At 42.8% G+C, this 72,089-nt stretch overlaps 1 protein-coding gene across 1 annotated transcript; it reads left to right on the top strand.

Moving 5' to 3' along the window:
- The first annotated feature begins 22,381 nt into the window (after nucleotides 1-22,381).
- Nucleotides 22,382-70,438, top strand: LOC140642015 (uncharacterized). The gene is made up of 10 exons (XM_072842621.1): nucleotides 22,382-22,868; nucleotides 27,902-28,147; nucleotides 32,486-32,719; nucleotides 47,948-48,410; nucleotides 48,722-49,159; nucleotides 49,436-49,476; nucleotides 56,572-56,693; nucleotides 59,298-59,419; nucleotides 66,385-66,457; nucleotides 66,775-70,438. The coding sequence occupies exons 1-10, from the start codon at nucleotides 22,671-22,673 to the stop codon at nucleotides 67,541-67,543; spliced, it is 2,706 nt and encodes a 901-aa protein (XP_072698722.1). The 5' UTR covers nucleotides 22,382-22,670; the 3' UTR covers nucleotides 67,544-70,438.
- The last annotated feature ends 1,651 nt before the right edge of the window (nucleotides 70,439-72,089 follow it).

Here is a 72,089-nt window from a genome sequence, read left to right as displayed (position 1 = left end):
ATTGAGAATGATATTTGCTGTGGGCTTTTCGTAGATGGCTTTTAAGATGTTGAGGAATGTTCCCTCTATCCCTACACTCTGAAGAGTTTTGATCAGGAATGGATGCTGTATTTTGTCAAATGCTTTCTCTGCATCTATTGAGAGGATCATATGTGGTTCTTGTTTTTTCTCTTGTTGATATGATCAATCACATTGATTGTTTTATGAGTGTTGAACCAGCCTTGCATCCCAGGGATAAATCCCACTTGGTCATGTTGAATAATCTTCTTTTATTTTAATTTTTTTAATTTTTTTTATTTCTTTACGATAGTCACAGAGATTGAGAGAGAGAGAGGCAGAGACACAGGCAGAGGGAGAAGCAGGCTCCATGCACCGGGAGCCCGACGTGGGACCCGATCCCGGGTCTCCAGGATCGGCCCTGAGCCAAAGGCAGGCGCTAAACCGCTGCGCCACCCAGGGATCCCCTGAATAATCTTCTTAATGTACTGTTGGATCCTATTGCCTAGTATCTTGTTGAGAATTTTTGCATCTGTGTTCATCAGGGATATTGGTCTATAATTCTCCTTTTTGGTGGGGTCTTTGTCTGGTTTTGGAATTAAGGTGATGCTGGCCTCATAGAACGAATTTGGAAGTACTCCATCTCTTTCTATCTTTCCGAACAGCTTTAGTAGAAAGGTATGGTTTCTTCTTTAAACATTTGATAGAATTCCCCTGGGAAGCCATCTGGCCCTGGACTCTTGTGTCTTGGGAGGTTTTTGATGACTGCTTCAATTTCCTCCCTGGTTATTGGCCTGTTCAGGTTTTCTATTTCTTCCTGTTCCAGTTTTGGTTGTTTGGGAAAAAAGTAAATTTTAAAACAAAAATAATTTAGGGGCATCTGGGTGGCTCAGTCAGTTAATAGTCTGCCTTCAGCTCAGGTCATGATCCCGGGGTCATGAGCTAGAGCCCTATGTTGAGTTCTCTGATCAACAGGGAGCCTTCTTGTCTCTCTCCCTCTGCTGCTCCCCCTGCTACACACACTCTCTCTCTCCGTCAAATAAATAAAATAAAATCTTAAAAATAAAACAAAAATGGTTTAAAATGTAAACCTTTGGTTTTTACATTTAAGTCACTTTTTTATTAAAATATATTCAATTCAAATTTTGTACACTTCAAATATATTTTCATAATTAACTCCAGAATCATTGCTTTCAATAGAACATAAATTATGTGAATATGTTAATTTAACAGTAGAATTAAATGATTTTGCTGAAATGACAGAAAAATACATTTTATGAAATAAATGTATTTTCTAAATTATTTGTGTCATAATTCAATGAGTAGTTTTAAAATTTTATTGTCAAAAAAATAAAATAAAATTTTATTGTCTTTAGTGTTTTGCCAACTTGCAAGCGCATATGATCACACTTCTTAGAAATTTTCCTGTTTTTGTCTTTCTCAAGCTATGTCTGATAGAATAAGAAATGGAATATCTTTTACTTTACAGTTTCTAGTTTGATTTATTATTAATTTGTAACTGTTCTTTATATGTTCTAGACACAAGTCTACTGTTACACATATGATTTATAAATGTTTTCTCACGTTCTGTGAGTTTTTTTCACTTTCTTGATAGCGTTCTTTGAAGTACAAAAATTTCTAATTTTAAAGTCCAATTTATTTATATGTTCTTTAGTTGTTTGTGCTTTTGGTTGATATCATATATAAAAAACCATTGCCTGTTCAAAAGTCATAAAGATTATACTTGTGCATAATGGTTTATACACTTAGCTCTTTCATTTAGGTCTTTGAACCATTTTTTTTAAAGATTTTACTTATTAATCCACAAGAGACACAAAGAGAGAGACAGAGACATAGGCAGAGGGAGAAGCAGGCTTCCTGCGGGGAACCTGATGCTGGACTCAGACCCTAGACCCGGTATCACACCCTAAGCCAAAGGCAGATGCTCAACTGCTGAGCCACCCAGGCGTCCTGGGCTTTGAACCATTTTGAATTAATTTATTTTTATGTGTGAGCAAGGGATCTGACTACATTGTTTGTATGGGGATGTCCCTTTTTTCATGCACCATTGGTGGAAATCAATTCTTTCCCCCATTGAATTGTCTTGGCATGCTTGTTGAAAATCAACTGGCCATAAATGTGAGGCTTTATTTCTCAGTTCTATTTATTGATTTATATGTCTATCCTTATACCAGTATTACATGTTGTCCTGATTACTGTAGCTCTGCAGTAAATTTTGAAACTGAGAAGTGTGAGTTCCCCAACTTCGGGTTTTTGTTTTTTGTTTTTTTTCAAGATTGTTTTGGCTATTGGAAGTCCTCTCAGTTCCATATGAACTTTAGGATCAGATTGTCAATTTCTGGGGCACCTGAGTGGCTCAGTGGGTTAAATGTCCAGCTCTTGATCTCAGCTCAGGTCTTGATCTCAGGGTTGTGAGTCCAAGCCCAATGTTGGGCTCCATGCTGGGCGTGGGGCTTACTTAAAACAAACAAACAAACAAACAAACAAACAAACACCTTGTTGATTTCTGCAAAGAAAGGAACTGGAAGCATTCTTCCTGGGCATAAGAAGAAGAACCAACATATCTTGAGAAAACAAGTACATGTAGTTCACAGAGAAGAGAGAAGTGGCCAGACAGTAAGTATGATAAGACATTCAACTTCACTGTTGATCAAAGAGATGCAAATGAAACAAGAATTTGCCTTACACCTCTGAAACTAGAGAAGAGTGAAAAAGTTGGTGAGACCCAGTGTTTGTAAGAACATAGAGAAATGGGCCCTCTCATACAGTCTTGGTGGGAATGTAACTTGGTACAAGGTTTCTAAAGAGCATTTTGGCAATGAGTATCAAGTTGTAAAATATAAATATACTTGGATGTCACAATTCCACACTTTCTTTCAAGTATAGAGTATTGGGACAGACAGTTCTTCTTGGGCCTCTGGTATGCCTCTTGCCAAGACTGTAAGACCTCAACTGCTCTTTCACTGGGGCCATTTCTCAAGATTATCTTATACAGCTAGTAAATTTAAGAAAATAGTTAACTTCTTCCTTCAGATCAAGAGCAGACTTGTTTAGTGCCTGCTATAAAAGCAGTGGATCCTCCAAGCTTAGCACTTCTCACTAGCAACACAAACCCACTGTGTGCATAGCATCCATCTGGCTCATATCATGTCATGCCTATGGGACTTGGTGGCAAAGGAGAATAACACAAACATGTTGATGTTCGTGCTGCTTGCTGTGCAATGAGTAATAAGCCCTTTATCTCTGGGGGAAAAATTATCAGACCCATTTTCTACAGATAAGTAAAGTGATCGTCAAAGTGAAGTGACCATCCCAGATTATGTGGTCGTTTACTTGCAGAGACAGGACCAGCACCCGGGTGACTGAGCCTTTACAAGAAACACAGAACGCCTGAATAAGCATTTTGAAAGAGAAGTAGAGGAACAGCTCTCATAGTCACACTTCATTTAATCAGTTTACTGGACTCTCTGGCACTCTCTGATCTCTTTGAAAATATCCACACTGTTGCCCATGCCAACTACCAAATCACTTCCCAGAACAGCAGTTCTCTAAGGTTGGTCTCTCAGACCAGACACATCAGCATTCTCTGATAGCTTGTTAGAAATTCAAGTGCTCAGGCCTTCATCTAGACCATCTGAAACTCTGCAACCTGTGTTTTAACAAGCCCTGCAGGTGATTGTGATGCACACAAAAGTTTGCAAAAACGCTGCTCTGTGCACAACTTCACACTCTTCAACTGGGTTTTAGCATCACTAGGGGACTGCTTGGTTAATTTCCACATTTGTTTATGTTGAGTTCTTGTCATTATATTTACATATTTTAATTAGCTGTTGTATTTACCAATGACATTGGAGGCCAAAAAGTGAATTGTTATTTCTATGAAAACTAAACTAAATCTTTCAGAAAGATTCAAGGAAGACCAGTCACTAAAGAATTGTTTTTGAAAGAGGGAGGAAAGTAGGAAAATCCAGTGATTTGCACTCAATCTGTTTTGTTCAAGTCTTTAAGTGTTCATTCCACTTCAGATCTGGAGATTATAAAAAATGGATGTGGGTAAGGTAAGAAATATGAAACAGAACACAAAGCAATGGTTCTCTCTCTCTCTCTCTCTCTCTCTGTCTCTCAAAGAGTCCAAAGGCTTTGGACCTACATCAAAATATTTGCAAAGATGCAGTGATGTTATTGAAGTTAAAAGAAAATGTGAAGAAATGGTATATGTGAACTGTTTTTTTAAATTTCCCTTGTTTTTGTTTTGTTTTGTTTTTAAGATTTTATTTATTTATTCATGAGAGGCACAGAGAGAGAAAGGCAGAGACACAGGCAGAGGGAGAAGCAGGCTCCATGCAGAGAGCCCAGTCCCGGAACTCCGGGATCACACCCTGGGCAGAAGGTAGATGCTCAACCGCTGAGCTACCCAGGTGTCCCTGTAATTTCCCTTGTAACTAATGTTTTAACTCTCTGAATTGACCATTTTCTGGCCTGCACTCTGGGAGAGAGAGCTTCCCTTGGATACAATTTAAACCCTGATGGAAAGGTACTACCTAGAGGGAGGGATGAGACCCACAATATCTCCTAATTGCTGTTTCTTTCATTCTTGACTCTTTAAGAAGAGGTTTGAGTCTCCTTTCTTTGGTTCTATGCTTCTGTCTCTGAAGCAAGAAGACACCACGGTTAAATGTCTATGCCCTTGAGCTGCTGTTGCTAGGGGGCATGTTTAATGGTAACACCCAGAACATGTCCTGGAGTCCATTACTAAGCCCAATGGCCGATCGATTTTTAGATTGGACTTTAGTCAGAAAATTCTTTGTCCTGCCAAAAGGTACAGAAGCTCAAAGGACAGAGCAGCAGAAGGAAGAGGTGGCAGGAAAACCCTTGCCCCCACACCATCAGAGAGAAGCCATTTGTCCCAAAAAGAGAAGCTCTTTCCATCCCAAGACTTCTCCTCAAAGGAACTTCCCTCACTTCCTTCTCAGAAATCTGGCCCCCATGTCCCCCACTCCTTACATTCACTGAACTTGGGGTGGAAGCCTGATTTCCACTGGCCAGTTTCTTTGCTTTCCTGCAAATATGGATTTGGCATATAAAGCCTTCATCTTCCCTGAATGAATGAATTGGAAGGGATGCACAACAGAAAAAGCCATCCTGAAAAAAGAGAAAAGGAAGGATGTGCCCAAAAAGAAGCAGAAACGAGTGCTCCTGGAAATGTGGATGGAATAACCCCAGTTGGTAACTTTCCATTTCCCAGTTCCAGTCCCTGCTAAAGAACCCTAGTGTATTTCCTGCACTTGGGGATCATAAACTAATCCTGCTTCTTTCTGCTAAATTGCCTCTTTTTCTTCCCCTAAGGACATCTCAGTAGGCTGCTGTTAGTTGCCTGGCACTCTTCCTAGAGCAAAAAATACTTAGCGCCAGGCATCTTCAGGAGCATATTGAAAACAAACACTGGCAATTCTACGGTAATGACTCTGTTGTTTAAAATCTGAAACTTAAGCAATTGCAGATAGAAGTAGTTTACTGATTAGGAACCAGAGCCCTGACACAGAGAAACATGACTTTCCAGTAAGAAATGGGAACAGCCTGAGTATCATAAAAAAAAAAAAAAAAAGATAAGCAGACTTTGGACAATGTATTACAGAAGGGACATTTAGACTAGAGCAAAACAGAGGCTATTCTCTTAGTCACTCGTAGCTTAAGGCAATTTTAAAGCAATTCTTTATTGCTTTATTGATGAATTGGAAATTAATATCAGGAATGTTGTATAGTGTGTGTTTATTATACAAATAATTATGGTTAAATTCATTCTTATTCTACAGTGTAGGTTCAGTAGTTTGTCACAAACCCTATTGGTATTTTAACAAAATCTGGAGTTAACTTTCCCACATTTCTCACCTCCTCACCCTAGAACACTATGGAATATGGACATAATCATGGGCCTTATCTGACCAATATGGTCCACCGCTCAGGTGCCAGAGTGGGCAATACCAGGTGAACAGCCCAACTTGCTGAATATTCTCTCTTTTTTTTTTTTTTGAATATTCTCTTAAAAAGATTTATTTCTGAGAATGCGACACACTCTAGAAACTGCCTAAATGTAGCAAAGGTTTCCTCCTGCATCCTTTTCTTTGTGTTCCCTCCTAACCTCATTAAGGAAAGAAAACAGGTGGCTCCTGGGTGGCTCAGTTGGTTAAGCACCTGCCATCATCTCAGGTCATGATCTCAGGGTCCTGGGATTGAGCCCCCCCCCACCACCAAATTGGGCTTCCTGCTCAGCAGGGGAGCCTGCTTCTCCCTCTCCCTCTGTCACTCCCTCTGCCCGTCTCCCTGCTCCTGGTCTCTCTCTCTCTCTTTCTCAAATAAATAATAAAATCTTAAAAAAAAGGAAAGAAAAGAAAACGGATGGTGAAGGTCTGTCTGGAAGGACCCAAAGGAAGATGGTAATTCTACAATTCAGAAGAGAATACTACTCTGGGTATTTCTGCTTATGGGCTGGCAAGGGGCTTAGGGAAGGTGGCAAGAAGGCTGCTGGGGAAGCAAGGATCCTCAGCTATGGATAAATGGATGCATGGCTGGCTGGGAGAGGCAGCAGGGAGGTTCTCTTACCCTCACCACCATCACTAGGGGCTTTGAGAGGTAAGGATAGGGCTCTAGTGGAAGGGGTGGGAATAGCGGGGCTGGGACAGAATCTGATGGAAGGGAAACAAAGGAAGACAAACAGCAAAAGGGAAGACGGAAGGGATTCATTCGTAGCTGGAAGTGGTGGGTGAGCAGAAGTCAGCAGAAGCCAGGTGTGTGTCCGCGCGTGCCCATGTACTACCTCCAAGGAACACACTGCTAGTGTAATGGTTTCAACGGAAGTAGAACATATGCATTTCACCTTCGTTTGCTTTTTAAGAAAACACTGTTTTTTTTTTTTTTTAAGATTTGTTTGAGAGAGAGAGAAGGAGCAGGGAGTGGGGCAGAGGGAGAGAGAGAAGCAGGCTCCCCGCTGAGCAGGGGACCCAACTGGGACAGGGCTGGACCCCAGGCTGGATCCCAGGCTTGATCCCAGGACCCTGGGATCATGACCTGAGCTGAAGGCAGATGCTTAACTGACTGAGCCATCCAGGCGCCCCTAAGAAAACATTTTTAGAAGCCTTAAAGGACAATCTGATGTTAGACATGGTTTCAAAAATGGGCTTTACCTCTAATTAACTGTGTGACCTCAGTTGACTTAACTTAGTTAACCTCTCTAAACCTCCTTTTTAATTCATAGTAAACCACAGTAATTCCCTTGTACTAGGACTGCCCTAAGAAAGAAACAAGGTAATGCATGTAAAGCAATTGTGTTTTGTACACAGGAAGTGCTATAAATTGCAGCCTCCACCCACTGATTCATTCAAGTATTGTGTATTGAGACCTATTTTGTGCCAGTTCATGTTTACATCTGTAATACTTTGATGCAATTAAAGCTCCCATTGATTATGGTGTTTACACCAAGATTTATACTTCATCCTCGTATTCTGTTTCTCTATGATTTTTCTCCATTTCCAGAGTTGACATGGACACAGTGAACATGTCCTATATGAATCAAGACATAAAAACCTGTAGTCCAAATAGAAATTAGTTACATTTCCTGTTTTAAGAACAACTTGGTTTTGCTGTATAAACATAAATGAGTAAACATGCATTACACATAGGAACATACACATATATGAGTTGTACAATGTAATGATTTTTTATGCTCACCACAAGTGGAGCTACCACCTGTCAGCACGCAACGCTATCACAATACCATTCACTGGATTCTCTATGCTTTAAAATGTAATTACCAAATAAATAAATTTGCCAAAGTGTGCAAGAAAATAAGCTCCATTATTTTAGAATCTCCTTTCCCTTTCCCCTTCTTCCTTAAAAAAAATAAAAAAGAAAGAAAGAAAGAAAGAAAGAAAGAAAGAAAGAAAGAAAGGAAGGAAGGAAGAAAGAAAGAAGAAAGAAAGAAAGAAAGAGAAAGAAAGAAAGAAAGAAAGAAAGAAAGAAAGAAAGAAAGAAAGAAAGAAAGAAAGAAAGAAAGAAAAGGCAATACCTAGCTAATTCATTCACATTCCAGAGATATTTGGTTGTTTCTTAAAACCATATCCATCCTTGGGATGCCTGGATGCCTCAGTGGGTTAAGCTTCCACCTGTTGATTTCGGCTCAGTCACCGTCTCCAGGCTGTAAGATCGGCCCCCAGTGGGGCTCTGCACTGGGCGTGGAACCTGCTTAGGGTTCTGTCTCTCCCTCTCCCTCTGCCGCTCCCCACCCGCCACCTGCTCGCTCTCTCGCTCTCTCGCTCTCTCTTAAAAATAAAAAATAAATCATCTCCCTTCTTAAATCTAAAACTTTTCCGTGCCAGTATAGTCAGGAGACTGTGCCATGGGTGATAACAGGAGAGCCCAGGAGAATCCTCTGTACTCGGGAGCGCGGACCTTTAAGGCTACAACTAAGGGTAAGAGGAGGCCACACCTGTGTTTGGCCCAGGAGCCAGATCTGGCACGTGTCCTCAGGGTTGCTCCTCTTGCAGATTCCTTGGTTTGCCTTCCATACCTTCCATACCCAAACTGAATCCTCCACTCTACCTTCTGCAAAGATTTACAGTTCTCTGTGCTGCTTGCAGTTCTGTGTCGTTTTGTGGCAGGACCTCACATTGTGACCAAAATTCCTCAGAGTTTCCTCTTTCTGGTTTCTGTTCCCAGGGCTAGTCTACCTCTCTAATGTTTATCTTTATAGTTAGCCCTTGGAAACATGGTTTCTTTTTTATAAAGAAGTATAAAGTGACATTATGGGTAGGGTTGGGGAAAACACAGTATTACATAGAACCACAGATAGACAGCAGTGGTTATCCCGACCAGAGTCGTATAAAAATAACACATAAAAAAAAATAACACATTATCTTATATTCCTGGGGAGTAAGTAAGTTCACATGAGGTTACTATCTGGACCCTAGCCTTGTCTCTATCTTCACCTTTGATACACTGTCTTGTTGTGGTTGTTGAATTCCCCTTTGTCCTACTTCTGAAGTGAATTTTTCAAACCAAATATATACATATGCATGGTACAGCCTAATTCAGAAACTGCACCCTACTCTATTTTTTCTTAAATTGATGTATTTGAGAGACAGAGAGAGAGACCACCAGCAGGGGGAGCAGCAGATGCCTGGTTAGCAGGGAGCCCAATGGGGGCTCCATCCCAGGACCCTGAGATCATGACCTGAGCGGCAGGAAGATGGTTAACCCACTGAGCCAGTCAGGCACCCCCATCCCACTCTATTTTAAGAGCCACTTAAGGGGTGCCTGGCTGGCTTATGGGTGGAGCATGCAACTCTTGACCTCTAGTTCATGAGTTTGAGCCCCATGTTGGCTGTAGAGATTACTTAAAAAAAAATAAACTCTTAAAAAAATAAAAGCCATTAAAAAACTTCTTATGGCTTAAGCATTAGGAAAGTTCAGTAAATTTATCCGCTCTGAAGATTAACAGCATTCCGTGTGACCTGTGATCAAGGAATGAGGACTGAGTTAATTTTTTTTTTTTTTAGGACTGAGTTAATTTTTATCACAGATAATATAACTTCAAAATAAAACTTCACCCTAAAAAAAAAAAAAAAAAAAAAACTTCACCCTATTCTCCATTTTAAGTAAATACATAAAATATGAAACACAAACTCAATAGTATATATAACATTTGTGAAATTACTGGTAGCTATTTTTCTTTTTCTTGCTCAGTCACCTGTAGGATGAGAAATTAATTAATTAATTAATTAATTTACTTACTTATTTATTTATTTATTCTTAAAAGACTTTATTTATTTATTCATGGGAGACACAGAGAGAGAGGCAGAGACATAGGCAGAGAGAGAAGCAGGCTCCATGCAGGGAGCCCGACATGGGACTCGATCCCAGGACCAGGACCATACCCAGAGCCAAAGGCAGATGCTTAATAGCTGAGCCACCACCCAGGCGTCCCGAGAAATTTATGTATTGGACAGATAGCCATTGATTGCTGTCTGGTCATGGCCAAAAAGCAGAATTTTTTCTTTTCCTGCAGAAAGTTCTGTGCGCAAGTTGTCTCAGGATATTTATTTTCTGAAGGTGATTATCTGACCTACATTACACAATCCTTCTGTGCTCTGTCTTGGTGGGGATCAGATTCTACATTACACAAATCAACTAAATTTTAGTGACTGATTAAGGTTAAAATAGTTTTTCTTACATTTATTAGACATTTTTAGTTTCTGTTCTGTGAACTATCAAGAATTTATAATAAATAAGGGTATTTGCCTTTTTTATTAATAAGTTTTTTTAAAATAAAAAAAAGCTATCATCAGCATAAAGCTAAAAGTAACAGAAGTATGAGTCATTAATTATCAGAGTTCTTTCTAACTTACGGGTATCATATTTATTCTAAAGTAAAGTGAACAGGGGCAATTATCAGATGAACTTCTGAGCACGTTATCACACTATCTAATGAGCAATAGTCTCAGAGGGATGGCCTGTCATCATTTTGTCAGGACCTTTGGAGAAGAGTCCAAGAGCTCATATATAATCAGCATAAACATCAAAATGTCCAATAACATAGTATTTTATGCATCTGTTTTTAATCGTAAGCCCCAGCTGATGCAAATGATAACAAAAGTATATTTCATTCATATTTCCTAAAAAGTCAAACTCATCAAGTAACAAAAGTTGAGATCCTGGACTGTGAGGCCAATCGCCCATGGAATACAGTAGTGATAGCTAATTTCTGGGGCAAATATCTGGGGTACTGCAGGGGAGACTTGTTCTTGAAGGTGCCAGATAATAAAGTGAAAGACAGTCACATTCGAATCTTAAAATGTTTTTCTCAAAGCACGGTATGAAACTCTAAACCCTTCCAGTGACTGATAGAGCCTGAGGTCTCTGGGTTTGAAAACCAAACCCAGAGATTAATTTTTGGGCTGCCTTATTATAATAGTTGAATTCACCGTCTCACCATATCTTTTAAGGAAATCAGGGTGACGGTCAGGAAAAACTAGGATCCTGATGACTGGAAAATCAATTATCAGGATGCATTTAGGAACTGGAGAATCTAGAACCCCCCAAATCTTCTGAAATATTCACCCCTCCTTGCCTTTGCTGCAGAAGCTCACCTCCCTTGCAGAAGAGAGCTAACAGTCATGCTGGAAGTCCCACTGTGGCTTGGCTGGTGACCAGAATTCAAACTAAGAGTGGAATATAGAACCAAAGTAGGGAAAATGAGAGTTACATTACAAAGAACTACAGGAATTCCCTAACTCACATCATAAAAACTTTGAACAATATTCATGGAAATCTCTTTGGAAGGAGCTCAATTTTCTCATTGCTTATATTTTGATGTAGGTGTTGCTGTTCTTTAGCTGGCTCAGGAAATTGACTGTGATTCTAAAAGTTTGGTGGCTGGACCAGCCAGTGGAAGCCTGCCATGAACAAATGTGTTAAACAATATCAAAAGGCAACAAGTTCCTTTGCAAGGCTGTGGAATGAAATCAAAGATTTCAGAGGACATCTATGTCAGATTCAATATGAAAGCATCCCTCCAAACTCCTTTCTCACCACAGCAGCCTTGAAGACTTTCACCCCTGCCATGATGGAAAGACTGGTGAGAAGAGCATCAGCACCATTACAGGATGCTTTACAGGCTGTCCTTAGTCAACTGGGAAGGCTGGCAGGAAAAGCTAAGTTAAAATGGGCTCCTTAAGGTCAGTGGGGTCAAGAGGGTCCCTAAAGACAGTGCCTTACAGAATATGGTTCTGTTCATTATAATAAGCACCAGAGCGGATCTGTTAATCACACCTATAGTAAGGTGTAGCATGCAGGAATTTCTGGTTGTGGTCAATTTATGGGGTCCATAGGAATAAAACAGATGAGCAACATATGAAGGTCCCACTTGATTATTTTTTAAGATTTTATTTATTCATGAAAGACACATAGAGAGGCAGAGACATAGGCAGAGGGAGAAGCAGGCTCAGCCCAATGCGAGACTGTATTCCAGGACCCTAGGATCATGACCTGAGCTCCCTGTGGGGAACCTGATGCGGGACTTGATCCCAAGACCCTGGGATCATGTCCTGAGCCAAAGGCAGACACTCAACCACTGAGCCACCGAGGTGTCCCGGTCCCACTTGATTTATACAGTCACAGCCTCCAAGTAGAGTGAAGTCTAAGAGGGATCTTCATCCACTGAGGCAGTTCCCAACTCTAGAATGCTTTGAGTAAGATGTTGGATATCCTTAAGAATGTTCCTTTCCATGATCCTGCTACTAGCCTCTCTCCTAGGACCTTGACCATTTGCTTTGGAAACATACACGTGGAGAAGTAATTTTAATTTTGAGGATTATTAACTACTAGCTAGCTAACAGTAATGCTGGGAAATCCAAACATCACTATGATTCATTAGTCAGAGCAGAGTGTATGGGGTCAAGTAATACAGGATTTTGATTTAAGTCTGCCTCATCCGAACCCCAATTGGGCTCAAGATACATTTTTTTTAATGATTTATCCATTTATTTTGAAAGAGAATGGGAGTGTGATTGGGGAGAGGGGCAATGGGAAAGGAAGAGAATACCCCACAGAGTATGGAGCCTGACTGGAGGGGGGGGGGGTGTCTTGATCTCTCAACCCTGAGACCATGATCTGAGCTGAAATCAAGAGTTGGAGGTTCAACCGACTGAGCAACCCAGGCTCCTCCTCCCAAGATACATTGTGTAGTCATTCCTCAGCTCCTGATGATAGGGTTGGTGTATCAACAACAATTGATAACATTTCCAGGTTGGCTCCTGCCCTACAGAGTAAAGAATATTGGCAATATGGCAAGAAGATCAAAGTTACCAGAGCTCTTTCTCAATACCAAATACTAAATCAAAACACTACTGAGGAAAATAGGGAAAACAAGGATGATTCTTAGACTTCTAGATAAATAGACCTGCCAACCATAGAATGAGACTATTGCTCAGAGACAAACTAGCCTTCTTTTTCCTGTGTAATGTATTTTATATGGCATATAATCCAGAATCATTTGTAGTTTATAAGCTCACAGAGGGTGACTTTATCGAAGGATATTCTAACCAGGCTCTTCTCAATTAATACTGCATTGTCTGCCTTGTTCAGCAAGACCACAGCCAATGTAATCTTCCAAGTGCCAATGTTAAGCTAAAGACATTGTTTTATTATTAGTTCCTTTTTTTAAGATTTTATTTATTCATTCATGAGAGACACACACAGAGAGAGGCAGAGACACAGGCAGAGGGAGAAGAAGGCTCCCCGCAGGGTGCCTGATGCAGGACTTGATCCCAGGACCCCAGGATCATGACCTGAGCCAAAAGCAGACGCTCAACCACTAAGCCACCCAGGCGTCCCTATTATTAGTTCTTGCTACCCAATTATATAATATGATATAAAGGACATTACGTGTTGTAAGCCCTGCCGGCTAAGCATAATGCAAATGAACTAAGATTCTCTCCAGTTGCTTCCTGCCCTAACCACCCATCTGGAACTGTTCTTTTGCATTTGTCAATGTAATTTTGTTTCCCATCACGATATTCCTATAGATAAAAAAGATGCTCACATCGGACCTGAGGGTGAGCCAATAAATACAGTTGTTTGAAAATGTCATGTTCTATAATCCTAGTATTTTCCAGTAGTTAAAAATAAGATTGCCATATGTAACAATATAAAAAAAGAACTGGGTCCTGAATGGTGGGTGCTCCAACATTTACTGTTCCTATTCCCCATCCATCCACCCATCGCTTTAGCCAAGATCTATTTAACACCTATTTTGTGCCAAGTAATGCAGCAAAGAAAAGACATGTATGTGCTTTCTTTTAAAGGAGGAAATTTTAAGAAAAAATAAGGATGCTTGACTTTTTGCTATTTCTTTCTGTTTTTTTTTTTTTTTAAGATTTTATCCATTCATTCATGAGAGACAAAGAGAGAGGCTGAGACATAGGCAGAGGGAGAAGCAGGCTCAGCCCAATGCGAGACTGTATTCCAGGACCCTAGGATCATGACCTGAGCCAAAGGCAGATGCCCAACCACTGAGCCACCCAAGTGCCCCCAACTTTTTGGTATTTCAAACCAGTATTTCCTTACTCCGTGGGTCAGAAGCCAACCCGTCTGGAAATGGTATCAATTGCTGTTGCTTTCCCAACCTCACAGACCCCCACCTAGTACAATGCCTAGAAAACAGAGGTTTTCATTCACAGAATGCCGCTTTACAGTTTCCTCAGTGATTACTGCTCCTACCCAACTGCCAGACTGCTCCAGCTTCTTGAGCATCATCAGGATGTCTCTGAATACCCGAGTAACTTGGCTTCATTTAGGGAGACATTTCCTCAACTTCCAGAAAAGTCAATGAATCAAATCTCTCTCTCTCTCTCTCTCTCTCCGCCCTGCCCCCCTTCCATTTTTGTCCTATAGTATCTTCTATATTCTACTCAGTCACCCTGGCCAATGTCTACTCATGTCCTCCTGTAGTGACTTCTATCCCTTCCCCTCCTACATCCCTTGCAACAGGTGTCATTCGGCCATTAGCAACACTCTTTCATTTCTGGTCACCATCATCTTGTCCCCAGGATACCCTCACCGTCTTTCATCTGGTGATACTTCACCTCTCTCACCTAGTATTCATAGGGCAGCCAGGTGTTCTTTTTCTGAAACAACGCTAACGACGTTCTCTCATGCTTGTAAACTTTTCAATGACTCCGTGCTGCCCTGGGAAAACATCCCAATCTATTAACATGACTTTCCAGAAGCTTTCGGATCCATTCACTAGCCACTTTTTATCCTAATCTCCACTCTGTTTTCCTGGTACCTTCTGCAAAATTTGACTTAAATATTTCAGCTACGTTACTGACGCAAATCCCCGAGAGAGGAACAATGTGGTGTTTGGGCAGGAATATCAGAAAGGGAGGAGCACCCTCTCGTGGCCGCTGTGATGTTGGTGCGGCTGAAGAGGAAAGATGAAGGGAAGAAACGAACCTGAAAGCCGAGCGTGTTCACAGCGCCCCCTGCTGCTTCCTCCATTGCTTTCTGCATCTGGGGGGGAAGGCAAAATTGATGATCTCAGGGAAGGTGGTGTGGAGATTACCGTCTTCGACTTCAATTTTTTAAAACACAAAAATCACAAGTCATGGGTATTTAAAATGTCGCACCATGATATTATGCTCAAAACCTAAAATCTTGATTCTACAATGTTGCGAAATTCTTTGAAGAGGGGAAAACGTAGCTGGACTTCGGTGCTTTCTGAACCTTGACAGTATGTGGAGTGGATTCCTGGCTTCCACAGATTCCGTGCTTCCATTTCCATTAGTGACAGACTTCTGAAGACTAGTGGCTTCTGAGTATCTGCTCTTTTCTTGAGACATACATGTGACTTGCATGATTGGCTAACATCAGGGTTTCCTTGGGGATTTGCTCTTAAATATCAAGTAGGCAGTCATTCTTAGCCACATTCTGAAGAGGTCACTTCAGTTTTTAAACTTCAAATTTAATGCCACCTTGGTACATTATATGCTGTGTAAGTCCTGGCCAATTTGGGTACTCATAAGAGTCTGGACATGTGTCCCTTGGGCATATCTGTGGCTATCTCTTCTGCTAGATTAAGGAACAGTGAGAAATAAATTAATGTGCCCATGTGACTTTTCCTTAAACAGCAGGGATATCAGACAAGTCTTTACTAGGGAGCCATCTGTGGGGGCTGGCAAAAATGCAAGTATCCCTCACTTTCTGAATTCTTACTCTCTAAAGACTGCATACAGGATGCCTGGGTGGCTCAGCAACTGAGCGTCAGCCTTGGGCTCAGGTGGTGATCCTGGGGTCCTGGGATCGAGTCCCACATCAGGATCCCTGTAGGGAGCCTGCTTCTCCCTCTGCCTATGTTTCTGCCTCTCTCTGTGTGTGTTTCTCATGAATAAATAAATAAAATCCTTTAAAAAAATAAGGACTGCAGACAATTTCATTCCAAATTCACTCTAATTCAAAACCCAATCTAATGAATCGCAGGCATGTGCTAGCCAAAATATCTATTTTAGCTTACACATCTGGAGGAGAGGATGCCCAGTGCACTGCAGACCCAGCGTAGACCTTTTTAAACTCCAGATAAGATGAGTCCTTGCTTTCCTTGTTTATGTGGGTTGTACACATTATTAAGAGCTATGCTGTGAATATTTCTGTCTCCTCCCCTTGAAAAAAATCTAATGTTGAAATCCTAACTTCTAAAAGTGATGATATTAGGAAGTTGAACCTTTGGGAAGTGACTAAGTCATGAGAGTAGAGTCCACATGAATGAGATTAGTGCCCTTATAAAACAGACCTCACAGAGTGCCCTTGCCCCTTCCACCTTGCTGAGGACACGGCAAGAAGGCAACATACTGTAACCTCAATTTTGGACTTCCCACCCTCCAGAACTGTGAGAAATAAATTTCCGTCATTTATAAGCTACCCAGTTTGCTGTATTTTATTTTAGCAGCCCAAACACTAAGACGTTAAATAAAAACGTCTTCTGGGAAATTGGCTCTGCAAATTAGTCACCAACTGCCAATATTTTGGGGGAAGAGATCTTCTCAAAGCCAAAAGTCACAGATATCGCCAAGGCAATAGTCACATAAATACACATGTAAATATAAACATATATATATATATATGTACTATAATTATATAGGGAAAATATTGAAGAACCTAAAGAGAGAATGCTTCAACTCAATGCTCACTGCTGCTCAGAAGAGGAAGAGGAAGAAGAGTAACTAAGTACTCAATGCCAAATGCTTTTTTTTTTTTAAAGATTTTATTTATTTATTCATGAAAGACACACAGAGAGAGGCAGAGACATAGGCAGAGGAAGAAGCAGAGGAAGAAGCAGGCTCCCTGCAGGGGACTTGAGCCCCGATCTCCAGGATCACGACCTGAGCCAAAGGCAGATGCTCAACTGAGCCAAAGGCAGATGCTCAACTGCTGAGCTACCCAGGCATCCCTATGCCAAATGTTTAAAAGTTATTTTAGGTCACGCACAGGAAATGGTCGTTGGTATCCAGTGACAGTGATTATGACATGAGCAGAAGTATCACATTCAAAACTGTGTTTCCATGCACAATTTTATTCCTGGGAGCTGTATAGCAGCAAGTAAGGGAATGCTATGCATTTTGAGAAGCCGTTTCCTTGGCTGCTTGGGGTTTTGTTGTAGTGTTTCAGGGCAGGCTTCTCAGTCATTGATTGAGCCTTAACTGCCAAGTTGAGAAAACTGTTTATCTATTCCTTGAATTTAGACTGGAAAAACCTCTAGCGTGTATTACGTCACTTTATTGTTCACTGGTGCATTCCCTCTCAAACCTTTCCTGTTGCCAAACCTCTACCAAGACTACAGTTCCTCTTCCTTCCCACTCCAAACCTTCCTGGGGGCAGTTAGAAAGTAACTATATTTTAATTGCCTCGTTTTATCACATTTTATCACACCCAAGCATTATGATGTATGTTCAACAGAGTATGTTCTTCATTGACATTGCAGTACGTGTTCATTGGCGAGTAAGAGGAAAACAATCTATATCTGGTATTATATAGTCTCCTCCGGTGCTGCATACAAACATACTGATGCTGAACTCAGGGTCAAATAACCGAATGAATGAGTATTTTGAATGCTTAAATCAGGCACTTAATAAATTGTTACAGGTGTCAAAAAGCGGTGTTAGTGATATTTAGGAAAATTGGCTGGATTTTTTGGTATGGATATAGAATTCAGGGTTATTTTTCCCAATTAAAATACTAGCAGATAGGGGCACCTGGGTGGCTCAGTCGATTAAGCGATTAAGCGTCTGCCTTCAGCTTAGGTTATGATCCCAGGGTCTTGGGATGGAGCCCCACACAGGGCTCCCTGCTCAGCGGGGAGTCTGCTTCTCCTTCTCCCTCTGCCACCCCCCCCTGCCTATGTTCTCTCTCTCTCTCTCTCTTTCTCTCTCTCGGTCTCTCATGCTCTCTCTCTTTCAAATAAATAAAATTTAAAAATAAAATAATAAAACAATAAAATAAAATACTAGCATATAGACTACATCTAAAAATACTGGAACAGCATCTAACTATATCACTGAAATTGTTACCGAACATGTTTCCAGGAACGTCTCAGATTCAGATAAAGAGGAATGCAGGCTGTATGTAAAACAGCGAAGATATTGGCATTTCTGGCTCCTATTCGCTTGTGTCAGGTGCTGCCCAAGCCATCATCTTCAGCTCTGCATAGGCAAATGCTCCATCCCAGAGTTCCCCTGATCTGCATCTGATGCTGACACCGAAGAGGTCACAGCAGTGTCCCTCCCCCACTCCCCAGCCCCATAATGTGAAATGGCTTTGATTTTATATTTGCATTAGTTTTAATCTGATTACTTAATCTGATCTGATATTGTAACATACAGAAGTAGGAGGATACCCCATATATCAATACTAAGGACATATAAAAAAGAGAACTTTTTAAAAAATAGTCTTTTTAAGGGGAATTATATACATTTCTAATAGTCTTTTTAAGGGGAATTATATAATTTCTACAATTATATACATTGAAGCAGTGTCAAGTGTGCTATCTGGATATTACTTTATTCAATCCTTTCAGCCACCTAAAAAATAGGTATTATTACTTCCACTTGATGGATCAAGAAACTAGGAATCAGAAAATTGCCCAACCCCACGTGACACCACACTTCCTATATCAGGAAGGAATTTAAGACTACATAGGCTCAAAGACAGTTTGAACCAAAATTTCCATGGCTGTGTTCACTGTAAACTGAACAAATCATAGTTTATTTTCTTCCTCATAATAATTTGTAATTTCTAGGAAGAGTGTGTACCTGACATAAAGATTATATCAACTTGTGTACTTTATAAAACATTTTCACATATACCTTCACTGGTTCTTATAATAATTCTTAGAAATGAGGAAAAAACTCAGAATCTGAAACAAAATTAAATGTATATTTTCTAGATTATGACCACCCCAAGGGCAAGAATCTAGTTTCATCCCTTTTCTGCCTTTATCTGCTGGGGCAGATTGATTTGCAAAAATAAATACAATTCTTTCCTCACACCCGTTGCCCACTTTTGCATATTGACTTTTTCTCCTTTGATTGTGAAATTGAGCACACCTACAGAAAAGTATGCAAAATATATACAAGTTTAATGAGTAATTATATCATGAAAATACATATAACCGCCGTCTAATTCAAGGAAAAGAGTATTGCCAGTGTGGAGGGAGCCATCTCCCCTCCCCCATCTTCTGTTGCTTCTTCCTTATTACCCTGTCACTCCCCACTATGGTCACCATTCCCTTGCTTCTTTGGATAACTTCACCATGGATTAGGGAAAACAATGTCCTTTAGTTTTGCCTACTGCCAGCCTTTATATCATGTACAATTTCCTTTTTGCCTACCTTATTTTGCATTATGTTTATAAGATTCCCACATATTGCCCTAAGTAACTATATTCTGTTCACTTTTACTATTATGTAATGTCTCATTTTATGAATGTACTACAATTTAAGTATATTTGGGGCCTTTCCAGTTTAGAACTATGACCTTGGCTTTAAATATTCTTATATATGTATCCTAGTATACTTCTGTGGGCATTTCTCTAAAGCAAATTTTTGATCCGAGAATCTTACAATTTAAAAATTAGAGGGATCCCTGGGTGGCGCAGCGGTTTGGCGCCTGCCTTTGGCCCAGGGCGCGATCCTGGAGACCCGGGATCGAATCCCACGTCGGGCTCCCGGTGCATGGAGCCTGCTTCTCCCTCTGCCTGTGTCTCTGCCTCTCTCACACACACTCTCTCTCTCTGTGACTATCATAAAAAAAAAAAAAAAATTAGATAAATACACTAAGTAATTAAAATTCTTTTAAATTTAAAAATTCAATAGTATTGAGATCTGAGACACCTAAAAACATCTCTTAACTAATTCTTTTAAAATAACAATAATAAACCTATTACATGTTCTAATATTCTGAAACAGCCATAATAAATTCCCACAAATGTGGTGAACTCAAACAACAGAAATTTGTTCTCTCAGAGCTGTGGAAGCCAGAAGTCTGAAATTAAAAACTGTTGCCAGGGTTGGTTCCTTCTGGAGACTCTGAAGGACAGTGTTCCAGGCCTTTCTCCTAGCTGCTGGTAGGAGAAAGGCATCCCTTGGCTTGTAAACATATGACTCCAATCTCTGCTTTTGACTTCACATGGCATCATTCCTGTGTGTCTCTGTATGTCTCCAATCTCCCTCTCTTTTCTTTTGTAAGGACACCAGTCAGGATTTAGGGACAATCCTAGATTCAGGGTAATCTCAACTTGAGATCCTTAACTTAATTACTTATGCAAAAAACCGCCCCTATTTGCAAGTAAGGTCTCATTTACCAGGATGTGGAGTTAGGACCTGGACATGTGCTTTTTGGAGGGACACAATTCAACCCACTGTACATGTCAACACAAATAACACATTTTAAATGAAAAATAACTATATTTTCCAAATAAAAATTTAGTGATGAGTGACATTACTGTACATTTTTGCAAATCTCTTTTAAGATCTAGATTCATACAAGGAACTAGGTGCTCATCTGCTTTTACATTCAATCCATTATCTGTTGTTTTGGTTGAGATGTATGATGAAGAAAAGCCTCAACACAGATCATTTCAGACCCTCAGGGGGTTTCAGAGACTCCCGTGGGTGGGTCTTTGGGGGCACATTCTGAGAAGCACTGCTCTAAAGTATACACTTTAAAATGTATGCAAAGTAGAATTTCCAGGCATATGTATATACCTCCTGCTTTATTATGCCACACCGTTTGTGGTTTGTATCACTTTACGAGTCTACTAGCAGTGTATGAAGGATCTTGTGGCTCTACACATCTGGTATTGTTACACTTTAAAAATGTTACCCATCCGGTTGGGTACTTGGCCAAAGTCAATAGTTAGAAAACAGAACCCATGTTTCCTACTTTGAAATTCATTCTTCCTTCCTCCACAGACACAAATATTGCTTCTGTTTCTGGCCCAGTTATCAGAAAGGTGCAATCACCTCCAAATCTTATCTTCTCAGGGCTCCTTTCCCTACTGTGGAGGCTTTGGCCACCACAGGTCCTGCATCTCCTCCTTACCAACACCCCCTCACCCCCACCCTGCCTCTACACCCACCTCCTTCACTTCTCTGACTGTTTCCTACCCAACTCCCTCTATTTACTTCTCATAAAGCCCTCTGCTGATCATCTTCAAGTGCACGAGCTCATCATAATCATTAATTAAAAAATGGAATGATACCTAATTTGTCTTTATATGCACAAGAAAATGTATAATTTTTTAAAGATTTTATTTATTTATTCCTGAGAGACAGAGAGAGAGGCAGAGACACAGGCAGAGGGAGAAGCAGGCTCCATGCAGGGAGGCTGATGTGGGACTCGATCCCGGGTCTCCAGGATCATGCCCTGGGCCAAAGGCAGGCTCTAAACCGCTGAGCCACCCAGGGATCCCTGAAAATGTATAATTTAAGAAATCAACACCTCTTAGTTACTATTAGTATTACCTTTTTTTTTTTAACCTATTTTTTGGCCTACTATTTTTTAAAGCAGTCCGACAAAAACCAGTGTGTGATCACAGGCAATGACCTCTACTTTTTGGATCTTCGGTTTCCTCATAGGTAAAGTAGGTGTGATAATACCTGACTAGTGAAGGATCAAAAGACTTGCGTAATACGCTTAGCACAGTGCCTGATGATAAGGAGGGCTCAAATGATGTTTATTTTTCTTTAAAAAAAGCTGACTTAGTGCCTACTCTATCAAAAAAGTAAGGTACTTTTTGCAAGTCCTGAAGCCTTGTAATAACCCTCTGGGTTACGTAGTATTATCATTTTACAGATGCAAAAGTGAAGCTGAGAGGTCACACAGCCAGCGAATTGCACAGCAGGGATTAAAATTCCTGTAATTGTAGCGGTCCCAGAATTCAGACTCATGGTTAAACTGCTCACCCCAAATATTTGCTGTTATTTATGAGAAAGCTGTCAGCTCTCAACAACAAAGCGCCCTGCCACCGGTCACTAGCCCCCTGGGGCGGGACGCGCTCGCCGCCGCTCCCTGGGTGATGCTCTCTCGGAGCCGCACCTGCGGCGCAGCACGCCCCGCCTCTACCCCGGCAGGCCCCGCCCTTCGCTCCGGCCCCGCCCCCCGCCCCCCGCCCCCCGCCCCCGCCCCCGCCTCCGGCGCCGACGCGAGCCGAGCGGACGTCTCGCGAGCTTCCACGTACACACTGCAACGCCTCTCCCCGCGGCCGGGGGAGAGCACATCCGGGTTGCTGGAGCAGGTGCCTCAGGCCCCGCCCCCTCTCCCCAGGCTTTCGCCCCACTTCCGGCCGTCTCAGGCCTTTTCCGCCCGAACCCTGCCGGCCTTACCTCTGCCCCGTAGGTCGTTCGTGGCGCCGGGCCCTGGTCCCTTCGCACCGCTCGCCGGCGCCCAGCGGCTCGCCCCCGCGTCCCGAATCCCTCCGAGGCTCGGAGCGGCTCTGCCGTGCGTCTTCGCGGGCCTCCCGGGGCCGAGGCCTGCCGCGCGCGGGAGTCCGCGCAGACCCGACCCCGCGCCTCCCCGCAGCTCCGTTGAGGCCGCCGCCGTCGCCTCGGGATGCCGGGGCCGGGGTCCGCGCAGCGCTGGGCGGCCGCCGCGGGCCGTTGGGGCTGCAGGCTGCTCGCGCTGCTGCTGCTGCTGCTGCTGCCGGGGCCCGGCGGCGCCTCAGAGATCACCTTCGAGCTGCCGGACAACGCCAAGCAGTGCTTCTACGAGGACATCACGCAGGGCACCAAGTGCACCCTCGAGTTCCAGGTACTCCGTGCTCTGCCAGCGCGGGGCCCCCAGGGCGCGGCTCCAGGGTCCGGGCCGCCGCCCGCTGGCTGACTCCCTCCTGTCTAGGTTTTTCCGTTCTTTGGCTGAGCCCGGAATCCCCTCTAGCGAGCTGATGTGGGGCGTTTGCCTTTCCTGTTCTAACCGTGGGGCGAGAGCCATTTTAGACCAGATAGGAAAATACGTGAATTCCAGAAATGCTTCGTGTCGCTGTGACTTCTTCCTTCCACGCTCGAATGCCCTTCACTTTAACGCCTGTTGAACTTTCTCCTTACCAGACTCTCCTTTTAACAAAAGTTCTGTTCTCTGGTGCTCAGTGTCCCGGCCGTTCCTCCCACTGATTCCACACCTCCGCTCTGATCAGATCGGAAGTACTGCCAATACCCCATTCCACTGCTTTTCACTTTCTCCATTGATGCTATTAGGACTTTGGTTGATTCTGTCCCTGTCACAGGAAGAGCTCCCCTCGAGGTTGAATGACCACCTGCCAAAGGTGTAGAACGAAGAGCTGTGATAAATGAGAGGCCCCTTTTCGTTTGGGGGATTTTATAGAAAACAAATTTTCTTTCTTTCCTTCTTTCTTTCAAGATTTTTATTTATTTATTTACTCATGAGAGATAGAAGCAGGCTTCCCGTGGGAAGGACCCTGGAATCACAACCTGAGCCAAAGGCAGTCGCTCAACCACTGAGCCACCCAGGCGTCCCAGAAAACACACTTTAATGGAATGTAGTTTCTTACGTGTGTGAAACACTCTTTATTTCCATCTTTCTCGGTAGCTGACTTAACATAGCAGAGCAGCTGTTGAGTGGTAGGTGCTGATGATACAAAAGTGGTTTGAGTGGTTTGGGTCACTGCCATCCTTGATTCCCCACCCATTGTACCCTTTTAGTTGTACCTGCTCATTCATTGAAACTGTGCTTTAAGAGCAGAAAATAGGGAGAAGCAGTCTGATCTTTGAGATCAATGAGGGCTTCCTTTAGGAAGTGATTTTAAGCTGAATTATAAAGGATCAGTGGTTAATGCTTTGGTATGGGGAGTGCGGGAATACCCATTGCAGGAGTGACTGGGTATTTGAGGACCATCGAAATCCAGTATAGTTGGGAATAAGGAGTCAGAGGGAGGGAGGTCAGGGGCCAGACCATGTGCCATGCTGGCCTAGTTAAGAATTTTGGTTTTTCGTAAGAGCATAGGAAAGCCGTCAAAGGGTTGTAAGCAGTGCAGTGCTGAGATCCAGGTACTTTTGGTAGCTGTATGGATATTAACTTGTGCAAGTAGAGTGTGTGTTAGAGTAGCTGTAGAAGACTGATGAGGAGACTACTGTAGTTGTCCAGGCTTCTAGCGTGGTAGCTGTGAGGAAGGAGAATGTGAAGGGGGGATGCCTGGGTGGCTCAGTGGTTGAGCATCTACCTTGGGCTCATGTGATCCTAGGGTCCTGGAATCGAGTCCTGAATCAAGCTCCTTGCAGGGAGTCTGCTTCTCCCTATGCCTGTGTCTCTGCCTCTCTCTATGCATCATCAGTCAATCAATTATACATACATACATACATGCATTAAATAAATAAATAATATATAAATAAATCTTTAAGAAAAAAGTAAAGGGATTGGAGAGAAGTTAGTAAGTGAAATCAACAGGACCTCATGATGATTTGGCTATTGGTAGTAAAGAGAGGGAGGCTACAGATCACCCTTCAGTTTGTTTAACTTCACGGACTGGAGCCATGGACAGAAAAGAAGAGAATAGGAATTGTAATATAAAAATATGAGTGTATTTCAAGTGTCAGCATCAGACACTGTGCTTGGTGCTGAGAATACTACCACTTCTATTCTGGGCTAAAAAAAAAAATAGCATCTGTTACGTAGCAGACAGTATGCTAAGTATTTCAGGTATGTTACTTAATTCTCAGGACAACTCGATATAGGAAATAGATGTAGTACTTCTGTTTTACTTATGAAGCTGAGGCTTTGAAAGCTTTAAACCCAAGGCCACAAAACTTAGCAAGTAGCAGAATCAGTATGCAGTCCCAGAGTAAATTCTTAATTCCTTTATTATATGTACCACATCATAGAGATGTTGCCGTGGGAGCAACTGAACTTGCCCTCTGGGAGCTTCCATGAACACACATGCAGTGTTCAATGCAACAGCGACAGTGCAGGCTGGGTACAGTGCTGGCCAAACAGGGAGGGATCGTCAAGGGAAAGGTGGCTGAGCTCATGTTTGAGCTTTGTCTAGGAGAAATAGGCATATTTCTACAAGATGGCATAGGGGAAAGGGCAGCGTAGGCAAGTAGATGATGTTTATGAGACTCAGTTCCTGAAAACAGCTTGAGCCCACACTGAAATACAGTAATAGTGCCGCTTTGTAACTGTGGGTCCAGGGGCTTTAGAGGTTTGTCAGCATTGTTAATTGGTAATAGTGATATTGATGATTTACACCTGGCCTTGGTGACGCCCTGCCTGCCCCCCCCCCCCCCCCAGTGCTGTTGAGACTGGTTATATAGCAGGAATACATCTATGTGACCAGCCAGATAGAAAAAACCCAGCCAAGCCTCAATTTGGGACTTGCTAGTTGCAAGATGTTTCTTGCACACTTGGGTAGTTCACAGTCTGAGAATCTGTGTCTGGCTCAATCTCCAATCTTCACAGAGGGAGCACAGAAGAACCCACTCCTAACCTCCCAACCTCTTTCTGTAAGACAGCTTTCGATTCTGATAGTTTATATTCTTTTCCTGTAACAAGCTGTAGATTTGTAAGCATTGTCATTTTGGGTCCTGATTCTGTAGCAGACAAGACCTGTTTAGCCTGCTGCTGTTCGTGCAGGTGTAAAACAAAGACTGGTTCAGAGAACTTCTGGCAGTCTGCTATTTTTGGAACACAGAGTAAGAGAGGTGAGGCTCCCTTGAAGGAGGTGCAGAGGAGTGGTACAGCATTGTTAACAGGTTTGGATTTTTCTGTAGGCCACAGGAATTGTGAAAGGTTTTAAGGGGATGGGGAGGTGGGGAGGTTGCCCCTCCTCCCCCAGACACGTGAGGAGAGGTGGCACTACTGACATCCAGAGGATGGAAACCCAAAAGGCTGCTGAATGTGCTGCAATGCACAGGGCAATACAGCCCCTTACCACAAAGAATTATCCAGCCTTATGTTAGCTGAGGCTGAGAACCCCTGGGTTAGAGAGAAGAGAGATCAGGTTGTGGGAAAACCTTTTAGGAAGCTGTGGCTTTAGTCTTGTCTAGACTGTGGATTAGGAATGGAAGAGATGGCTGAATTTGAGAGAGGTGGTAATGTCAATGTGAGAGCTGGACAGTTACGGACACTTAGTTCAGGATGATTCCTGGTCTCTAATTTACGTGACCAGACAGATTATGAAGGCTTCTCATTTTTATCTGAAACAAGATGATTTGTTTTAAAGGTTGATGGAGGAAAAGTGACATGGTGATCAGTTCTGGTCCTGTTCAGTATGTGTACATATTTGATTATTCAGAGTACAGCAGCCAAGCGTGAACACTTGGGTATATAAAAATGAAGTCATGATCTTCACCCAGAGGAAAGGTTGTTGACATTTGGAGAAGTGGTAAATGCCCAATTGTTAAGACACATTTTATGTCGAAACATTATATCCATATGTTAATATTTACATATTTTTGCAGCTTCCTAAGTACATAATTATATTTCATTTAATTATCAAGGTGATCTGGTGACATAGTACAGTTGTTCATCCTGTCTCCTAAGTGACAAAAGGTCACATTAGCAGCCAGTCCTTTGAAGTGCAGTTTGATCCCTGTTCTATGGACCTAGAATGTCAATACTATGCTAATGGAAAGAGTTCAAGCCTGAAAGTACAAACTTGTGGCCTTCCCCCATCTCGGAGTGGTTGGGAACCCTCTGAACCACGAGTCTTTTCCTTACATCTTTCCCAGCTTTTCACCCTGTGCCTTTTCCTTTCCTACCTGTCCCTCCCTCCCTCTCCCCACTTTTCTCCCTGACTACTGCACCTGTCCCTGCTACCTCAGGAGAGATCTCCCTCTGCTTCTTCTGTGCAACCCAAGTGGCCTATAAATTGTAAGTGATTAAGCATAAGCGCTTGAAAAACAGCTCTAGAATCCTCTTGAGAACATTTCATTTATCCCCTGGCTTTCCTTTCAAACGTGCTTGCCCGAAAACACAAGCTCTCCAGATAAGCAGAAGATGTGTTTGCTTTTGTTTTGTCTGGTTTTGTTTTTGCTTTAATCACAAGTATACAAACAATATGGTTTAGTCCTTGATGTTTCTCAGGGAAACAAGCTTAAAATAATGGTAATACTCTTAGACTAGCCCACAAGTCTGTTCAGTTCATAATGTAGTTCAAAACAAAATATGTGTCACATTCCATGTAACTGACCTATAGCATCACTGAAGAAACAAATCTGACTGTAATTTGGCAATCAAATGAGTTAAAGTTCTCTGATAGAAACATGCTTGGGGTGTTAAGCCAAGGACTGACCTAATTCACCACCTCACCGCACTGTGCGTGTGTACTTGGATGGTGCTGATAGGAAACTAGGAGAGAACATTTGGGGAGGGAAAATACTCTAGACGATGAGCTTAAGGGTCATGAGTATGACTTTGGAATTCAGGTTCTGCCTCCGCCTTTTGCTAGATGAGCAGTCTTGGGGAGGTTGCTTATCTTAACTCTGTTTCTCAGTTTGTGAAATGGAGGGTGAAAACCCTCTCTTGTAGGGTCATTGGGCAAAGCAATTGATATAAGACACCTCCCTTAATTAGAACAGTCATCTGGCTGATTAGCTAGTTCCCTCCTTCCTGTCATGAGGAAATTTGTTCAGTTTCTATAAAGCTTTAGTTAAACGGACATGTGCCTCTTACATTCCATCCACTGCTGGAAATTAAAAAATGTAAAATTGCCTGTGTGATAGGAAAGTCTGTTGCCCATAGCCTTATTGTTATTTTAAGAGGAAATTTGGTTACTCTCTCAAACTTGTTACTTGCAGTGATATCTTCCTTTTTCCTCTCTCTCTTTATAGGTGATTACTGGCGGTCACTATGATGTAGACTGCCGATTAGAAGATCCCGATGGTAATGTGTTGTATAAAGAGATGAAGAAACAGTATGATAGCTTTACCTTCACAGCCTCCAAAAATGGGACATACAAATTTTGTTTTAGCAATGAATTTTCTACTTTCACACACAAAACCGTGTATTTTGATTTTCAAGTTGGAGAAGACCCACCTTTGTTTCCTAGCGAGAACCGAGTCAGCGCTCTTACCCAGGTAAATAAAAAGTCAGCTATATAGCGGTGTGGTTGAAGAGGGGGAAAGCATAAATTAATGTGCATTCACTATTGATGAACACAGAATTTTGAGACTTCTACACAATTTTTAAGATCTATCTTAATTCTTACAGTAGATTAAAAGCATTTCACAGAGAACTTAGGGCATGTTTGGATCCACTGCTGGACTCAGCAGTTAAGTGCCTGCCTTTGGCCCAGGGTATGATCCTGGACTCCAGGATCGAGGCCCACATCAGGCCTCCCCTGCAGGGAGCCTGCTTCTCCCTCTGCCTGTCTGTCTGTCTCTCTCTATCTCTCATGAATAAATAAATAAAATCTCTAAAAAAAAAAAAAAAGACAATCGTTAAAAGAGTTTATGAACTTTTCAGTTTGAAGAAAATAAGCCTTAAAATAGGAGGATCACTTCAATGGGAAAGGAAGTTGAGGAAGACTGGATAGTGCTCTGGCATTCTGAAACATTTGTTTTTAGTTCATGGAGGAATGTGAATTCATAACCTGGCAGGTTGCTATAACTGGAAACAAAATAATGCCTTTAATGATAAATAAATATGCCACAGGGTAGTGTTAAACCAGGATTTAGTGTTAATTCACGCTGCTATTAGAATAATGTTTGATGTAACTTAAAGTAAAATACTAATGATTAGTAGGAAGTCATCTAACAAATAGTTAAAGGGCACCGGGTGGCTCGGTTGGTTGGGGTGGTTAGCTCTTGATTTCGGCTCAGGTTGTAATCTCAGGTCTTGGGATAGAGCCCTGCATCAGGCTGCATGCCAGGCGGGATGTCTGCTTAAGGACTCTCTCTCCCTCTGCCCTTCCCCTCTAAATCCTCTAAATAAATAAATAAATAAATAAATAAATAAATAAATAAATAAATAGATGATAGATAGATAGATGGATGGATGGATGGATGGATAGATAGATAGATCTTTAAAAAAATAATTAAGGTAAAGGTAGATTGGATTTTATTTTGAGGAAGACCTTAATGACAAAAAGATAAGGAAAGAAGTTCGAAGTCAATGAACAGATGCTGCTCAGGTGATAAAAACGGCTATTTTCAGTTTTAATATAGTCTGAGCTTAGATTGTATCTAAAAGATACTCAATATTCAGAGGAATTACTTTTAATCCCCTTTTGTTAGAACCTTAAATTAGGTATTACATTGTTCCTGGGTTCTAGTTAGTCTGTTGGCAAAGTCATGTGGTGATAGAGGCAGTTTTTAATAATATGTAAGAGCCTTAATTCATAGACCTACTGTGAGCATTAGCAGGATGTATTCACTTGCTCTTACTTTCAGAAATGTTCTCTTATGTTAGCATCCTGTATGAATGGCACTTTGCTTTGTAAAAAGATTTTTCATTGGGACCCTTGATTATAACTTAACCTTTGTGAGTTTTAATGGTATAAGAAGGTAGCTTACCCTAAAAAACCTTAATAGGTAAAAGGAATGAGTGGTAATACAGCAGTTAGTATCTGTTAATCTCCTTTATTAATATTACATTTCTTTACTTTAGGCTTATTTTTCTCCTTAGCTAATAAGTCGCTGTGGTAGCGATACTTACAAAGCAGCTGTTCACACCTTAAAGTAGAGAAAATTACCAGCTGGTAAATGCAGAAAACGTATAGAGTTGTAAATCACCATTTTTCACCTATTAATAAAATAATGGATCTAGGGTAGACTGTGATAACTGGTCACTGCTAAAACCCTAGGTGAAAGGCTGAGGAGGAGATTTACAGTGACTGGATCAGACCAATATCACCTAAATCTAATGACTGTTCCAGATGGAGAGAGAATGGGGCATTGTGTATCTTCTGATAATATGCATTATCGAAGTATGCAACATTGCCCAGGAGGTGTTCCTACCCAGAGCACTACATCTGAATTCCTTCAAGTCTCTTGCTCCAACTAGAAGTGGATAAGAAAAACATAAGATGGAGGAACACCGTGAAGATACAGTCAGGAAAATCTAGGAAGTGGAAATGCAGCAGGACAAAGGACCCGATTTCTTCAACAGATGGGAAGGGAATAAGCAGGAAGAGAACCTAAAGATTCAAAGAGACTTAAAAGACACATCAACCAAATGATTGTGTCAAAGTTGTTTGGATTCTGATTTGGAAATAACTTTTGAAATATTTGGGGAAATTTGAACATTATATTGAAAACTTTAAATATTTTTTATTATTTTATATGTTGATAATGCTACTGGGGTTATATAGTGTTGCCTTTCAGAAATAATTATAAAGTATAAGAGTATTACTGAAATGGTAACACACCAGAGAGCTGCCTTAAGTTAATTGCAACAGGGAGGAAAATAGGAAAATACATGTTGGTGAAACAAGGTTAGCCATCCGTTAATTACTGACATGACCCCTCATTGTACCGTGCTCTTCTGGACATTGCCACCTAGAGTTTCCCTTTTTCCCTACATTTTCTTTTCTTTTTAAAGATTTTATTTCTTTATTCATGAGAGACACAGAGAGAGGGAGAGGCAGAGACACAGGCAGAGGGAGAAGCAGCCTTCCTACAGGGAGCCCGATGTGGGACTCAATCCCAGAACCCCAAGATCATACCCTGAACCAATGGCAGACACTCAACCACTGAGCCACCCAGGTACCCCCTGCCTACATTTTCTATCTCAAAAATCATATACATCCATGCAATTAGTCCCTTAATTTCTATCATTTTCTTTCATCCAGCACATCTTAACCCTTACTCCATGTTGGGCTTCAGGGAATTGTTAAACATTCAGAATTTGTGTCCTTGCTTTTATGCATACTTCCAGGGTTAGCATGCATACCACTTTAAGAATGCATAGAAAGTAGAGATCTGCCAGAAGCACCTCTGTAGCCTTCTACAACAAATTAGAAATCATTCATTATGGCACAGTTTTGTTAATCTTTGCTTCATAGGGACCTAAACAAAAGGAAGAACAGCAAAAACGTGAGTGTTCTAACAGATCCATGCAGTTTATGGACCACATAATTCTCACTTTCTAGATGTATTTTAATGGAATATTTTTATAAATGATTGCTTTCGTACTTACTTTGGTAGAACTTTATTAAATGCTTGAATTCTTTTCTAGTGTTTATATTCCTTCACTAAAATTAAGGAAAAAAATATTCCCAGAGTCTTTTGAGAGATTCTGTGGATTTATTAGTAAAAAGAGGAAAAAAGTTGTAAAAGTCATAAGCACTTTAGGAGAAATGGGTCCAAATAACTTTGTGATGTAGAGGTCTTATAGTGACTGAGTTGGCTTAATGAGTTTTGGCATCCAAAAGGAGAGAGAGAAGCAGAAAGGAACATTGGAAGATTTGCTAAGATAAACTTCATTTCCTGGAGAATTTTCAGAATACAGGAAAGTAGTTATGTTGACCATCTTTCTCCCCTGCTTTCCACCCTCAGTGGCCCTCATCACTGTCCTGTGTCATAAAAATGTTTTTCCTTTGTATGGCCATACACAAATATGTCAATAGTTCCTTTCTTAATGATAAGGAAAAAAACACTTAGATTATTTTAAAAATTCTTAACACATGGTTTGTGATGGAGAATAAGTATAATTTAATGATAAAGTATATATTTCATCACTAGGATTTTTTCAGCAGTAGAAAAATAATAAACTCTGATGTATATAGAAAAAAAAGTTTAGACACTTAACCTTTCTGAAAGCAGATCGTGTGATCAGTGTGTAAAAAGGTAAGGTGCCACCTGGTGAAGGCTCAGACTGATGACGCATTGAAACTGAAACTTCCATCCTATTGACAGTAGTTCTGTTGGTTTGGTTGATGGCAGGAGAGGGGAGACTTATTTAGCAAATTGGTAAATTAAAACATGAAAGACATTGATGCTCTGACCTATCATGTTCAGACCCAAGTACTTTTAAAATAGTTAACTTTGCCTAATTCAATCTTGTTTTGGTGTCCTACTTGGTTTATTTTTGTAGGTATTTGGGCTTTGGTTTGTATTCTTCTTATCCATCAAATTTACTGACCTGCCATTGTCTTCCTCCTAATTTTTCCTGGTTGAGGAACCTGAACTTGAAACTCTGTAACCGCCAACCTTAACTAGAAAATGTTTCTGCAACTGTTAGCTTAGCGTTTCATCCATCTAGTTAGGACCTTACAGGTGCTGCAGCTATGGCTTCCCAAGTTGGGGGGCAAGTCATCCCAGTGGGGCCGAACAGGAGTGTGGCATTGCCAGGACCACAGGCATACATGAGTAAATGAGCAAGTGCCGGCTGAGTAGTGTGTGCCACTCAGAGGAGGCATTGAGGTCAAATTGAAAGATCAATTGGACATACTAACTGGAACCATTTCTTTTTAGATGGAATCTGCCTGTGTCTCCATTCACGAAGCTCTAAAGTCTGTCATCGACTATCAGACTCATTTCCGTTTGAGAGAAGCTCAGGGCCGAAGCCGAGCAGAAGATCTAAATACCAGAGTGGCCTACTGGTCAGTAGGAGAAGCACTCATTCTCCTGGTGGTTAGCATAGGGCAGGTATTTCTCCTGAAAAGCTTTTTCTCAGATAAAAGAACCACCACAACTCGTGTTGGATCCTAACTACGTTTTGAGAATTGATGCACCATTGCCACCATACTATTGCTGTCCTCTAATTAATTTTAGGTACTGAAGAACTTAACATTGGCAACATTTTTAAACCTTACTCATACACTTGTTGGGGGGGGATGTACAGTGCATATCCCCAAACTGTGGAAAGGACACCTTTTTTTTATTTGTAAAGGTAGAAAAACTTCAGAACTTATTTTGGGCTATTCATGTTAAATAGTCAGCACCAATGATCTTTTCTTGGTTGTTTGTATCTACTCTTCGCACACTAAACTTTGGTATTTTGATTCCTTTTAGCCATTTAACAGTACTTGTCTTATAGGTAGTGGATATTTTAAAAACCTTCAATTCAATGTCTGTGTGTTGTGGAGGAAGAAAATTGCCTTTTAATTGTTTATAGTAAAGTTTTGTTTTTCCGAAAACCAAATGTGATTAACTGTAAGCCCAGGCCCTATTCTGCACTGTTTAATTTGGGGGTGGGGGGAGCCACCATGGAAATGTTAATTAATATTGATATAATTTTAAATTGATGCATCATGGTATAATTTATTTCTTGTTAGCTTGGAAAATGTCAGATTTTTGTTTTTTTTGTGTTTGTTCTATGATTTATAAGCAGATACGTTCTTTTTTTTTTTTCATGAAGACATTCTTACCACAGGGAAAATAGTATGTTTCAATAGCATAACAGTTTATGACAGGCCTTAAAAATCAGACTGTTAAAAGAGGTAGAACAATTCCAGAATAACACAAGATTCTACAGGGGGAGGCAGATGAAATGAGAAAAGTTTTAGTAAGTTATCTGCACATACTACATTTTCAGTACTTTTACAAAGAAAAAAGATCTGTTTAATTTTAACATTTTGATTGGCTGATTCATGCCCTAATGTGGCTTCAATGTCTGAGTCATTCCTGGCTTAAATTAATACTTGTAGTATTTGTATCGTAAAAGTGCCATATATTTTGTCCTGATGACTGTGATGCACTGAGAAGTTTCTTTGTTTTTTTTTTTCTTTCTTTCTTTCTTTCTTTCTTTCTTTCTTTCTTTCTTTCTTTCTTTAATTTTGTTTTGGTTTTTTGGTTTTCATTTGTTGTCTTGCTCATGTAGTTTGTACAATCTGGTTAGCCACCCTAAAATGATTTAAAACTTTAGAATGCCATGTGTTTCTTATTTGATAATCTTCATCAATTGTACTGCATTTAATGAATATTAAACAGTGCATATTCCATACACTATAGGGTTTAGACTGTGTTTGTATTTTATAATTTGCGTAGACTGAGCTGACTGAAATAAGATTTTTGTTCAGGTATTCAGAAGAGAATACAAGACAAATGCAAAACTGTATAGGTGTTTAAAGCTTTTCTGCTGGTAAAAAAAAAAAAAAAAACTACAGCTGCTTTTTGCCATGCCTCCCTCCCCCACCCAAGAGTGATGAGTGCTGAACAAGACTGGCATATTGTAGAGATTCTGATAAGTGGTACGTAGAATGCTGATTAGATAGTATTTCTAGTCATTTATCACTATGGACTGAAAGTTAACTCTTAATGCTAAGCTGTCTCTAGCAGTCTTCAAAAAGCATATACACTTCTGCATATAAGAGCAAAACAGATTCAAGGTCATGCTTACTAATTTCAGATGCCACAGTGTAGCAGGGAATGAACATGTTTTCAGTCCTTTAATTCTAAAATTTCTGAAGACCAAAAAGTGACTCCTTAACCTGTTTATCAGAGGATTAGGAACTGAAGTTTAAGATTCTTGGGTTCTTGTCATGGAATTGTCCTGCAGCTTTATCAGTCTCTCTATATTTAAATTTGAAAATTTTCAACACTGGTGGTAATGTGATCGATAAGCATGGGCATGTTCCATGTTCTTCTCTGGTTGCCTGTCTGCTCTGTCACATTCAGACACTTACCACCATAATTAAGCAGAGTCAGGTATGACCAATGCACCAAGTTTAGCATAGGTAATGCAGTCATTTGTTCTGTGCCTATCAAAACTTCACTAGAATCATACTACAAATAACTTTTGATTTGAAACTATTGAGATCTATTAAATTTTTCGAAATCACCACGGTTAACCTACTGTAGAATAGTAGAGACTTCGTCTAGTCTGTATGTAACTGGTTCAAGTTTGATGGCTGTCTATATTCAACCGAGTATGTATATATAAATGAGAAAATACATCTCTATCCAGACCTAAATGTTAAGAGCTTTTTTTTTCTTCCTCCTACTGTATAATTTGTAGCTCATCTTTTTTCTTTAATCCTTTCATAAGTTGTTGGAACAGTTTGAAGTTCCCAAATATTTATGTTTAGACAGATGGCTCAGAATATATATTTAACATCACTAGCTGTATATATTTTTAAAGTAAAATAAATAATGGAAAGGGACTTGATATACAAGTTTATTACTAAAATTTCAACTGTGTGAAGATCCATTTTAAGATATTACTTTGCTAATAATCAGAACATTCTTTTTTCTATTAAAGAAACAAATGGTTTGTGGTTCACAGCTTTCTTCCTGACTTGATAATCAACTTTGAAAATACAGTGAAGTTTTATTTGAAAGGTTTCATTTAGATCTCTGTACATCCATTTTTGCTTTGGTTTGTAAATGTGTAACATTTATAGTTAAGTAGGACAAAGCAGACCCTATGACTATTGTTTTAAAAAGTTAAGCAAGTTAATATATAAATAATTCAAAGGGGGTTTTCATTTACTTTCGAAAAGAAAAATTTCTCTAAACAGATGTTGGTTCTGCAGGATTGCACCAATCAATTCTTGTAGAATAAAAATAATCTTTCAACAAACCAACTTCGCTTGTCTCTGTCAGGATTTGTCTTTGTAAAGCTCCTTACAAACTTGCAGCTTGGGATACAATTTGTAGCAAGAGAGTGGTGGGGTTTTTTGTTTGTTTGTTTGTTTGTTTTTTAAGTAGGCTCCACACCCAGGGTGGAACCCAGCTCAGGGCTGGATCTCACAACCCTGAGGTCAAGACCTGAGCTGAAATCAAGAGTTGGACTCTTAACCCACCCAGGTGCCCCGAGAGAGTGATTTTTATTTGGTATTTCATTTAAACATCTCAGGGGCTGGCTAAGAAAGATAAAGAAGAGGAATACCACCTTGAAACTACCTCCTTTTTAAACTTTTTGCATTTCTTACTGAAAGGCTGGGTGAATAGGAGTTAAGCCCTCAGTTCCTAAAAAGCCCTTTGTTTTCTTAAGGAAATTAACCTTAGGTTGTTTAATACCAAGTTTCCTCAAGCTTTTTTCTTTCCCTTCATAATGTAGTCGTACGGGACATTCTGGTTCCTGGCCAAAATTCAACAAAAGTAGCAGAGAAGTACCAGTAAATATAGGCTAATATTTATTGAATGCTTACCATGTGTCAGGTGCTGTGCTAAGTATTTTACCTGTATCCACACATTTCATCTTTGCAATAATCTTGTGAATTAAGGATATCCTCCTCATTTCATAGATGAGGAGACAGAGGCATAAATGGGTTAAGGAGCCCTCGTACACCTCAGTAATGAGCAGAGGCAGTGTGACCATAGCAGTCTGGCTCCAGAGCCTCTCCTCCAACCACTGTAGCACTGCCTTACAAGCACCAATTAAGGGTAGATTTCAGAAGGCTTAGCTATCTTGATTTCAGTATAGCTCAACAGAAGTTCAGGGCTTTGGCTTTAGAGTCACAGCCAAGTTCAGATTACAGTTGTATGACCTCACACAAATGATTTTAACAACTATTTCTGTTTCTTTATCACTAAGGTAATATCTACTATAATGAGAATCAAATGAGGTGTTTATGAAACACTTAGGATCAGTGCCTATCAAATATAAGCACTTAATAAATAGCTATATTTTTCTCATGGGTCAAATTCTAGTCTCTTGATCTTTAGTTTCCAAAGTTTCTACTGTAGGTTCTATTCATATGGCTCTTAAGTAATATGTAACACAAACGTGAAAGCATTCATCGATCATGTACTCAGTAGTCTGCTAGAAGTTTCAAAAATGAATAAGATAGTCTTGACCACCGGGAACTTAGTTGAGGGAGACAGGATAGCTCTATGAGCAACTTATATTCCATAAGTAGTGAAGCGGAATCGACTGGGAGAGTCTTTAGACATTCTAGGATGCTAGATGTGAAAGAGAATATATGGATCAGAAGACTTACTCCCGAGAAAGGAGTTTAACATTGTCTCCTCATAGGGGAACCCGTGGTTGTCTCGCTAGGCCAGTGATTAAGTGGATTAATCTCTAATTCAGGGATATGGACTATTAGCCAGTCTCCATTGCTTCATATTGAAAAAAACTGTTCTTTAACTTTGTTAATAATAAAAGTGTTGTTTGATCAAACTTCTCTGTCATGGTTGTTTCCAGATTCTGGGGGAAAATACAAGGATGTTATCTGTAAACTAGCAAATGTGCTGTCTTTCAGTTCCCATTTCTCCATTTTATCCATAAGATATTAGAAGTGATCATATTACTTGGCTGGAATCAAGATATATAGAAGTAACACTGGTCTGGCACAATCTGTTTTAGTGATGTTAATTACTAGATGTTAATTACTATTCCTTTAAAAAGAAAAGGCAACACCAGAATTTGAGAATTAATGGTTCAAAGAGTAAAATCCACTCAATCCCACCATCCACCTAGATGTATTTTGGTTACCTTTATAGATATTTGTATGTATTTTAAAGAACTGGTTTTATATTCCCTGAATCAAATTTTAAACAAATTTTAAACATAAAATTGTGAAATTGACATAATACAGAAGTTATTAAATATGTATAATTTAAAGAGAACATAAAGCACACGTTCATATAACCAATGCATAGGTTAAATGCAACATTGCCAGTACCATAGAAGGCTTCTGTGTGTCCTTTCTTGATCACATCCTGAACTTCCCCACTAGACATAACGATGTTTGGCTGGTAATAGAAATAATTTTCTTATTTTTCTTTTTTTTTTTTTACCAGTTACGTGTAGTAGTTCTTCTCAAACTACTTTTTTTTTTTTTAGATTACTTATTTGAGCAGGAGTGGAGGGTCTTCCGTGGACTTCCAGAAAGTGGTGGGGCGTGCACCACCTTCTTCCCAGGTGCACCTCAGTTACAGTCACTGGTAACGAGAGATTGGAGGCCTCGAGTGTATTAGCCCGGAGCCAGCAGTTCCACGTCACTGCCCCTTTGCCAAGCCTATGTGCAATACCCCCTCGGTGCTTTAGTGCGAGAAGCCCATTCCAAGAAGCATGGGGATGTCCTCTTTAGGTTTTAGGAGTTAGGATCAAGGCCAGGGAAAAACTGGCCTGTGGCTTTTTTTTTTTTTTTTTTTTTTTTTTTTTACATTTATCTTTACCATTTTACCTGTGTATATCCTTTTAGTTCCTGAGTGACTGAAACACCAATACTTTCATGACTTTTTAATTTGCACTTTATTTTTTTCCTTCCACAATTGTTCTCTGGACAGCTGTGGGTATGAGTGCTGGAGCTCGGTGAGGAGAAGCGCCCTGTCCATCCTCTATCCCCAGCCCTCCTCCCCCACTTTCCAGCCTGCTGTTCCAAGAGCTCAAGGGAGGTGGAATTCACAGGCCAGGGAGCATCTTTTATTTATTTATTTATGTTGCCCAACAGAACTTGATTGTAAATAAAAAAGAAATCTGTTACATACTTTAAAAAAAAATAAAAGATTACTTATTTGAGAGAGAGCATGAAGGGGGGCAGGGCAGAGGGAGAGGGAGAGAGAAACTTTAGCATATTCTGTGCTGAGTGAGGAGCCGGATGAGGGGCTCCCACCCTATGACCTTGAGATCAGGACCTGACCCAAAACCAAGAGTCAGGCACTTAAGTGACTACACCACCCAGGCGCCCCTGAAACCACTTTTTAAAAAAAACTTCCAAACCATCACAAGCTGATCCTTGTAAATACAAAATCACATGCTTGAATATTTTGGCACTATTAAATTACTATTAGCCTTTTAACTGCCTACTTTCTAGGCATATTTCTGTTCTCTTTTTGTGCTTATCCCTTCTTCAACCAGTAACAGTTCAGTATGGCCTTGTAGACCACACTTTGAATAGTCCTGAAGTTTATGCTCCTTAAAGATAGTCTAAGAAAAATATCAGGCAAAAGTAAACTTCAGTAAAGTTCTTTTTTTTTTTTTTTTAAGATTTTATTTATTTGAGAGAGATGGTGAAAGAGCATAAGCAGGGGGGAGTGGCAGAGGGAGGGGAGAAGCCAGCTCCCTGCTGAGCCTGATTTGGGGCTCCATCCCAGGACCCTCAGATCATGACCTGAGCCAAAGGCAGATGCTTAACCAACTGAGCCACCCAGGGTCCCTTTAATGAAGCTTAATAGAGTATTAGATCCTATTTAATAATTAGAATAGTACATGTATTTTCCTTTGACTGTTTTGCTAAGTCATCCCTGTTGATGCTCATGGCTGTGGTGGTTTTCTCTTACTGTGTATCTGTCCATTATATGAGGACACTGCAGTGTGTGTCTCTTCTGCTGTGCTAGCACCTAGACTGTCACAAAGTGATGAACATTTTTTTTAAAGATTTTATGCATTTGAAAGAGAGAGTGAGCATGAGCAGGAGGGGAGGAGCAAAGGGAGGAGGGAGAAGCAGGCTCCCTACTGAGCAGGGAGCCCAGCAAAGGGCTCTATCTGACCTGGGAACCCAGAGGATCATGACGTGAGCTGAAGGCCGACACTTACCCAGCTGAGCCATCCAGATGCCCCTCAAAGAACATTCTTACATATCTCTCCTATTGCATATGTGTAGGATCTCTCGAGAATACATCCAGGAGTAGAACTGTTTGCATACGAAGTGTGTATCTTCACCTCCACCTGGTCCTAACTAACTCTTCTCATAGCAATCGATGCCTTGACAGCAGCTATGGGAAGGCTCTGCATTTGGTATTCTCAGACTTGAAGATTTTGGAAAATCTCCAGGGCATAAAATGAAAAGGCAAAACTAAAGAATTTGAGAAATAATAATGCAAAGAATACAATCCACCATAATCCCACCATTTTAATGTATTTCAGTTACTTTTTTAGAGCCATGTATATGTTGTGAAAGACAACATTTGTCATTTGTGTATTTGACCTCAGTGTTGTGTAATTTGCATTTCCATGAGATTCATTTGTTTACTCCTGGCTTTGCTTACCCTTTGATTTTCTTTTATAAAGTCCCTGTTCAAATCTTTTGCTTGTTTTAAAAAATGGGATTGTTCGAGACTTTTTTGGTTAACAGGACGCCCTTATAAATTCAGGAGGCCAATCCTTTGGTTATAACTTTCAAATATTTTCTCAGTCTGTTTATCTTTCTGATCCTAATGAAATGTTTCAGTTTTCTTCTGTATTGTTGGTATTTTTATGTCTTGCTGAAGAAATTCGTCTCCATCTTGGAGTCATGATTATCTTCTTTTGTACTGTGTTCTAAAATATGTACAGTTTTATGTTCTATAGGATAAGGTAAATAACATGGTTATTATTATTTTTTTAATTCCTTGAAAACTCATTTTTCTCTGTTGATTGCCGTACCAGTTCTGTCATCTATCTATAAATGCCCATTTTACCTGAGTCTGTTTCTGGGCTCTTCATTGTTACATTGGTCCATCTCTCTGTACATCAGTAACATATTGCCTTAACTACAACAAATTTTAAAATTCTCGATGTCTGGTAAAACAAGTCTTTATACCTTTTTCTCCAAGATTTGAGCTGTCATCTATCCTTTGCATATTTGTACAACGTTTGGAATTAATGCAACTTTCTTTCTTTTTTTTTTTAAGATTTTATATATTTATTTGAGAGAGACTGACTGAGAAAGAGCACAAGCCAGTGGGGAGAGGCAGAGGAGAAGCAGATGCTTAACCAACTGCACCTCCCAGGCACCCCAGTGCAAGTTTCAACTAAACAAAATATTCCGTCACACTTCTGTATTACTGTCATGGATATTTAGCTCATGTTCTCAACTTTCTAGTCATATATATATATATATATATATATATATATATATATATATATATATCCATCCACCTGGATGGCTCAATAGGTTAAGTATCTGCCTTCAGCTCAGGTCATGATCTCAGTATCCTGGGATCAAGGCGCACATCAGGCTCTCTGCTCAGCAGGGAACCTGTTTCTCCCTATTTCTTTCAAATAAATAAATAAAATCTTAAAAACCTGTAGATATCCTTCTAAATGCTACTTTAGCTGTATGTTCATTTATCTATGCTCTGTGACAAGTATCTGACCATCAATCTACCCATCTAAAAACAGCGTTCTTCTATTATGACCCAGTACCTATGGGTCTAGAGTCAGCCCACGGCTTAGCTGGGTCCTTGTTCAGGGGCTCACAAGGCTTCATCAGGTAGGTTCTCAGCTGGAGCTTGGGGCCCTTTTCCACACTCATCGGGTTGTTGACAAAATCCAATTCCTTGCAGCCCTCCGCCACTAGAGGCTGCCTCTCCATATAAGTAGATCATGTCTTGACTGCTGCTTCCAAACCATCAGGAGAGACTCTGCTTGGAGTCTCTTTCAGATAGGCCAGCCAGGGTTCACCTGATTAGGTCACAACCACCCATGATCTTCCTTTTGACTAACTCAACACCAGCAGAATAGGAACAGTAATTGCATCTCCAGAATCTTTTCACCTTTGCCATATCTGTTGGTAAGAAGCAAGTTAATAGGTTCTGCCCTCACGAGGGGATGGTTATGGGGATGAGGAGGGAATGCAGAGGCCACCTAGAAATTCTGCCTTTCATAAACTCCATTCCTACATGTCTAGGTATCTGTTTTAGTTACTTATTTCAAAGAATTTTCTGATTTCATCATTACTTGTAACTTGACCCACAGACATTATTTGGAAGTATAGTTCTTAATTTCCAGAGATAGCTATCTAAGCTGTAATTGCAATGTTATTGGAGAACATATTCTCTGTGTGAGAATTCTTTGACACTTGTTGACGATTGCCTTATGACTCCATTTACTTCCCTCTTAATTTATATGTTGTCGGGCAGCCTGGGTGGCTCAGCGGTTTAGTGCCGCCTTTGGCCCAGGGTGTGATCCTGGAGACCCGGAATCGAGTCCCATGTCGGGCTCCCTGCATGGAGCCTACTTCTCCCTCTGCCTGTGTCTCTGCCTCTGTGTGTGTGTGTGTGTCTCTCATGAATTAATAAATCTTAAAAAAAATTTATATGTTGTCATATATTCTGTATCTTTAAATATAAGTCATTACTATTGTATAGTCAGCATTCATTTAGGTTTCCCCATATATTTGCCATCTTTTTTGCTCTCTGTTCCTTGGCTGTGTCTTTGAGCTACTGTCTGGAATAATTTAGTGCAGTTCAGCTGGTGGCAGATTCACTTCAAAATTTTTTTTTTAATGTCTATATTTTACCTTCATTCTTAACAGGAAATTTTTTCTGAGCCTAAAATTCTCTTTGGGTGAAGATCTTGAAGATCTCTTCCCATTGTCTTCTGGCTTCTGTATCGTTGCTATGAAGAAACCAACTATTAGTCTCTTGTTCATTGAAACTAATGGAATCTTTTTCCTCTGGCTGTTTTCTTTATATTACTTCTCTGCAGTTTTATTATGCTGTGTCTAAGTGATGATTTCATTTTATTTTTCCACTTGGGTTTTGTTTGGCATCTCGGATATGAATCAAATGTGCAACACCTGTACTTGGATTCTCCACCTCAATGTTAGGTGACTCAAGGAGTTCCAGGTGATCCCCTAATGACACATACCCTTTTATCAACGAGTGACTCATTTATTCATTCAAAAACTATTCAGTGCCAAGTATGTTCTATGCTTTTTCCCTAGAAATAGGGATTCACAGATAAACAAGAGCTTCCTGTTTTCTTCCAGGAGACAGACAAATCAGTTTTCATATGAGAGGTTTTTGACCTGGGGTAATTTACCCTTCAAATGACTGACAAGATTTTACATACACCTTCAGTCTTCTGGAGAGTTTGTGGTTTACATCACATTCTGGAAGGAGTCCGTGACTCAAGTACATTTAAAAAATCACTGCTCTATGTGATATTAGAGTAATTTTAGCTTTCTCATATAATAAAAAGATTTAAATTCTACGCCCAATTTGTTATTTATCTTGCATTGTGGGAATTGGAGGGCTGAGTGTTGATTAGCTTTACATGAAATTTCTACCATTCAATAGATGTTTGACTAAATGTCTACTGTGTGCTAGGCAATGGGGGTCCTGACATAAATATGATCATTTCTATCCTCAAGGCATCTGGGCACAGACTCTAAAAGTTATCTTACCTGAAAGTAGTAGTTCTCAAACACTTATGATATAAGAATCAACTAGTCTACTTGTAAAATACTGATTTTCCGCAGGTTCCTTCCTGAGGAAAGTCCCTGAGACTTTGATACAGTAGTTCTAGAATGAATCATAGAAATCTCCCCAAGGATTCTGATGAAGTGTTGTTATACTACATTCTGAGAATAGTAAACTCTTTTGTAATACTATGTGCCTACTGTTCTTTTTTTTTTTTAAGATTTATTTATTCATGAGAGACACAGAGAGGCAGAGACACAGGCAGAGGGAGAAGCAGGCTTCCTGTGGAGAGCCCAGTGTGGGACTTGATCCCAGAATCCCAGGATCAAGACCTGAGTCAAAGGCATTCAACCACTGAGCCACCCAGGTGCCGTGTGCCTGCTGTTCTAGGTTCTACATTCATGCTATATAATTTATTTTCTCCTCCGAACAGTGCTTGACCACCATTGTACCAATTGAGAAACCGAAACACAGAACAGTTAAGTTGGTTTGCAGATAGTCACGGAATTAGCACTAGAACCAGGGTTGGAGGTGCAGGTATCTACAGGGACAGGCTTGTGTCTCCTTGTGTATATGTAGCTTCTCAGTCATGCAGAGATATGTGAAGAGCTTATCCTGACCCTCAGTGGCTCTCATTTCCAGGATCTGTTAAATGTCTGGCTAGTCCACTGGTCTACTGCTCACTTCAAATGAGTCCATGACTCCATGTTGACAGAGATATTTATTTATTTATTTATTTATTCCTCCCAACTTTGCAATTTTTATTACCAGTACCATTAGGAATGGACTTTTATTTTGCCGTCCATGGCAAGTCAAGTTAGCTCTCTCCAGCATTGGAGCTCCTGGCTTTCAGTGTCAGCCTCAGTCTGGTAGCAATGTGGCACCAATGGGGAGTCTGCAGGGGTTGATCAAAATACCTAGGCTCCCACTATTCCTGCCCAAAATTCTCAGGATTTATTTTATAAAATGAATAAGTGATCCTCAATTTGTTGTTTGCCTTTGGTTATTTTCCAGAGTCCTCGGATGATTGTTTTGACCATTTTTTCCGGTTTACTTTTTTTTTTGATGGTGCAGGCAGTGGGGCGGTGAGAGTTGACATCTTCACTCCATCATGACTAAAATCCCACCTATCCATTTTGTCAGGTCTGGGATTTGATTTTACCGCATTTACCATCTAATAAATTAGCCTGTTACTGTTTCATGGATGCTGGCAGAAAACACAAGACTCCCAGAACAGAAACAAAGGACTTGGTTACCCATGGCACAGCAAAGAGCACTACTGTCAGTGTATTTGCAGTGGTTCTTGTTCACAAGTCCTGTGGGGGTGACATGAAGAGGTGTAGGTGGATGCTCCATATGCACTGTGTGGGTGTCCTATCTGAGGAACACAGAGCTTGAGGAACCCACCACTTGAGGAACCCACCACTTTTATAGCAAGCAGTAAGCAAATCTGTTCTTTGTCCTGGAGGTAGGCATCACCTCATATCACAAGATTGCTCACTATAAACAGCAGCCTGGGGCAGCCCCGGTGGCTCAGCAGTTTAGCTATGCCTTCCGCCCAGGGTGTGATCCTGGAGATCCGGGATTAAGTCCCACGTTGGGTTCCCAGCATGGATCCTCTGCCTGTGTCTCTGCCTCTGTCTCAATCTGTGTCATGAATAAATAAATAAAATCTTTAAAAACAACAACAACAACAACAAAACAGCAGCCTGGGAAATGGTTCAGGTAAAGAGCAGTCATGGTCTTGCATTCTTGATGTACCCAGTGTTGGGGCCAGGCGGGAAGGGAAACTCCTCAAGGCGGATACGCCAAAATGGCTGAGGTTCCTGTCACCACCTCCACTTGGGACGCCAATGGACCAATGACCTGCTGACAGCTTGAGCAGACCCTTACACCTCTCCTTTGGACTTCCCCAACCGAACCCAATGCCGCGACTTCCCCGACTCACTCTCTTTCCCCCGTGAGTCGTGGAACCTCGCCCGAGGGTGCCTGCAATAAAATCTGTTCTTGGACCCTCGCTTGCCTTGGCGGTCTCATTTCCATCTAGTTACTAAAAAACTTAACACCCAGCAAGACGTGGAGGAACACAAGAGACACATGACAGCTATCTCTCCCAGTTCATTTTACCTGGTTGATTGGAATAAAATTTTTTTTTTAATTTTTTTTTTTGGAATAAAATTTTTAATGTCTTTCATCTTTTAAATTTCTTATGATCTTTAGCAATATTTCCTTTTTCCTTCTAGTATTATTTGTGCCTTTCTGCTCTTTTTTCCTGAGTACTTTTTACCAGTAGCTTATTGATTTTATTAGTCTTTTCAAAGAACCATCTTTTGCTCTTGTTGATCCTCGGGTACTTTTATCTGCTTCTTTGATTTCTGGTCTTATTTTCATTATTTCCATTTTTTTTTCTTTATTTTGATTTCATTTCCTGTCCCTCCCCCCCCCCCCCAACTTCTTCATATAGATGTTTAGATAGTTGATTCTCTGGGTTTGTTTTTCTAATATGTACTTTTAAGACTAGAAATTCCCCTTTAGTTATATTTTTTAGTTATGTCCCACAAGGTTTGATATATAGTATTTTAAGTAACATCCAGACCAAAATATTTTATGATTTTTTTGACCCATCAGTTATTTTGAAATGTTTAATTTTAAACACAGGGATTTTTCTAGTTATCTTTTTGTTTTTCACACTAATACCTAGGTGGTCAGAGAACATAATTCTGTATTTCACTCTTTTTTGTTTTGATTTTTCTTTGTTGAGATGTGCCCTATGGCCAGAAATATGGTCTAATTTTGTTAATGTCTGATTTTGTTAATGTTCCCTGTGTATTTGAATACGCGTTCTGAAATTGTATTGGATGCTATAATTTATTTTATTTTTTTAAAGATTTTATTTATTTATTCATGATAGTCACAGAGAGAGAGAGAGGCAGAGACATAGGCAGAGGGAGAGGGAGAGGGAGAAGCAGGCTCCATGCAGGGAGCCCAACGTGGGATTCCATCCCGGGTCTCCAGGATCCTGCCCTGGGCCAAAGGCAGGTGCTAAACCGCTGCGCCACCCAGGGATCCCCGGATGCTATAATTTAAAGGTAGGTCAATCAGGTCAAGTTCATTAATCATGTTCAAGTCATTTCTACTTTCACTGAGTTATGTGTGCATGTGCTGAGCATATGTTAGATATCCAGAGAAATGGTAGAGAAAGCTAAAGAAGTCAGAGGTTCAAGACCTTGAAAACAGCAGCATTTAATGCCAAGCATTTCAACGGTGTGAAGCCACAGGAAAAACATTTTACATGTCACAGAAACCATCTCTTCTCTCATTTAATTAGCACTCTCCCCACTTTGCTTATTTCATTCATTCATCATTACCAATGAATGGATCTTAAGTTGCCTTACTTGTTCTTTTTTTTTTTTTTTTTTTTTTTTAAATTTTTTTTTTTTTTATTTATTTATGATAGGCACACAGTGAGAGAGAGAGAGGCAGAGACACAGGCAGAGGGAGAAGCAGGCTCCATGCACCGGGAGCCCGATGTGGGATTCGATCCCGGGTCTCCAGGATCGCGCCCTGGGCCAAAGGCAGGCGCCAAACCGCTGCGCCACCCAGGGATCCCGCCTTACTTGTTCTTATGTCTGTCTTGGACTAGACTGCAAAATCTCCATGAGGACTGGAACCACATGTGTTTTCTTGACACTATATCCCTCCTGCTGAGCACACAGATGATACCAAATATTTGTGGCATAAATGATCGGTGCATTTTCCTGAAATGTATACTTGATAATTTGGGAAGAAAATTAAAGTACTTAAACTCATAACCAATTTAACATATTTTCTTCGCACACCATGTGAATATGAAGAACAATGCAAAATTTGGATCAATTTATTTTTTTTCAAAGATTTTATTTATTCATGATAGACTTAGAGGGAGAAAGAGGCAGAGGCACAGGCAGAGGGAGAAGCAGGCTCCATGGAGGGAGCCCGATGTGGGACTTGATCTCAGGACTCCAGGATCGCGCCCTGGGCCAAAGGCAGGCGCTAAACCGCTGAGCCATCCAGGGATCCCCTTGAATCAATTTAAAGTATAAAATGGAGCAATTCCAGTAAAATTTGCCCTTGACGTTGGTGACTCTGGGTTTATTTATGCATGCCACAGGCGTGGTGAATGGGGAAATGTTTATCGCACTTGTAATTCGCATTATTTCAGTGAATAAATGGAAAAGCACTGATTTGAAGCGTTGTCAGATGAAGTACAAGCAGAGGAAATTTTGGCAGGGAGTAGGGACTGCCTGGGAATTAAAAATATGGAGGTGGACAGAATTTCTGAACTGGGTTGGTAGGATAAAACTAGGATGGGGGGACTTGAGATTGATAGGGTAGAATTAGGTATTTGGTTTCATAAGGCTTTTTTTTAAAAAAATATTTTATTTATTTATTCATGATAGACATATATAGAGAGAGGTAGACACAGGCCGACGGAGAAGCAGGGATTCCGCCCCCCCCTCTTTTTTTTTAAGATTTTATTTATTTATTCATGAGAGGCACAGAGAGAGTGTGTGAAGCAGGCTCCTTGCAGGGAGCCCGACCTGGGACCGATCCCGCGTCCCCAGGATCACACCCTGAGCTGAAGGCGGCGCTAAACCGCTGGGCCGCCGGGGCTGCCCTTCGTAAGGCTTTTTATACTTTTTACTTGATTGCCTTTTTGCTCTTCCTTTTTATTCAGCGGAACTCCAGTCTTCTTGGGTTGGGCAGAAGGAGCCCTAGAGAGGAAACTGTCGGCGTGGCTTTCTCGCAGGGTTCGCTGCGCTGCGCATCCCTGCCCAGGGACGTGGCCCACGACCTCAGAGAAGGGCCCTGGCGGGAAGGAGCCAGGGGGAGCGGCAGGACCCCGGGTTTGGCTAAGCCCGCGGTTTCTTCATTCAGGGTTTAGGCGCTCCAGTCGGGGACGGAGAAGCCGCGGCTGCAGCCCTCACCCCAGCACCCAAGTCTGCACCGAGCAAACACCCTGGCGGCGACCCCATCCACCGCCTCCAACCCAGGCGTCCGGGGACAGTGAAAGGCGCAGCAGCAGCAGCAGCGCAGGGAGCGTGCCTCTGCCTCGGTGACAGTCCCCCTGCGCCACTGCCGGTCGCCGGCCCCTTCCGGGCCTCCCTCCCTTCTGCGCGGAGGCCTCGGAGGGTTCCTGGGGCCGGCGGCCGCGAGACCAGCCCAGCGCCTAACCGCAGAGGTCTGCGGGCGGTGGGCGTGGGCACGTGGTGGGCGGGGCCTGAGCTCCGGGCCGGGGCCCTCCTCCCGGCGGCCCGCGGGCGGTGGGCGTGGGCACGTGGTGGGCGGGGCCTGAGCTCCGGGCCGGGGCCCTCCTCCCGGCGGCCCGCGGGCAGTGGGCGTGGGCACGTGGTGGGCGGGGCCTGAGCTCCGGGCCGGGGCCCTCCTCCCGGCGGCCCGCGGGCGGTGGGCGTGGGCACGTGGTGGGCGGGGCCTGAGCTCCGGGCCGGGGCCCTCCTCCCGGCGGCCCGCGGGCAGTGGGCGTGGGCACGTGGTGGGCGGGGCCTGAGCTCCGGGCCGGGGCCCTCCTCCCGGCGGCCCGCGGGCGGTGGGCGTGGGCACGTGGTGGGCGGGGCCTGAGCTCCGGGCCGGGGCCCTCCTCCCGGCGGCCCGCGGGCGGTGGGCGTGGGCACGTGGTGGGCGGGGCCTGAGCTCCGGGCCGGGGCCCTCCTCCCGGCGGCCCGCGGGCAGTGGGCGTGGGCACGTGGTGGGCGGGGCCTGAGCTCCGGGCCGGGGCCCTCCTCCCGGCGGCCCGCGGGCGGTGGGCGTGGGCACGCGAGGGGCGGGGCTGCGGCGCCCGGCACAGTCTCGGGGAAGGCGCGGCCCGCGAGGTGTCCCGAGGGGAGAGGAAGACGCGGGAGCCGCGGGGCTGGGCGCGGGCCTGGGCGCGGGCCTCCGCGGTGCAGGCGAGTAAGCGGGCTCCCGGGCGGGAGCGGCGGCGGGAGCGGCGGCGGGGCGGCGGGGCTTGCGGCGGGCTTGAGGCCGGCGGACCCTCTCCCTCTTCAGGGAGAGTCCGGGCAGCCTTCTGCTTTGCTCGTAGGTTTCCCTTTGACCAGAAAACCTGTTTCTGGGGAAAAACCACCTCCGAACGTAAGCAAGTGGCCGAGAGGTTCTGCGTGAAGCGTCTGCGGGACCCTGGGAGCCAGGGCTGAAACTTTCGGTTTTGGTTTTTGTCTTTGGCATCTTGGCCAAAAGCTGATTTGGTTAAAAGCAAATTTGGGGCCGGCCGCTGTGAGCTGGGTTTTAGGCAGTCAACTAAAAAAATAAAAAATAATCTTTAAAGATATGGTACATTTTAAGACTTGCAATAGTGTGTTGATTATAAGTGGCGTTCAGGAACTCCGTATTCAGTCTCCTTTATCTCAGAAAAAGTAGATGAAAACTCCGTCATCTCCTTCCGAAGCGCAGTACATGTCACCTGCCCACCCCTGTGGATCTGGGAACAAATGGTGTCTGGGCCGCGGGGTCCTTGGCACCTTGTCTGTTGTCGTTTGCTCCTCCCGGTGTTCTTGTTTATTGAACTGACACCTGCTAATACATCTCTTGTCTGACACCCCCCGGGCCAGACAGCCCCTCCTAGGTCCCACCCATTTCTTTGCTCACTTCTCTTTAAGAACAAAACACAAATCAGGTCTTTAAATGAAAGCCTTGCTTCCAAGTTTGTAGTTCCCGCCTTCCCCTCATCCTCCGTCCTCTGCCTCCGGCTGTCTTCGTCCCCCCCAAGGCCCTTGTGGAAGTCTGGGGTCAGGGCAGGTTTTCTTCTAACAGGCCACAGGTGGCTGCTCCCTCATCTTCCACATTTTTTTCTTCTGTTGGCTTCCAGGCCACCACATTCTCCCTCATTTCCTTCCATCTCCCTGGCTCCTCCTTCTGTGTCTCCGGGTTTCTGTTTCTTTTCTCAGCCGCTGAATGTTGGAGTGCCACAGCACGCAGTTCTTGGACATACTGTCTTTCTAGCCGGACTCTCTCCCAAGGCAGTTTCCATCCCAAGCCCCGTTCCATGGCTGTAAATATGACATCTCTAAGCTGGTGACTTCCAAATGTTTAGCTTTACTTCTGTCCTGAGTTCCAGATGCACGTTTCCAGCTGTTTGCTCAGCATCTCCACTTAAAGGTCTGATGGGCATTTCAGTTTAGTATGTCCAGTGATACCACACCCACCCGGTCCTCCCTTCTGCTTTTCCCTCACTGACCTTATCTTATCACAGTAGAGGTTACCGGCATTGGCATCATTTTAGCTCAGACCAGACATCCAAGCATCCAGCCAATTCTGTTAACTCTTGAAACTCCTTTCAATCCTTGAAAAGATCTCTCAAATCTGACCACCTCTCAACCCCTCTCTAACAACTCTGGTTCCCTCTTACCTAGATGACTGTAAGTCTCTGATTAGGCCTTCCTGCTTCTGTCCTTGTTCCTCTGTGCTCTCTCTCCAAACAGCAGTGATTTTTTTTTTTTTAAGAAATATAATCAGAACTTTCACTTCCTTTCGAAACTTTCTGACAGCTTCTCATCAGAATCATAAAAACCAAACTCTTAGGATGGCTTCAAAGCCCTTTGTGATCTAACCTCCAAGAACTTCTCTGAACTCTCTCACCTTCCCCCTTGCTTACTCCACTAGCACCAATGATCCCTGCTGTTGTTGTTGTTCTTCTCCTCCTCCTCCTCCTCCTCTTTCTTCTTCTTCTTCTTCTTCTTCTTCTTCTTTCTTCTTTCTTCTTTCTTCTTTCTTCTTCTTCTTCTTTTTTTTTTTTTTTTTTTTGACTGCAGTGGGCCTAGGCTGGACCATCACAGGCTTACACCTTCACTCTCCTCACTTCCCTATTGAAATACCATCTCAGGGGTTCCTGCCTTTTTTGAGGTTTTAACAGCCCCTTGCTACTACTGTCCTTTGGTGCAGGTTGCTGTTAGGTACTGAATATTATTCTCTAGTATTCCACAAAGCCTATGGCACCTGTAAATCATTGTTGGTGTTTAGGGTTCTCCAATATTAAAAATGCGCAACCGTCTTTGTCTTGAGCCTCATTTTGATAAGACATATAGTTTGCTTTTACATTCAGCATTTTGATAAAATATTCTTCCTGATTTGGAGAAGATTTACCCTTTAAATATAGAAAATGAAAGAAAAACCGCCATTTTACCCAAAAGAGTGTGCAGTAAATTTTTTTCCTCTTTTTTTTTTCAATTCCATTGTTTCATTAGGAAACCATAGTCTCTCACTTGGAGATTGTTCCTGAATGGCACCAAGAATAGGTAGTTTTAATGGGAAGAAGAATGAAGGCGCTTGTTCAGGGAATGTTATTCAAGTTTGAGTTGTGTGGTGACTAAGTTGCTAGCAGAATAGCAAGATTTTATAGCAAAATTCACTTCTCTTTTTAAAGTATGCAAGGATTAAAGTGAAAAACTATTTTTGTGAAAGGCTTTTGAGGGATAACAGATGTTTATAATGCTGCTTTTTCGCTTTTTTCTCAAGGAACTCATTCTTTGATGCTATTAGCATGTGTACTACCTTCCCTTCTTTTAAAAGAGAAGAAAAAAAATTTTTCTCATTTCAGAATTGAGATTTCAGGTGCTTGAATAAATATGTATGATAGAAAGTCGAATAAGCATTTAAAATGAGGGCATTTGAAATAAATTGGAGATAAGAGCAGGTCAGTTAAGGAGAAGCCGGGAGTGAAGTTAAGATCAGGACACCTGCCACGGGCCGCTGTATGGTGAGCCCACTCATTCACTCCTTACTCACCGCTTCCCAGCGGTGGAGTAAGGAGGCTCCACGGATGAAAAACCGGGTGCCTGTGAAGATCCGTCTGTGTATTTTGTGTATACCTCACAGAAGTCAAAGTTTTTGTGTTTGTTTCTCTTGTTATCTAAATGACCATACCTGTCTTAGGTACTAGGGAGGTACATAGTCTGCCTTCTAGTGCTTTACAATAAACTAGAAAGTTGGAGGAACCCTGTTTGCATTTAGAATTAGCAAACCTGGACGCTTGGGAAGTTTGTATATAGATTAAAACTCAGGAGATCAAACAGTTAATCATGGAGTTGGGCTAAAAGCCATCTGGGATGTGCAGATACGGCACATGAGGAATATACTGTCTGGGCATCAAGTTAACATGGATTCTATTTAAAATAAAAAAACCTGGAAAACTTCTTTTTATTTTTTACTTACTAAAAAACTTTTTTTTCCAGGTTGCAGTATCATCATAGAAGAAGATATATAGAGAGAGATGCGTTTAGCTACATGTATATTCAAACATTCCCTGGACACGGATAACCAGTATTACCTTTTTGGTATACTTCTTCCCAATCTATTTTCTCTACAGCCAGTTTTACAAAGCTGAGATCATACTGTCTATGAGACCAGACTGTGCAGTCTACTTTTGTTCACTTATCACGGAAACATTTTCCCTGGTTCTCAAAGTATTTCTAAGAAACATTTTTAATGATTTAATAGGATCCACTTGTATGAACACTGTGGCATAGTTTATGTTGTCTTTCCCTAGGGTTTGGACATTTTGATTGTTTACCTCCAATAGGATTTTGGCTAGCCTATGATACTACATACATGTTCTCTAATAATAAGAAAATATAGTCCTGGGCGCCTGGGTGGCTTAGTTGGTTAAATATGTGCCTTTGGCTCAGGGTCCTGAGATCGAGCCCCACATTGGGCTCCCTGCTCAGCGGGCAGCCTGCTTCTCCCTCTGCCTGCTGCTCCCCCTGCTTCTTGTTCTCTCTCTCTCTCAAACAGATATTTTAAAATGTATATATAGTCTTATACTTCAGACTTCAGAATTGCAATAATATGTTCCCATAGATCCCGTGACAGGAAAGAGCTAAGCAAGCTTAAGGAACTGAAAAAAAAAAAAAAAAAAAAAAAAAAGGCCATATGTAGGTTGCTGGAGGAGCAAAGGAAGAAAGACATGAAATGAGGTTGGAGCTGAAGCTTCTCATTTGCCATATTAAGAAATTTTGTGGGCAGTAACTAGACTTTCAGGGGTGATCACTTTGAAGTGAATTATAATGCAGTATACCTGATACCTTCATAATTAAAACTTTTTTTTTTTTTTATTCTAAGAGCAGTAAATGGGAGTAATGTGACCAGATGGTTGTATTCATAAAGATCATTGTTGCTGCTGGACTGAGGAAGGGTGAGACTGACCAGGAGAACACATACCAAGGCTAAGTGGGAAGCAGTGTAGTAGAAAGATGTTGATCCAGAGCGAAAGTGTGGTGGAGAGGGAAAGTAGAACTTGAAATGTATTTTGGAAGTTGAACAGACAGGACGTGGGGATAGCTCAGAAGTGAAAATGTAGGAGAGGAAGGGGAAGGTGTCAGGGATGCCTCCACTTCCTGGCTGTGGTCACTGGGCAAGTGATGGTGCCTCTGACCATAATGAAGTCTAGGGTATGGGTAGATGAGGTAGGAGGTACCTCCCAGGCCAGCAAAAAAAATCAGAATGCTAGGTGATACACAGTCTAAGAAATGCGAACGGGGTATTCTGGGCATCCAAAAAAGCAATAATTAACCTGGAGGAAAAAGGAGATGCTTTCTGCCAAATATGCTGCTTGGGCTGTGTCTTAACACGAATGTACCACATTTATATTCACGTCTTTTTCTTTCTTTTTTTTTTTTTAAGTAACATAATGGTTCAGTTAAAAAATCCAACAAAGTATGTTTGGATTGGCCAGATCCTATTCTGATTAAGTCAGTAATTTATGTGATAGTGATGATGATGATGAAGACCTCTCGGTTCAGTTGTCTCTCTAAACATAAAAGATTGTGTTAGTCTTATATTTGGAACACTGTCTCATTTATTTGGAAGGTATTTTTGACTGCTGTCCATGCTCTAGACCCTGGAAACAACAGTGGTGTGTAGGACAGATCTGGTTGTCATTCTGGTGGGGTTTACATTCTAGTGGGAAAAAGAAACTAAGCAGATAATCATACACATCGTTAATTGTAGTTGTGATTAGTGCTATGACACAAAGGTACAGGGTGTGAGGCTCCCATAACCCTGACCTTTGTAATAAAAACCCTGGTACCTAAAATGAAAAAATGCAGGCACTAGTTTACTTTGACTATAAATAGGTATCAGTGGGTGGTACATATTCTAAGAAATGTGAACGGGGGGATTTGACCATTAATCCTTTTATTTATGTCGGCCTTTGCCATCCTTATGGGTTCTGCGCAACCCCTAATGAAGAAAATAAATAAAAGACAGCCGATTGTCAATAATGTTATCTCAGTGTAAGATCAAGTGGCCTCAAATTCTACTTATTGTATCCCTGAAATTATTGAATACCCTAGTGAGATTCAAAAATATTTCCCATGTAAAGAAGTCAAAGAAAAGTCCACGTGTTCCTCTTCCAGCTGGCATAGGTCTGTTCTTTTGCATCCTCACAACCTGATGGAGCTTGACACTCCCGTGCTATATGTAGTTGAGGGAATTTGCTGTAGTTCAGCTAACTCATCCTGGAAAGAGCCAGACAGTAAATATTGTAGGCTCTTATGGGCCATACAGTTTCTGTTGGAACTACTTACCTCTGCTTCTCTAGCATGAGATTAGCCATAGACAACACATCAGTGAATATGCATGGCTTTCTTCCAATAAAACTTTATTTACAAAAACAGGTGGCAGGTCCTGTTTCGCTGCAGATCTCTCCTGTAGTGCCTTGTGAATTTGGACAGCCAAGTATCTGTTGCAGTTGAGTTGAATAGAACAGAATCTGCTCTGGCTAGTTGAAGCAGAAGGATATGCATTCAAGGATATTACAGGATTTGCAGTATCGTTAGAGAGTTGAAGAGCTAGACTCTAGGTTGAGTTTCTAGGAATACCTACTAGCACCACTTAGCAGAATTGGTCTAGTGGAGCTGGGCTTCTGCCATGAAAGCTCCTGCCAAATCAGCTAGCTGCCAGCTCCTGAGTCACACCATCTCTGCTGGAGCAGAGCCTCACGCTCTGCCTCTCTCCGTAGTTGACTCCGACATGTAAGTACATCTGATTGGCCGAACTTAAATTATACCTGGAGTCTGACCTTCAAGGGAGCCGAGGAAATTCAGCACTTGTGCTACAGGACATATAGGAAGGTCCACTAAGGAAGGTGGAGTGAATTTTGGATGAGCAAATCTGCAGTCTAGTATAAGAGGACGCCGTCTCCCAGTGGACGGCATCTACCCCTCGTAGAAACAGAAGGGTGCTCGCACTCTCCCCGGAAGTCCTGTAGGTCACGACATCATCTGCAGTGACCATCACAGATGTTATCCTGGGACTTCACATACTTGGGAATTAGGTGGCCTCTCCCTTTTCCTAGAGAAGTGGAGAATAGGAGAGACCAAGCTGCTCAGCAATCAAGAGCCTAACAGCTCAGCTCTAAGAAGCTCATGCCCACGTGTGCCATCCTCTCTCTACTAGGAAATTCCCTCCATTTCTGGGAAGTTGCCAAGTTTCTCTTTTTATGATCTCTCCCCCTGCCCCTGCGTTCTGTTGTAGCAACTGGCCTCCTCTCTCCTCCTCAGCTAGGCTGCTCCCCAACCTGCTGGAGACACTTGAAGACACCCCAGTCTACTTTGGTGATGCCACCATTCCTCTGTATTTGCTCCGTGGACCTGGAGGTGCTAATGAGCCCTGCCTGAGGCACTCTTCTCACGCTCCCAGGACCATTCTGGGTCTGATTTTCCTGCTGCTCCATTGCCACTCTTCCCTGTCCCGGATGGTGCCTCTCCCTCCAGATGCCCCTCTGACATCACTTCTGTCTTCAGCTCTCTGCTCTTCTCTCTCTCTGTGTTATTCTCAGGTGCTCAAGATTTGATCTCCTGAGCCCCTGACCTGCATGTGTGAGTGCTTCCTGACAGCTTCTCTTCTAGGTCATGGGACAAGCTCCCTGGTCGCAAACTAGATGAACAGGTCACACACACCTCCACTCCCATCCTGTTCACATCGGCGAACAGCAGTGCCACCCACCAGGGTACACCAGGCACTGGCTTGGGAGGCATACCTGATTCTTCTCTGTGAGCCCCCATGACTCCCTTTGGATGTATCTTTGGGTCCTCCTGTCACTTCTTTGGCACAGGGCTCTACTCCCTCCCCTGGGTTACTGCAAAGTGCCTCTCAGCTGGTGGTTCTCCCAGACTAGAGCCTGACACACCCTAGCCTGCCCTCCTGACCTGCAGCTATTTTAACCTGTCCTGAACAAGTTAGATCGTGTCTCCTAATTACCACCATCCAGGAGCTCTCTGTCCACCTGACCCGATCACATTCAAAGCCCTCAATACAATATGTCAGGCCCCTCACCCGCTAATCCTGTTTATCTCCATCTGTATGTCTTACTGGTACCCTTGCCTCTCCCGCCCCCACATACGTGCACTGGAGCCTTATAAGCAGCTAAGTGAACCTATCCTGATGTACTTTACTCTGTGGCGCCTTGGTGTTTTTGCAAATGCTGCTCCCGTTGCTGGGAAGGCATCCACCTCCCTTGGCCTTAATCATGCAAGTGTCCTCTGCTGCAGGTGTACCCCGAGTGCCTCTGTAGCGCCCATCGTCCTGGATGGAGTGCCAGTGCAGTAGTTGTCCAAGTACTGTCTGCTCATTCTGGCTTCACATCCCTAAAACCCAGAGGTCTTGGTGGAGAGTAAGTTTTCCAAAACAGAATCATTACCACCAAGCTTACTAGTTGAACAAGAAACCATTGCTCTTACTCATATTCACCACAAGGTGGTGCTGTTCAAATAGGAAAGAAGGAGGCTCTTCAAGGCTGAAGGATTCAAGCCCTCAATGTCTTTATCTTAAATGTGTCCCTTTTCAGAGGCAGCAAGTTCTTTCCGCGGGTAAAATCACAGACTGAAAATCATACATGTGCAAATGATTACTGATCGTTATTTCAGTTACTGCTCTTTGGGAGCCTCTTCCCAAATGGCCAACATGTTTTAAAAATGCAAGTATGAACTCCTAAGTCGAAAGCAGCACACTTCTAAGGAAGGTTGTAGTAGGGTTCTCTATAGAGAGGGAAGACCAATAGGATGTATGTAGAGAGTGCAGGGAGGGGACATTTATTTTAAGGAATTGACTCCAGTGACTGCAGGGCCTCGAGTCTGAAGTCTGCAGGGCTGGAAACCCAACTTCTGTGTTGACCTAGAGACAAGAATTCTTTCTTCTTGGAACCTCAGCATGGCTCTTCCTACACTTACGAGTTGGGGTTACATCCCAATAAACCCGTTGTAAATTGAACATACTCTAAGTCGAAAACACATTTAACACACCCCACCTACCAAACATTGTATCTTAGCCCAACCTACCTCATGTGTGCTCATAATACTTATGTCAGCCTACAGTTGAGAACAATCATCTCACACAAACCCTGTTTGATAATGAAATGTTGAACAGGTCGCGCGATTTCTCAAACGCTGTACTGAGAGTGGGAAACGAGGGTCACAGGGGTAGGAGTGGTTGTGTAAGTGTATCTATCGTCTAGTCTTGTGGCTGCACGTGGCTGTGGCTGTGGCTACCTGGGAGCTGTGGTGCTGCCCCCACCCAGCTGAGAGAGAGAGAGAAGGAAAGAGGATGGATCATACTGCGCATTGGGAGCCTGGAAGCAGATCTAGAGTCACAATTCCAAGTGTGGATTCTACTGAATGCATATTGCTTTCGCACCATTGTGAATTCAGAAAATTGTCAGTCAAGCCATCATAAAGTGGGGACCACCTCTATTGCTCTTAAGGCTTTTACCTAATGATTAGGAGCCCACCCATGTTCTGGAGGATACCCTGCTTTACTCACAGTATACCACTTTACCTGGTCATCCCATCTAAAAAATACCTTTGCAGCAGCATCTGGGCTGGCATTTGAACAACAGCTGGGCACCAGAGCCCAGCCAGGCAGACACATAGCAGTGTGTCACAGAGGTCTAGGTGAGAAAAGTCAACTTTGCTTGGAAGAGAAGTTTTATTTGCATTTAGCTGGGGACAAGGATGAGCCATCTGATGGCAATAACCTCCCCGAGGCACCCCTGGGCAGTCTGTGCTGGAAAAGAGGCTGTCCTGGGATGGGTTCCACTAGCTGCTGCCAGCAGCTCTGCTTCTGCCCCGGAAGTCTTCTGTTGGAGGTCTTACTGCCTCTGGGGCTCGGAAAGAATGATAACCGTGGGGACACTGCAGTTTCACCCTACCAGGTTCCATCCTGTACTGTTTTTTTTTTTTTTTTTTAAATTTTTTTTTATTTATTTATGATAGTCACAGAGAGAGAGAGAGAGAGAGAGGCAGAGACACAGGCAGAGGGAGAAGCAGGCTCCATGCACCGGGAGCCTGATGTGGGATTCGATCCCGGGTCTCCAGGATCGTGCCCTGGGCCAAAGGCAGGCGCCAAACCGCTGCGCCACCCAGGGATCCCATCCTGTACTGTTTATGTTTCAGAATTAGGTGGAGGTTTGGGGCAGTCCTTGGGAAGGTGTTTTGCTTCTTATTTTACTGAGACTGTTGAAGCAGACAGAAGGGAATGTCCACAGGTGTCCCCTGCCTCCCCCACCACACCCACCCACCTGTCCCTGTCCCATCTCATTCCGCTGTGTGTTATTTTCAGTAGGAAAAACAGTCTCTCCTCCCCTGCAAGGGCAGACCCCTCCCTTTCCACCTTGGATCCCACCCCTGACCCCTTGCCTACCTGGGTCATCCCTTCAGCAGTCCTCATCCTTCTCCAACATCCCTGAACTGTTCTCTCCATGAGCTCCTTGTCCTTCGCCAACAGTCTTCTTTATAGCGAGTCCTCTTAGGGTACTAGACTTCCCCCAAACTCTTACCTGTTTGGTAAGAGTTTCTCTCCCTCAATGGCAAAATATTTCCAAGTCAGTCTCTATACTCAGTCTCGAATTTCTTTTCTTTTCTTTTGAAGTCCATGTAATGAGGTTTTCCCCCTTCCCTCCCGTTTGGCACCAGTCCTCCAAAGCTGCACTTCTCTGAGTCCGTATCCTACATCCACAGCTCCTTTGGCAGCTGGGCCCGTTTTGCATCTGGAAGCCCTGGAAGACAACCACACACTCGCTTTCCCTTGAACTGATGCCTTCATTTAGTGTCTTTGATAGCATCACACTCCTGGTGGTCCTCCGACCCTCCTAACCACTTACTTTCTATCTTTATTGCTGTTTTTTTCAGTTCTTGACCCTATAGTGTTGGGGGAGCCCTAGGGCTCAGCCCCTGGACCACTTCCTTTTTCTATTTATACTTATTCCCTTAACGATCTTCAGGTTTAAAAAGTCTTCAGGTTTGAAATACAGCCTAGACACTGATAAAAGCCAAATACACATCTCCTGGCTAGACCTCCCCGCCAACCCCCCGAGACTCCTGTATTCTTTGCCTACCCAGCATCGTGAGTAAATCCTTTTTTTTTTTTTTTTTAAATTTATTCATTTATGATAGCACACAGAGAGAGAGAGAGGCAGAGACACAGGCAGAGGGAGAAGCAGGCTCCATGCACCGGGAGCCCGATGTGGGACTCGATCCCGGGACTCCAGGATCACGCCCTGGGCCAAAGGCAGGCGCCAAACCGCTGCGCCACCCAGGGATCCCATCGTGAGTAAATCCTATCACTTCTGCTCCAGAATACGCCCCAGATCCAGCCACTTGTCACCACTTTCACTGTGCCCTGGCCCAGGCCACCACTCACCATGATCCTCCTGGCTCTTGCAGCAGCCTCCTCACTGGTGTTCTTGCTTCTTTTCGTTCTGTTCTCAACATGACACAATGGTCCTATGAAAGATGAGTCCTCTCTTGTCATCTTTCTGCTCAAAACCTCCTCCTGGCATCTCCTTCTTGATGCCTTGCTCATCAGCCCCACTGAACCCCCCCCCCCCCCCCGCCTCCATTGTTCATCAGGCCTTAGCACTCTCCTGTCTCTGGGCCATAGTCCTCCCTGCAGACACTTGCACAGATCACTTCCCTCACCCATGTCTTTATTTAGATGACGTCCCTTGTTCCCTGACAAACGCATTTAAAAACAAATAAAACTTCTTCCAACAGTCCTTAGTAGCTTCTTCTTTATCTTTTTTTCCCTAACACTTACCATCTCCTTGTATATTATATGAGTGCGTATTTATAGAGTATTTTATACTTTGTTATACGATACACATATTTCTCTCTTTTTATTGTCTATCTCCTCATACCAGAATTTAAGCTCAATGAGAGCATAGTTATTTTCTGCTTTGTTTACTGCTGAACTTCAGCTTCTAAAATGTCATAAATAGTTAACCTAATATTTGTTAAATGAATGAAAGCAGACAGTACCTTTCTAGTACTGTTTACCAGGACGGATGCTTTTCTTTCACTCTTAAGAACAACAGGCATCCAGGGGCACCTGGGTGGCTCAGTCGGTTAAGCATCTGCCTTTGGCTCAGGTCTTGATCCCGGAATCTTGGGATTGAGCCCCACATCAGGCCCCCTGCCCAACGGGGAGTCTGCTTCTCCCTCTGCCCCGCCCCCTGTTTATGCACACACGTGCACATGGTCTCTCTCTGAAATAAAATAGCTTTTAAAAAAAGAACAAGAGGCATCCTCTTTGGGAATTTGTATTTTTTAAAGTTTATTATTTTTTAGTAAGTTCTATGCCCCACAAAGAACTCGAACTCCTGACTCGGAGTTCAAGAGTCCCGTGCTCCAGCAACTCAGCCAGCCAAGTGCCCTTGTTTGTATTTTGTAGATTCAGCCTCGGCACATCATCAAATTATAAATTCTCACCCAGTAGTCCTAAAGGGATAGACCCAAGTCTTGTGAGAAAGCAGCCTAAATCTTAGAAGTCATAATGGTCTAGAACATAGCTCTGTAAGTACAACAGATTTTTAAAAATAAAGGGCAAACTGTTTCTCAGAAATGCCGTGTGGACAAGGAAGAAATGCTACGAAAAAGAAGGGTGATAAAGCTGCCTCTGAGCAAGTCTGAAGGAATGCTCTCTGTCTCTGTAAATCAATTTCCATTTCTGGATTTTGATATAAATGGAATCAAAATCTGTACTTTTTTGGGGGGTCTGGCTTCCTTCATACAACATAATGAGTTTGAGATTCATCCACATGAGTGCATTTATCAGTAGCTCACTCCAGTGCCGAGTGGTATTCCATGGACATCAAACCGTTTTTTTCTCCATTCCCCTCTTGGTGGACATGTCTCACATCCTCCTCATTACTGTAACCTGGTAATTGTATCTAAAGACCTGGTCGGAGTCGGGCTAAACATTTTTGGCAAGACTGCTTGACACATGATGATACATCATACTGAATTACATCAGAAGGCACAGTATGTCTGGTTGTGATCGGTAAAGCTGAGCATTTGATTGAGGGTGGTAAATCTGTTCTATCTTTGAATTTTGTGTTACATTCATCGAATTTTCTATTTCAAATGCATCGGTTTTTACTCTGCTTTTTTTCCCCCAATCTCCATAGCTATGTTTTTTTCTCTTCAAATCACTTTACTCTCGTGGCCTTAAGACTATTTATTCATGAGAGACAGAGAGAGGCAAAGCCACAGGCAGAGGGAGAAGCAGGCTCCATGCAGGGAGCCCGAGGTAGGACTCGATTCTGGGTCTCTAGGATCATGCCCTGGGCTAAAGGTGACGCTAAACCGCTGAGCCACCTGGGCTGTCCTGATTTTTTTTTTTTTTTCCAAGCCGTTCCACCATGTTCATCTGATTTGGTTTCGATAATGTTTATTCCATTGGTTGCCTTTTCTGTTTTTTCCCTAATGGCGTTGGACCCTTGATTCTTCTGCAGTCTCTCTTTTCAGGTAATTCTGTTCTTCCAGCTTTGATCTTTTTCTTTGGTTAAGCATTCTCTTTAGTGCATCCTAGGACAGTGCCACTCACTTATATTCATGAATGATAATAAAAGAAGGGTGCACTGAAGGTAAACCATTTGACTTCCTTCATCAGAAATGTCCTGCAGGGACACACCTTGCTGGCTTGGTTGAAAGAACATGTGACTCTTAATCTCAGGGTCATGAGTTCAAACCCTAAGTTGGGTATGGAGATGACTTAAAATCTTACAAAAAAAAAAAAAAAAAGGGAAGAAAGAAAGAAAAGAAAGAGAAAGAAAGTGTCTTGCTATGAGAAAAACGTCAGCTGAGCTGAAAAGCATACTTACCTGATATGATTATTTCACATCCTGGCACAGTTTCCCCACCCATCTTGTCCTGGACCAGCACCAGATGGCTCAGAGACTGGCAGCTTGTCTGTAGACCACACTTGGAATAGCCCCATCCTAGAGCTGGTTGGGGAAATTTTTCTTTAGCTCCTTGGCTAGGTATGTAATAACCATAACAGCTGCTAACATGTGTGGAGAACTGTTCTCAGCCATTTTGATCCTCATAAAAATCCTCAGGGAAGGTACTATAATTATCATCACTTTACACATGATGAAATTAAAGCAGAAAGATACCTAGTAACTTGGACCAAGTCACGCAGTATTTTTATAGCCAGGCATTGGGATTTAGGTTCAGGCAGTCAGATTCCAGAGCACATAGTTTTTTATTTTTATTTTTTAAGGATTTCTTCATTTATTTTAGAGCATGAGCGGAAGGGGCAGAAGGAGAGGGAGAGAGAGAATGTCAAGTAGACTCCCTGCTCAGTAGGGAGCCCAACGTGGGGTTTGATCTCAGGTACCTGGGATCATGACCTGAGTCAAAACCAAGAGCCGGCCACTTAACCAATTATGCCACCCAGATGCCACCAGACCACATAGTCATAACAAAAATGAAATTGTCTTTTGCCTATTATTTTTCTTAATACTTGTTTTTATTTCTTGCATTCTGTGTGCCTGCTTGCCAAGAATGCACATTTGTTATGCTGTTCTTTTCACCCTACTCCTGTTTATATGGGGAATCCTATTGGGATCCTCTTTCACTAGATGAAAGGTGGATGCATTCTGGACCCTCTTTTCTTCTTATCTAGGACCTGATATTCCTTTCAGAACTTCAGCTCAAAGGCTCCATTCTGATGGGCTGAGTTTCCCCACATAATTATTGCCATGAGGGGATGTCATTAGCTCAGTGGGGGCTGTCGGCAGTGGTGGCAATCAGTAGCTTCCGTTTTAGATCTTTTCTGGGACAAGAGGTGGAGGTAGGGCTGTCACTCCTTCAAGTTAAAAGCCCATGCACAAAAAAGTTTCAGTCTTACAGAAAGTAACTTGGCCACATCTATCATTATTACAAATGCATTTGTCCTTTGATACAGAAATCCCATTTGGGGAAATTATTCTGCAGACGAACCTGTACACATGTGAAGTTACTTTTATACAAAGATATTCTCTGTTGCTTTGCTCCTAAAGGTAGTAGACTGGAAACAACTCACATACCCGAGAATAAGAAACGATTATGGCACAACCACGTGGTGGAAGATTTTGTTATAAAGAACAGGGAGGAAGTTACGTGCTACTGGGGAAAGTGCTGGATCTCTGGCTACTGCTGTTTTGCAGTGGATGTGTGTATTTTACATATGTATATATAAATAATGATACTTTTCTGTGATCAGGAAAGAAAAAAAGAATATATATCCATAAAGAAACAGTGAAAGGACATAGGAGAAACTGATGAAAGCAGTCACCTGTAGGAGGCCGTGGAGGGAGCTGGATGGATGGGGAGGACTCCGGGGATGAAAGTGAGAATTTACACCATAACCATTTTCTTTTTTTTTTTTTTTTAAGATTTTAAAAATTTATTTATTCATGGGAGACAGAGAGAGAGGCAGAGACACAGGCAGAGAGAGAAGCAGGTTCCATGCAGGGAGCCTGACGTGGGACTCGATCCCGGGTCCCCAGGATCACATCCCGGGCCGAAGGTGACGCTAAACCACTGAGCCACCTGGGCCGCCCTGCACCATAACCATTTTCAAGGTCATTAGTTATCTCAGCCACTACCTTTTCTTTAAAAGCAAATGAAAAAAAAAATGTATGCAGAGATGTTCCTGTGACCAATGATTTCACGTGCCTCTCCCCAGCGGCCACCTTCCATCTTGTCCCATTTCGTGGAAGGGAAGAAGGTGCTTTCACCCTGCATCTGCCTGTCCCTGATGGGGAGGGGACCTTCCAAAGGCTTCCTGGGTTTCTTCAGCCTTCCATGCCTAGCTAGTGTTGTGGGAAAGCCCCCTGGTGGATGGAGTCAGCAGCTCAGGGGCGCAGTTCTGGTCATGTTCTCTCTGGTCCTTCCCTCCTGAAGCATCCACAGCCCTGGATAGAGACCTTTTGCCCCTCCAGGAACCCCTGCGGTGGTAGGAGAGGCCAGCCGCCAGCACACAGCTTTCTGTGTCTCTTCCCCTTGGTCGCCGCCTCCCTAACTCCCTCCCTCCAAATTAGAAGGTTATAGTGAAGTTTCCAGACACTGTGGCTCACTTTATTCCCTTTGGGCTGCTCAGGGTGGGGCTGAGTAGGAGGGCTCAGGAGTTGGAACGGCACCATCATAGACTTCTGGAGGCTTTTGCTCTTTTTTGCTGACCCGTATTTAAGAAAAATGTGACATAAAGTTGCAGTTCTATTCTTTTGTTATTTATCCATATTCACGTCAAGAGATTTCGTCAGTCTGGCTTGACAGAGCATTTTACCCTAGTAGTTTGGGACACTCTTTATGAGTATCTGTTCTGTAAATCCAAGTGTACTTCCTGCAGCAGCCAGTGGTTAAGGTAATGGTGTTAAGTTGGTTTAACCAACCAAGTGAAGATCACTTGAAAGGATGCTATAAATAGATTCTTCCAAATGCTTTAACAGTGTTCTTTGGAAGTATAATATAGTCAACATACAGCGTTGCGTTAGTTTCATGCAAACTATAAAGCAATTCAACAATTCTATACATCACTCAAAAATTATTTTTTTAATATACATACAGGAGAAGCTTCTTTCTGCAGCTTTGCAGAGTAGCACCTTTTCCCGTAACACCACAACACAGTCTGCAGTGAATCCTAACCAGTGAAGAGAATCCAAGTTCATTCAGTTTTGTTATTTGAGGTGGATGTATAAGCATTTTAGAATTATGCCTTAATGTACATCTTGGTAGGTGTCAGCATATACTGTGGATTAGAACCTAAAGTTGACATCATAAATGACAAGCAGTAGCTAGCAAGTCCCTCACTGCTCAGAGGCAGGAGCAAACCCTTTCGCTCTTTAGGTACTCTAGAAAGAAATTCACTGTGTTTTAACTTATCTTTTCTTCCCATCAGTTTTTCATCATTTTTGCTCAACGGTTTCTTCTAACCTTGAATTATTTTGGTATATGTGAGCTATGTTATTTATGCTATTATGATTTTAAGCCTAATTAAATTCTTGAATTCTGGTCTTTCTTCATGAAAATAAATTTAAAAGCTCTGGAATAGAGCCTTTTTTGAAGAAAATAGTCTTCTGATAAAAGAATCCCTCTTGAAACTGCCTATATAGGGGTTCTATTGACACCATTGCCAACATTATCTGAAGATTTGTTTAAACTAGTTTCGCATGAAGCACTTTTCTTTCATAGCTGATGTAATTCTTCCACTCTGACTTTAGAATTTTTAAGATAACAGAGCGAGGGGTGTCTGACTCTTGATTTTTGGCTCAGGTCATGATCTCAGGTCATGAGATTGAGCCCCACTCAGTGTGGACCAGACATGGGATTCTTTCTCTCCTTCTACCCCTCCCCGCTCATTCTCTCTCTCTCTCTCTCTCTCTCTCTCTCTCTCAAAATAAAAATGAATAAATAAGTGAAGAAAATAACAGCATGAGGATGGGCTATAATGATTCTTTGTTGATTTCTCTGGTGAAGATCACTAGCCTTTGTTTCCAGATTTTATTCCCAAACCACGATGTTAATTTTTCCTGAAGTGAATCCTCAGTTTTCTGAAGCATTCCCAGGATTACCTAGGAAAAGGTATTCCTTACTATTCGCAACCCTTATCATAATTGCCCTGCCAGCCCCAACACCAGGGCCTGACCCCCACAAGGCAGAAGAGCTCCCAGCCAGTGAACCCCAGGCATCATTTCATTCGATGTTTCAGATCTTCCGTTGTGCTGACTTAGCAGAGCTGCCAGCTAGTCTTCTCTGTATTTGTGTTCTGTTTTGTATTTGTGTTTGATATAAAAATAAGTTTGGATTTAATATTTGAGTATTCTGTTGCTCTCGTTTTTGTTGTTTATAGTTTACAATAACTCGATAATGAAGAAGTTGGATTTTAGCTCCATATGGATAGACTGGCATGGTACCCTCTCACTAAAATACCAGAGCAGTTGACTTTATTCTGGAAGTTTACAGTGCTAGCATACCACGTAAGATTTCCAAATGTCTCCCGTTACGTTAAACTGACTCTGTCCCCCCCTTGATTCCCCATGGTAGTCCTTGTGAAGCTCCCAGAAGACAAGGGATTTCCCTTCCCCAAGATCCAACTGGCATTTCCTCCTGAAAACCTGTATGTTACAATCTCTTTGAGGTTTTCAGGTTAAGTGAAAAAAGTATCTTCCGTTTTTATTTATTTTAAAAAACACTTTATTTATTTATTCATGAGGCAGAGAGAGAGAGAGAGAGAGGCAGAAATAGGTAGAAGGAGAAGCATGTTCCCTGTGGGGAGCCCGATGTGGGACTTGATCCCTGGGGATCACGCCCTGGGCCGAAGGCAGACCCTCCACCACTGAGCCACCCAGGCACTCCGTATTTTCCGTTCTTAATGTTTGGATGACATTCACAACACGTGTCTGCCTTGTTATTTCTTCTCTTTGTAGAATGAAAACAAGTGTCAAGAAAGAAGGAGCGCTCTCCATTTCTGACCGGGAGATTTACGATGGGTGTCAGGAAGTCGAAAATAGATCCCCGCCCACTCTCTGTCTCCTGGGGTCAAAGCCCCAGTGTGGAGGTGCGTCAGAGTCGTCCTGAGTCCGATTCCAAGAGACCTGAAGACCTGTCGCTGCGTGCTCTGCCGGAGTCTGGCCCCACGACGCTGCGACCTGTAGGCCAGTGCGAGGCAGCGATGGGCCTGGGAGAGACAACGCCGGGGGAGGAAGAGGAAGAGGAGGAAGAGGTGTTCCTCAAGTTTGTGATACTGCACGCAGAGGATGACACAGACGAAGCCCTCAGGGTCCAGAGTCTGCTGCAGAATGACTTTGGCATCCGACCCGGCATCATCTTTGCTGAGATGCCGTGTGGCCGGCAGCACCTACAGAACCTGGATGACGCGGTCAACGGGTCCGCGTGGACCATCCTGCTGCTGACCGAGAACTTCCTGCGAGACACGTGGTGTAAGTTCCAGTTTTACACGTCGCTGATGAACTCCGTTAACAGGCGGCACAAATACAATTCCGTCATCCCCATGCGGCCTCTCAACAAGCCCCTGCCCCGGGAGCGGACCCCCTTTGCCCTGCGAACCATCAATGCCCTGGAGGAAGACAGCCGGGGCTTCCCTACCCAGGTGGAAAGGATCTTCCAGGAGTCTGTGTATAAGATCCAGCAGTCTGTGTGGAGAGAGGCCAGGAGTTCTGTCCAGAGGCACTTCGTCTCCTGAGAGGGAGCCCACTACCCACGGCTGCCTCGCCCTCCGTGAGGCAGCACATTTCTGGCAAGGATTTGACAGAAGCCTGGGAGCATGACAAAGATTTGATTGATTCTGCAGCACACTGCATAGACTGAGACTTTTTGATGTCGTGTTAAACTTGAGAATGTCTGGCTTTCAAGAACGTTCCTCTCCCAGTTTGCCTGGCCCGTGAATTTTAGGCAGCGTATCTGTAGTTCACATTCCCTGCGCCAGTCCTTGAACACAGACTTCTGAGAGACGTTTTAAAAATACGACACTTTCATTGGGTTCTCAGAGGACACGCAGGAGGAAATGTCTCTGGAGGATCTGACCTCCCTTCCTCTGGAGGCGCCTCTCAGAAATGTCACAGTAGAGCACGACTGGCATTGTCCCCCCAGAAGCACAGAGGGCCAGCTGGGAACATTTAGAATGCTGAGCAATGATAACTGTGAAATTATGAGCAGATGTGAGAATGGGCGGCGGGGGGCGGGGTGGGGGGGGAATCCAATCAACTGTTGTGTGGCTTTATGCTGGAATTTGAGTATTTGGGGACAGTGCCTACCACTGATGAGCCACCTGTTCAATGGCATTGTGGTTAGGGACTCCGGGGAGCCATGTCGTGAGGTCCCCTGGAGCCTGAAGCTCTTGTTAGGTCATCTGTAACCAGGGCTCTGTGTGCAGGGCTTCTGAAAGGTGTATGTGTCCCTGGCCACATGTTCTCCATCCCTCTTATGGCAGCCTTTAAAAATTCCTCTCACTCACAGTGCTCTACCCCGGAGGTATTTCTCAGCTGGTGATAGGAGTAGCTTGGCTGTGTGTGTGTGTGTGTGTGTGTGTATGTGTGTGTGTGTGTGTGTGGCGGGGGGGTTAGATTATTTGTAGACTTAGGATGGAAGTGGAAGATGCATTTTGTCACCTCCTCTTCTGGGTCCCACACTCACAGCACACCAGAGAGGCCCACAAAGCCCCATTGCTTTCCCTCATGCTCTCCTGCCCTGGCTGAGGTTGAAGGAGAGCCCATGGGGTACAGACTGGGGATGGATGGAGTGTGAATCACGTCATGTTGTAGTGAGGAAAGCACCCACTGCGGGATCGGGAGACCCGGTTCCAGTCCCATCTCTGCCACCAAGGCTGAGTGTGATCTTCCCCTCCTTTATCTGTGAGATGAAAGGGTTGAATTGATGGATTTCTAAGGGCCTTTGTCCTCTCTCAGAATGTGAACAACCAGGAACCAGAAAAGGGTACAAGCAAAAACAAAACAAACACAACAGTTTTGTAATGTGATGTGTCATAAATTGCAGGAGGCTTTGGACAGGCTCACAGTGGAAGGATATTCGAATGCGTTGACAGCATAAATTGATTTCTAGTGGTATCCGTTACACTCATAGTCACAAAAGAATTACAGCACTTGCTTACTCAGATTCTTTTAAAATACGTTTTTTTGTAAGGACCATTGAGCAAAGACGTTCTGCTTGGTTTTTCTTTCTCCTTATCCTCACTTCTCCATGTCTCTTCCTATTCCTAGTGTCTGCTCTCTTCTTTCTGCATCCACCTCTTCATAGCCATGACCAAATGTTCCATGAAGAACTTCTGCAATCCTGCAAGTAAGTCAAACCTCTTACTAGTACTTACCGAAGAAGAGACTTTTTCATTGCGCAATGACATTCTCTTTACTTAAAGTCTCTATCATAGTAGCTTCCTACTCACTTTTCTATACACACACACACACACACACACATATATATATCTCCAATTTCATATAGTTAAAAAAAACATTAACCCACCCTTCATGCTTACTACCAAAGTGGGAGCTACTGATGCTGGATGGTGTTTTTGTTTTTTTTGTGGGTTTTTTTTTTATTTTTATTTTTTATAAATCTTTTTATTTGTTACCCTTGACTACACTTGATTATTTCCAACTCTAGGGAAGATTGTGGAAACGTATTTTGAAAAAAGGCATTAATCAAAAAAAAAAAAAAGAAAGAAAGAAAAGAAAAAAGGCATTAATCTGTACTCCATAGAGCACCAGGCACAACATCTCTCCTTCAATCTGGAGTTAAATATATTTTTTGTGATGATGAAAAATGTCACATACTGAATAACTGTGTCTGTTGACATTAACAGCTGTGAAAAGAATTATCAAAATAACTGAGGATGGTAAGAAGTAAAAGTGTGGCCTTAGTCATATGTTTGTGTGTGTGTGTGTGTACATGTATGTGTAGATTAGACTTATACACACACACAGGGAATTTCTGTAACATTTTGCCACATAACTGGAGAGCTTTTATGTTGGGTCCTCTCTGGGCCTCATCGCCCACCCTGGAGGCCCACAGAAGTGCTTGAGTTGTGCCTTATAGATCAGTTAGGATTCTTCTAGCCACAAGAAACAAAACCCAGTGCCACATGACCTATACCATAAGGTAAGCTTCTCTAACTTAACAAGAGGTCCCCTAAGATACGGTATCTCCAGGGTGTCCTTAAAAATCCCAGGGTCTTCTAAACAATGCAATAGTACTATGCCTTAAAAAGAAATAAAATTCCGATACGTGCTCCAACATTAGATGAACTTGAAAATGTGGAGTGGAAAAAAGAAGCCAGACACAAAAGCCAAACATAGTATAGGTTTGTACCATATGAGGTACTTAGAACAGGCAAAATCATGGTGACAGGAAGAGCAGAGGTGACCACGGGGTGGGAGGGAGGGAAGAGCAGGGAGCCATGTTTCATGGGTACCGTGCTTTTATTGGGATGATGAAAAGATTCTGGAAATGGACGGTGATGATGGTTGTACAACATTGTGAATGTACTTACAGCCACTGAGTTGTATGGTTAAAATGGTAGATTTTATGTATATTTTATCACAATAAAAACCAGGTTCTTACCGCCTTTTTGTCCTGCCACCCTCAGCGTTCTAGTGGAACTCCTCTCAAGAGTTGTGCCCTGGCCGCTCCCGTGTCAGGCACCATATATATGACTAGGGCGGCATCAGCCTCCTAAAGTGCTCACCCACGGGAGGAAAAATATTTCCTCATTGCATTATTTAAAATTGCTCATACGTGGTGATAAGCCATCTGACTTCTCGTTGGTTTTATTATTATCATTATTAAGATTTTAGAGAACTAACGTGGGTGGGGGAGGCAGAGGGAGAGGGAGAGAGAGAATCCCAAGCAGGCTCCATGCCCAGCTTGAAGCCCAAAGTGGGGCTCGATCCCACAACCCTGAGATCACCACCTGAGCCGAAACCAAGAGTCAGACGTTTAACCAAATATGTACCACCCCCACCCCCTGGTGCCCTGGTTTTATTATTTTTAAAAATTTCTCTCCACTTTCTCCAGGTGGACCCTTCCTTCTGCTCCCCTTCCCCCCACACCCTCAAGCACCACTGCTATGGAGTCAGATCTCTGCGATTGGATCCCATCCTTGCCCTCTATAAATTGTCATCTTAAGCAAGCCAACCTACCCCCCCCCGCCCCCCGCCCCCCCCCCCCCGCCGCCATCCTGCATCTCTGTCCTCATCCAAAATTAGAGATAGTAAGATAGTAATACCTCACTGGCAGGATTATTCTGAGGATTAAATGAAACCATGCATGTGAAGCACACACCGGGTGGGGGGCAAATGTGTTTGCCTGTGGCCCTACTTTTGGAACCCTGGCAACTCGTGGGGAGCAGATTTTAAAAAGAAAGCAGGCCTTGTGTCCACGTGCATTCCGGATCTCACCCCAAACCGAGAGGAAGCCCCCGACGGGAGAGTGTGTGAGCCGTTGATGGTAGGCGTGGCTGTGGACAGGCTGGTGCAGGCAGGAGGCAAGAGAGGCCAGTCGGGGAGTGGGGCCGTCTACCAGAAGCCCCGGGAGTGCCCACCCGGAGCCAGGTCAGGGGACCGCCCGGGCCTGCCTGCTGCCAGCTGTGTTCTCCTGCTCCTACCCCACCGGAGACGTGGACGACTTTCACATACATTTGAATTTGCGGGGGTGGCCCTGTTCAGCTCAGCTCCCTTCCAGGGCTCAGGAACTCCCCGAGAATTTAGCCTCGCTTGGGAGTTTATAGGCTGCGTGAAGCTCAGACTCTTCTCCACTGGGGTGGGCAGAGTGGGTGGCGAGCACAGAGCACTCCTCTGCTTTGCTGCTTCCTGTCCTAAGGATTTCTACCCCGAGTTCAAGGCTGCTGGCTGGGCGTAATTCCCGGCCGGGCGGTCAGAGCTATTTCCCACTTGAGTCCTTCATTTTTCCAGAGCCTTGGAGGTCACCCAGACCTCTCGCAAGGACCTCAGCGTGTAGGGAAGGGATCCATACAACTAGTTCAGAGGAGTTATGGACAACTTCCCTGGGTCCTCTTAGGGATCAAAGCTGGCTCCTAAAGCCAAGGCCGGTTACTCATGGTGGCCATCATCCCACAGCCTTGAAAAAGCCCCATTAGTTCATCTCCAAGTAGAAAATCCTAAACTCATATGCAGATGAGATTTTGCCAAACCACCTCCCTCAGTGGATGGCCTGCAAGGGAAAGGCCCAAGTGGTTTTCGCAGACTCAGTAGGGAGAT

The sequence above is a fragment of the Canis lupus genome, chromosome 10 (assembly GCF_048164855.1).
Source record: "Canis lupus baileyi chromosome 10, mCanLup2.hap1, whole genome shotgun sequence".
In the NCBI taxonomy this organism is placed as follows: Eukaryota; Metazoa; Chordata; class Mammalia; order Carnivora; family Canidae; genus Canis; species Canis lupus.
This window is presented reverse-complemented; position numbering and strand designations above follow the sequence as displayed.

Excerpts from the sequence above, each read along its gene's own strand:
- LOC140642015 (XM_072842621.1), top strand. The coding sequence starts at position 22,671 with ATGCCGGGGCCGGGGTCCGCGCAGCGCTGGGCGGCCGCCGCGGGCCGT. Across the intron at positions 49,160-49,435 it reads GGGAAAAACCACCTCCGAAC|AAAAAGTAGATGAAAACTCC; the intron begins GTAAGCAAGTGG and ends CCTTTATCTCAG. Across the intron at positions 66,458-66,774 it reads GCATTTCCTCCTGAAAACCT|ACAAGTGTCAAGAAAGAAGG; the intron begins GTATGTTACAAT and ends TGTAGAATGAAA.